The 60,948-nt window shown below is 33.1% G+C and overlaps 4 protein-coding genes and 1 long non-coding RNA gene across 5 annotated transcripts; 3 read left to right on the top strand and 2 right to left on the bottom strand.

The window, feature by feature from the left end:
* Positions 1 to 1,990: 1,990 nt before the first annotated feature.
* LOC101212486 (nigrin b) lies at positions 1,991 to 3,042 on the bottom strand. The gene has a single exon (XM_004146241.3). The coding sequence runs from the start codon at positions 3,040 to 3,042 to the stop codon at positions 2,176 to 2,178; it is 867 nt and encodes a 288-aa protein (XP_004146289.1). The 3' UTR covers positions 1,991 to 2,175.
* A 10,403-nt stretch (positions 3,043 to 13,445) lies between these two features.
* Positions 13,446 to 16,267, top strand: LOC105434861 (major latex protein 146). Its single transcript, XM_011652975.2, has 2 exons — positions 13,446 to 13,650; positions 15,850 to 16,267. Exons 1-2 carry the CDS (start codon positions 13,464 to 13,466, stop codon positions 16,116 to 16,118), a joined length of 456 nt encoding a protein of 151 aa, XP_011651277.1. The 5' UTR covers positions 13,446 to 13,463; the 3' UTR covers positions 16,119 to 16,267.
* A 1,012-nt stretch (positions 16,268 to 17,279) lies between these two features.
* LOC116402849 lies at positions 17,280 to 18,432 on the bottom strand. Its single transcript, XR_004215510.1, has 2 exons — positions 17,878 to 18,432; positions 17,280 to 17,469 (listed from the first exon to the last, which is right to left on the bottom strand). It is a non-coding gene; the product is annotated as an uncharacterized LOC116402849 (long non-coding RNA).
* A 13,211-nt stretch (positions 18,433 to 31,643) lies between these two features.
* LOC101205689 (importin-4) lies at positions 31,644 to 39,417 on the top strand. Its single transcript, XM_004146216.3, has 21 exons — positions 31,644 to 32,041; positions 32,250 to 32,382; positions 32,642 to 32,778; positions 32,864 to 32,909; positions 33,119 to 33,331; positions 33,476 to 33,973; positions 34,057 to 34,191; positions 34,295 to 34,510; positions 34,595 to 34,684; positions 34,768 to 35,012; positions 35,109 to 35,197; positions 35,641 to 35,681; positions 35,985 to 36,015; positions 36,100 to 36,222; positions 36,319 to 36,536; positions 36,628 to 36,723; positions 37,240 to 37,352; positions 37,574 to 37,709; positions 37,820 to 37,924; positions 38,656 to 38,974; positions 39,068 to 39,417. Exons 1-20 carry the CDS (start codon positions 31,767 to 31,769, stop codon positions 38,854 to 38,856), a joined length of 3,141 nt encoding a protein of 1,046 aa, XP_004146264.1. The 5' UTR covers positions 31,644 to 31,766; the 3' UTR covers positions 38,857 to 38,974; positions 39,068 to 39,417.
* A 1,870-nt stretch (positions 39,418 to 41,287) lies between these two features.
* On the top strand, positions 41,288 to 58,806 carry LOC101205453 (membralin-like protein At1g60995). Its single transcript, XM_004146215.3, has 14 exons — positions 41,288 to 41,856; positions 42,513 to 42,575; positions 43,477 to 43,911; positions 47,025 to 47,106; positions 50,464 to 50,525; positions 50,713 to 50,807; positions 53,966 to 54,045; positions 54,507 to 54,590; positions 55,028 to 55,144; positions 55,828 to 55,913; positions 56,038 to 56,144; positions 57,246 to 57,337; positions 57,423 to 57,499; positions 57,934 to 58,806. The coding sequence occupies exons 1-14, from the start codon at positions 41,704 to 41,706 to the stop codon at positions 58,408 to 58,410; spliced, it is 2,010 nt and encodes a 669-aa protein (XP_004146263.1). The 5' UTR covers positions 41,288 to 41,703; the 3' UTR covers positions 58,411 to 58,806.
* Positions 58,807 to 60,948: the final 2,142 nt, after the last annotated feature.

Genomic DNA, 60,948 nt, shown 5'->3' on the forward strand with positions numbered 1-60,948 from the left:
TAGAGCCATCCCCCATTAGTCGTCATCGCCCCTTAGATTTGTAAATTCACCACCGTGCAACACCTTAGTTCCCTTTGCCGCACAAATATGCCGCCATCCAAACCCCAGAAACCCCATTCATCTTCTTCGTTTTCACCACCATCCACCCCAATTTATTTTTCATTCAGTTGCGCTCAACCTCTAAGCTCTGATCAATTCGATTATTGTTTTGTTCACCTTCAGATTTCAAATCCGTTTAGTTCAACTCCAACCTACTCTGATTTGGTTTCCGACTTTGGTTCCGATTTGCTCCACTATCGACCAGTTTTGGTTAAGATTTGTCTCGCACAACTTTGGTTTCCATCTACTCTATCCCACAAATCCAATCTCGTTTCAAGATTTTTTTAGCTCGTCTCTTTTCGATTCTGATTCATATACCCCGTATCCAGTCTATCTTCCCCTCATGCCTTACTTTGCGTTCCACCATCTCTCTATCAAGCCCAGGAGTTCTTGTTTCGTTCTCTGTAAATTCTGTTATAGATCTCTATACGAGGATTTATGTTTCTATCCTAGAAGTTCTTCGTGGGTTTGTTTTAGCCTAGAAGTTCTTTGTGTTTGTTCTTTGTGGGTCTCTGATCTACTGATTTGTTTCTTTTCTTAGCAAACTCAAGTTTGTGATTTGAACCTTGAGTTTGAGGGAGGGTATTGGAGTATTTAAGTATTTTTAGAAGATATTATTCTAATATTATTCTATCAATTCTTTCCTTAAGTGTATTCCTCATTGGTATATTTAGGCATGTATACATTTGCTAAATGATCAATGAAAAAGATAATTATTTTCAAGTAAACAACAATGATGGAGAAAAGATTATTTATAATAAGAAAAGATTCTTCAATTAAGGTAAAAATTAAGGCTTTTCTTTTAAAAATATAACAAACCAGCAAAATATTTATAATATGTAGAAAAAATTTTGAAAATGAAAAAAGCCCACAGACACATAATGAAAAATACAAAAAATACCTCAGTCAATACGTGATTAACCAGCCACACGTGCGTGTGTAATTATTCTTCTAAACGGTCATGATACATGATCATGTATGAAATGATACAAGATCGCGTAGTTCATGATACACAATTGTTAATTAGTTCATGATAAATGATGGTTTTGAAAAATCATAGTAAACGATTGTGTAAATCATGATACATGATCGTGTGTAGTTTATGATACACTATCAAGTAGTTCGTGATCACCAAAAATTGTTTGAAAAAGCCCTAGTAAATGATCATGTAGCTCATGATACACGATTGTGTAGTTTAATGATACACGATCGTGTAGTTCTTGATACACAATCGTATAGTTCATGATAAACGATGGTTTTGAAAAGTCATATGGTAAACGATCATGTAGTTCATTTCTGTCCACGAAACATTGAAAAAAATAATACAAGATTGATGATTGATCGAAAATAAAAAAAATAATAATAAAAGTATAATGAAAAAGAATAATAATAATTGTAGAACAATGATCATGATTTCAAAAAATATAAAAAGAAAAATTATAAAAAAAGAAAAGAAAAGAAGAACATCCGTCGTGACTGCTGCTGTAAACAAGATGGAAAGGAAAAAGAAAGAAGTTGGAGGTGCTCAAAATTCAAAAGCACCAAGGGAAAGACAGGAAGATTTGAAAAAAATGACTGATTTCGTAGACTTTTTAATTTTTTTTTATACTAAACGTAAATATTTTGAGATTTTGTTACCGTTCAAAAAAAATTTAAACTAACCATTACTGAATTAATTTTAAATAAGATCAAACAAAAATAGTCAGCTAGACAGTATGTAGGTTAAAAAAGAACTCAATTAAACACACAATTTTAGAAATAGTTTGATTTTAATTTTATATAACAAGTTATAAAACTAAAAAAGAAACACCAAACACACACATTATATATTTAATATGAGTGATAAAATGTGAGAAAATAAATATTTCTAGTATCGTCACGTTAATGTTTATTTTTCAAGGAAAGAAATATCTTGATCAAGAGAGAATTATACACATAAATCAACACTTCATATGATCTATATTTATTGGTGCTTATAGAGTAAGCACTGAAGAAAGTTAACAAGTTCAAAAGACATTTGCGTGCATTAGTTTGTGCTTATTCACATATCCCTTAGCTTCTTATTTATATGATTAATTAGTAAATAATCCATCGTTGGGTAGCAGTTCCATCACGGTGGTTTGTAACGACCGCTAATGGAAGATCATCAAAAGGCACACTAAGCACATCCATGACCATGTCAGTATTGGGATGGTTAATTGTATTGTCTTCAGCACCAAGACCCCAACGTTGTTGTGGTTTGTCTTCACATTTAGACACAGCTACAAAACGACCAAAATCTTGTTCAGAAGTCAAGCAATAGTTTCTATTCACATGTTTTCTAATGGTTCCATCTCCATACAATGACCAATGTTGGCTCTTATTTTCACTATTACATCCATCCAACTGTACATAATTCGAATCTTTCGTCGATTGCAAACACAAGTTTTCAAGCCATTTTATGTTTGCAACCATTGGGGTTAAACTTTTTGTTGCTTCCCAGCTTTGTGATGGTGCATTTTTGTTCCTTTGTACTGTCACATAGTTTGAATTTCCTGTTAGAACCATTCCTGACCCAACATGGACTATGGTTCTGTCCTCCTTATGGATCCATTTCTTATTAGAATGTGGCTCTTTAGCACACTCGCTTACTACCACATTGGTTATGAAGTTAACAGAGACGTAAGAAACCAAGCAATATCTATCATTCATTGGTCGAATCGTTTCATCTTGGAGAACAGTCCATAACTGAGTTTGTTTCTTTTGTTCGTTGCAGGGTGATAATCGAGTTGGAAAATTACTACCTTTGTAAAACCATGGAGACATCTCCAAACACAATCCATCTCGACCCACAAGATGTGTGGCTCCAGGGACGACTTGATATCCATAGTCGGAGGGCACTGCCATGGCAAGATGGGTGGTGAGAGAGAAGGCTACAACAATGCTCAACACAATTTCTTTCATCTTTTGATTGCTTTATTTGATAATAGATTTTTGTGTGATAAAGTTGGGCTAGAATGAAGGGTACATATACACACACAATACAATACAAGGCTAGTGCACAATTAATGGAACATGCATTATTATTCTAAACAAAAGGATCATAAAAAAATATTGTATGTAGTTGGGAATGCTGAATCACAACCGATATTGATCTTCCAATGGTTGGGGTTGTTTATGGAGATGAGTAGGAAAAAAATTGAAAATTTTGTTACAATTTATAGTGTTAAATGATGCAATTCATAGTTTATTCAATCCTTGTTATTATAATTTTCTTCTTGTTACATTGATGCAAGTGAATGTTTAAAATAGGATTTTATGTATTTCACTTCATTGCATTACTTAAAGAAAGATTTTTCTTATTAGTATGCATGTTTTTCAACGAATATTTACCTTTTTCTCAAAAGTTATGTTGTTTTATTATATATATATATATATATATATATAATGTGATAGTATGTATTAGTTGTGGATGGAAACAATTGAAAACTCGTAATTTAAAAAAAAATACACAAGAATCAGAGAAATGAATCCAAATGAAATGTTTTGAAATTATTATAGAGAGGAATATTAAACAAAAGTTAAAATAAGTATATGAATGGATTTCAAAAAACAAAATGAAAAAAGTTGTACTTTAATTTTTCATCATATAGTTTTGTTTTCTAAAATACAACTTTGGTCGAAAGATTTGTTTAGTGTTCCCTAAAGTAGTTCCATATCTTTTGTCACCTTTTATCTTTTGAATACACTCAACTATTATTAATTGGGAAATTACTCTGAGACAGACAAATTTAGAAAAATAAGATTTATATGATTACTTTTATTAATATTGCAAATATGACAATAATTATTAAAAATTATTCTTAAAGGTAAAATAACGCTAATTAATTTTTCTTTAATTTCAAAATTACCTTCCAAAGAAGACCCAAATTATGTGTCATGTGTTTACCCTTTTCTTTTTCCTTCATTTCTGAAATAAAATCCTAAATCCATAGCAATCTAGCTTTCTGCTTTCTTCTTTCCACTCGATGTTTTTTGTGTTTGATTTCGAAATGCTCTATTTTACCATTGGTATTTTGATTTTGATTTTGATTTCAAAAATCTCAAATATAATCAAGTGAGCTTTTTGTTTGATATCTACGGGTTTTGCTTAGACTTTTTTTGTAGAAGACGAATAACAAAACCAGGTTTAAGGAAGATTTCTATGGAAAATATGATTTTTGTGGAGGAAATTTGAAGAAAACGGTGAAAATAATAAGGAGAAGAAGAATAAAAAAAAGGTTTAGGGTTTAGATGATTCTTGAAGAAGATGATTTAGGTTTTAGGAGTAGAAGAAAGAAAAAAAAAGGCACCCTCAAGCAATCTCGGGTGAAATTGAAGAAAGAAGTGAAATCTCAGGGCTAATCTCGGTGTTTTTTCGATTGAGATAGAAAGCTTAGAGATTGAGTTCTAGGGCTAATCTCGAGCTAGCTATCAGAGGTTTATCAAAAGATAAAAAAAAACAATAAATGTGTATCAAAGGGATATCAGACGTCTATCCAAATTATGATGAAGAATGCTTTGTCCAACCTTGTTGGAAGGCAGAGAAGTTAAGAAACTTAGAACTCGAGCCATCTCGGGGCCAAGTTCGGCTAAGTTTGAAAATAGAGAAGAAGAAACTAAGTTAATATATAATATGACTATCAGAGGTCTATAAGACAGATATAAAAAACAACACATGTATATCAGAGGACTAGCAAAGGGCTATCAGAGAACTATCCAAATTAAGACAAAGAAGAAGAATTAGCATTCAACAATTAAATTTGAAACGAGGGTAGTTTCCTCACTTCCTTTTAGGCTCATTGACAATTTTTGGGTTATTTCTTTAAGTTTGCTACTTTTGCAATTAGAAAATATAGTAAATGTAGTGACATGGATCCTATTATCATAAACTTTTTTGCTATTTTTGCAAGCACCTCTTATGAGTTTTGTTTGTTCAAATTGTGTAGCTAAAAAAAATTAGGCAATATGTATTATTTCTAAATCACGTCTTGCCATTTTGTCAAGAGACTCTATTTTGTTGGTTTATATGGTGATTATTGATTAACAAAAGTTGTCTCGACATATATAGATTCTCTTTCATCTAATCCTTGGTATTGATGCATGCATGCACTAGCTACTAGGGGTGTAAATGCTGGTTGGGTTGGATTGGGTTGTGAGACATTCTCGATCCAACCCATATATTTTTGGGTTGGTTGGATTGCTAACCCGAATTAATTTCTCAACCCCTAACTCAACCTAACCCGTAAAATATGGATTTGGTTGGTTTGTCGGGTTTGTATTGTTTTTTTTCACTCCTAATGTTTGTAAAGTATAAAATTGTTATAACTACTCAACAATTAACATTCATAACTTGTTTGGTTGCGCAGGAAATGTTATCACGATCATTTATCCTACAATCTCTTACACGATTGTTTAGGCTTCTATACAATCGTTCAACCTCTTACACGATCGTTTAGCTTTCTAAATGATCGTTTACCCTCTAACGCGATCGTTTAAAAAAATACTTCTAAAATTTCTTTTATTAAATAAATAGTAATACATATATAAAATAAATATAGGGGGTCTTTTAAAAAATATAACAAAGCGGCAAAATATTTACATCCAATAGAATAATTTCGAAAACGAAAAAAGCTCACAGGCCCATAATGAAAAATATAAAAATGCTTGGTGATTAACTGACATCCAACCTACTTAAAATATTTGGAAAACGATCATTTAGATTTATGTAGCCAAATCTAAACCATTTTTTCAAGATAATTTGCTACATGATTGTTTACATTTGGCTATTTTTTGTACACGATCATTTAGATTTAATCGTTTAAATTTGAGTAATCAAATCTAAACGATATATTCTTGTACACGGTCGTTTAAATTTGGGTAGCTAAATCTAAACGATCTTTTCAAACAAAATTTATACACGATCGTTTATATTTGATAGACGATCTTCAGATTTGATCATTTAGATTTTGCCTTTGATCGTTTAAATTTGAGTAGTTAAATCTAAACAATATTTTTTGGTACATAGTCGTTTAGATTTTATTATTTAAATTTGGGTAGCTAAATCTAAATGATATTTTGTGGTACAAAATCGTTAAGATTTGACACATTTAGATTTGATCGTTTAAATTTAGGTATCCAAATCTAAACGACTTTTTTCAAAAAAAAAAATGGTATACGATCGTTTATATTTGATAGATGATCGTTTAAATTTGGATAGTCAAATCTCAACTATTTTTTTAAAGATTTTTTGGTACACTATCATTTAGATTTGATACATGATCGTTTATATTTAGAACACGATTGTTTAGATTTATCTATTTTTGGTACACGATCGTTTAGATTTGACAACCCAATATCTAACTATTCTTTTTCATGATCTTTTATATTTGGCACACAATCTTAAACAACCAAATAACAGTTTGAAAAATAATAGAAATTTTATATTTGGTACACGATCTTAAACCAAATAATAGTTTGAAAAAAAATTTAAAAATTGCAGAAGAAAAGAAAAAGATGATGGAGAAAAAAAAATTGCAAAAGAAAGAAGATGGAAATGAATGGCAAACGAAAATATTTTTTAAAAAATTGCAGAAGAATAGAAAAAGATCTTGGAAGGACAAAAAATCGTAGAAGAGGAAGAGAAGAAAGACGATGAAAATAAATGAGAAACCTAGAATATTTATAAAAAAATGGTAAGTTTCATGGGTTTTTTCATTTGTTACACGGACCGTAAATATTTTGCTGATTTGTTATATTTATCAAAACTAATCACATATATTTATTATTAATTGTTGGATTGAACAAAAATTTTCAATCTCCAACTTGAAGAAAACCAAGTTTTTTAAGCCAACTCAACCCGACGAGTTGTCTGGTTATTCGGGTTATTCTTACATCCCTACTAGCTACCATTTACAACAAATTTTATTTCTTAGCTTGATCTTTATATTTAATTTAACTATATTACCCAAAATTATTTTTTTATAAAGTTGATCCAAAGTGACAAAAAAAAATTAAAATTAGAGTGAAAATGATGAATCACAGACTAGGAATTTTTGTGGATTTGATTAAGTTGGGTTGAAGCACGTTTTAGACACAACAAAAGTCAATCAAAGAAAAGAAGCTCATTAGCGACTACTAGCTAAAGAAGTCCGAACAACTCAATTGTTTGAGTTGAAAATTTCTTCAACCCAAATAACTTCGATGAAAAATGAATCCAAACCAATTCAACCTATAAAATATTTGTGATTAGTCGGTACTTTATTTAAAATCAAATAAATTTCAAAAGTAGGAAGACCACGATGTTACTTTTTATTTTAGTGATTTCATAATTATTAGTCATTACAATGTGAAAAAGTTACATTAATGGAGGTGAGTTTATCGCTTAACAAAGTTGCATCATTGTCATTTACACTTAAGTAGGTTCCAATTAGTTTAGGGGGAGTGGAGAATATATGGTATAGAACCCATATATTCCATAATATCCAAGTGGAAGTGTTTTTCATGATAATTTAATTGTTGATTGAATGTTATTGAGTAAATTAATGCCATTTTTTATGGGCTAAGATTTTGGAATGTTATAACCATATACCAAACTTAGATAAACTCCCATATTCAAACTCAACTCTTGAACACAAAAAAAGCCCCATTTAAAAATTTTCGCACTATTTGTTTTAACTTCAACTAAATTATGAAAAGAAAAACAGGAAAAAATAGCATATATAAAACAAAGTTGAAGAAGACATCAACTTTGATAATATAACAACACTTTATGTATGTGTTAGTTGAGTTTATGATCATTTTTGTCCAATATTCTTAATTTTGTCTCCATGAATGTAGTGCAATATTGTTTGTGATTCATTCCACAATAATAATGTCTGGTAGCCATTAATATGCATCTTGTACACATATACACACTCGATCTTTTAACTCAAAGTTCTTCAAATTACCTAGAAATCCAATGAACACATGAAGATGAAGATGAGAGTTTTGTATTCATCATCCTAGCGCTCTAACCTTGGTCTTGGATTTGATGCCTTTTCAAGCTGATCTGTGAAGAATCCATTTGTCATACCAAAAATGGTTGGTCTCTTTAGGGTTAATGGTGTCGCTACACAAAAATGGATGTTTATTCAATTCGAAAAATAGGAAGAATGACTATGTATGTAATAAGGGTAAAAGCCATATATTCATGACAAGAATGTTTAAAATATTTTTAAAAAATGTACAAAATGTATGTCACCGTCTATTAAGAATAAACTTAATAGCCACTGATGATCAACTTTCTTATCGCTGTCACTTGTAGAACACTGATTGATATTTATGTGGTTTTTGGCTTTAAATGCCTATCAATTATTCTCTCCCCTCTCCAAATTTACTATTATTTATATGTCATGGAAGGTTCATTTTGTTGTAATGGCCCTACTTAAATTAGTGTTACAATTTATAATCTTAATTTAAACTTTAATAAGTGTTGCAATTTTAACCTACATTTCTTTGTAAAGGAGTCAAAATAGAAACATTATTCTAATATGATGTAATTTAACAGTATTATAAAATATGTCAATTATATTTATTGAAATAACCTTTCAATGTTGTTATATATCTTGCATCATTTTTTAATATTAATATTAAAAATATTGAGAAGTGAAAAATATATTTTAATAGATCAGTCAAATAAGAAAAAGAGAATGAAAATTTATTTAAATGACAATACTTCTAAAAAAAAATGTTCATAAATGTAGCCAAACATCTCATTTATCGTTTCAATATAGATCTAGTTAGACATAAATAATAATCTATATATATATTCACTATTTATATCTATTGTGATATTTTTTTATACATGATAAATATTTTGATTCATTATACTATAATAGTTCCTACATGATATTACAATTACTCAAATTATAAGAGTTGAAATAAAGCAAGAACAACAACGTTAACATATAATCACAATAATAACTAATGGTAAAGCTGATTTGCACACATAAAATCACAATAATAACCAAGGAATTATGCACATATATATTAGACCCTAAATTTACTTATTACTACTTTAATTATAGCAGTAGCATTTTCTTTGGTACAATATATTGCTAATTCAATTCATATCATTTGAAAGTAGTTAGAATTAAGTTTGATGGTTTATAATTAAAATTTAGGCTTTTTAAAATTACTATCTTTAAAATTACGATAATTTTGTTAAACATAAAACTATTTTATTAGATTTTATCAAACTATAAGACTAAATTTAATGCTCTCTCCAAATTATGAAGGACCAAATTTACAATTTAATCAATCTTTAATAAGCGTCCATTCTTTGTAAGTGGCCATTACGCATAAATAGAGTAACAATTTGTTGTGTGTTATCCCTTCCAACTAAATGTCATCCAAAGACCAAGGTTTAGTCAGAGTGGTAAATGGAGTAGTCCTCTAAGTTGATCCCCCGTTGTTGCTCAGCCTTGACTTGTATGTATGGAACCGCGAAGATCATAGGATAAAGTTTTGGAGACTCTGTATGATTAGTTGAATTTACATGAATTGTGTCATCTCCAAATACAACCACATTTGTTTCATCTCTAGAATAATCGAACAACCAACTATTGCGATATTCTGTCAAACACAATTCCTAAACACTGGTAACTATGAAGTTCTATGATATGATTGAGTGTGGTTTGGGTTTTCGTTTTACAATGTTCCAAAATTAGGATGGAATGTTTCTGTACGGCTCAACATTCATAGTATTTGTGTAGTTGTTTGTTACTGTCAAGACGAGAGACGGAAGTTGGACGTGAACAAGGGAACCTTTATTGTTGAAACTCCACAACTTTTCTTCATTTGTCAATTCGTTGCATTCACCTGTTTTCACTAAGATGTATTCCTTCACAAATTTAATTCCGTACGAGAATAAACATTTGTCGTTCGACCAACGAATCGTGCGATCGTCGGGTAATTTTCAAAGTTGGGTGTCTACTTCAGCCTTGCATGGCTTTAGTTTTGGGAAGTTGCAGCGGCTCGACGGTCGCTGTCTAAACATAATCCATCTCAACGGTAAGAAAATAACCTACATGGTCTTTGTCAAAGACTGATTCTTTCAGATCCAAAATAAGACATGTTTTTAGTTTTTTCATTCATTTTGTTATTTTTATTGTTTCCACTCGTAACGTGCAGTAAGCGCAACTCTCACTAGTTCCTATTTTTAAGATCCCTCGTGAGACTATATATGTAAGTCTTTGAAGTGAATTAATACTTCACCATTTAGAGTTGTTAATAAAATCCTATATCATTGCAATTATTCTCTGAGCATTGTTTTCTCGCCGCAATATTTTTCCTTACGTGTATCTTCTTCAACTCTCTACAGATTAGTGTCTGTGCTTGTGGGTTTCTTTTAATTTGTAGATTGTTGGTGTGAGACCTATGTCATGCTCGCCCAAATGTCACACCACTCTCCCAGCCTTTCTTTAATACAAGTTAGTTCATATTCCATAATCCTTTCATTCTATTTCACCTTCTACAAAACCTCTTAATGTAAATAGTAGAAGTAGCATACATTTATAATTATATTGTATAGAATTATACTGCTTGAAATTGGAAGTAGATGTTATAGCTATGATTGATAAGAAATTTTCTGGGTTCAACCTTGGCTTACCTAGGAAACCTCTCACTTCGGTTACACTTGGGCAAATGAAAGGAAAGCTTGTACTCAACGCATTCTTAGTAGGAAGTAGCAACGCATAGGTAGGATGTGTAGCTTAATTTATTGCATGATCCTAGCCTAGATGCATAATTAGCACATTTTATCGCATAACCCTATCTCCTCGAGTAACTAAGTCGTAGATATAGAACCTTAAATGACAACTTAACAAAATTATTTAGAAAGGGATGAGAGATGCATGGTAACTAACCGTGTGCCCCATCTCGCATTCAATTTGTGGAGAGAATTTAAACACCACTATGCAATCTAGATCTAGTTGTACTCATGAAACGGGAGGCCTATTAGGTTAGCGTTGTTGAGTTGCTCTCACCTATGCAAATCTAAGGATAATTATGTGTGAAAAATAATGGGAGTTTGAAAAATAGCAAAAAAAAAAAAAATTATGATAATAGAACGGATGTCATTTACATTTTCAAAATTTCAAAAATAGCAAATTTTAAAATAGATTACTGTCATCTAATGCAATTTTCCTAATAATAATATAATATAGAAAATTTGTATCAAATGATAAAATGCTTACATATATATATATGTAGCAAAATTGGGCTGAGGAATTGAACCCTAGACCTCTTGTCCACATGAACATGCAAGTGTCAGTTGAACTAAGCTCATGTTGGCTTTTTTTATTAAACTATCTACAAATGTTTTTGAAATATACGTAACCTTTTACTGTCTTCTGTAAATTAAATGACCAATCAAATAAAATTTATATTAAATTGATTAATACTACCTAATACTGTACTAAGTAAATACAATTGAAAGATCGGATTGATCCACGGAGAAGCACAAATATTAATTTCTTAAAGTTAATTATTTAGGTAAAGTGATAAATATGGAAGTTTGATGTTGTTTGAAAATCAAATGATGCGCATAAAACTGCAAGAAAAATAAAGATAGAAATGTGATCGAACAAAATATGTTCTAGCTTAGATCAAGAATGGAATCATCGTCCAATAAAATCTTGATCATCGAATTATCAAAATCATGACTTAACTCCTTACCTGTCTAGCTCAAATGATTAGAAAAAACTAACGATCCTAAACATCAAATTTGCCAATTTAATATATTAGATGAGAAACACCCTAATCAATTTAACTAACTGCATTATGCTTTAGAAATTACACTACGATAGGATAAATTTCTAATAAGAAAAGCTTAATTATAAATTTAATATGGTTTTTCCTAGGCCAATATAGAACAACATTCTTTGTTGCCGACTGCAAATCAAATGCCAAATCTAGTCTATTTCTTGTTACTGGTTAACATACAATTATATGTCACCATATTAGACATTAATCTAAAGTAATGGAATGACATAATCAAGCATTCCAAGTCAATTAATAACAAAGAAAATGTAATTCATAATAACCAATATATCTAGAGTAAAACCCATAAACAAGAAATCTCAACCATACTATCAAAATACTTCAAAATATACAATAGGTTTCTCCAAAATCCTCTAAAGTAGAAATAAACAAAGTTCTTACCTTCTCATAATGGTAGAAAAGAAAGAGACTCCCATCGTTTTTGCTTTGAATACAAATAATCGAAGAAAGCAAACCTAATTAAAATCTAATATTGTGGATGGATAGAGGATGAAAAAACGATGAAAACTAGGTGGTTGTTTTCTCAAAATATAATGGCCACTTGGATCAAAGAGATATAACTTTAAAATGATGTTGCAAATTTATCTAACCGTGTGACAGTGCCTCAACGCTACACCATTTTTTAGCATTATGTACAGAGCATCGAGCCACAACATCATGGAGCTCCGCGACGCTCTTACTTGGGTCAAATGCGTTGTCTTCTCCTCTGTTTGAAGCCTCCGTGCCTTTTTTAACTTCTAATTGCTCCAAATTAAACCCAAACGACTCATAACGTTCTATAATATTTGTGTTACCCTAGTTCCTACAAATTATACCTCTAGTTCAAGCACATTAAATATCATAAATGGGTAAACTTAGAGGCACTAACTTGACACATTTTTTTGTGGTCAAGTTTCAAGAACATCAAAAAAATAAATCTAAAATAATTGGGACAGTATCAAATCTAACCAAAATATAAATGGAATTATTAACAAAAGAAGACTTCCGTTTTTTGACGCATTACATTATCATCGATATTCTAAACTTACTTTAACAATAATTGTCGAGAAATTTAAATTTGAAAAACAAACAATAACACAACTCAACTAATTTAATAGGATTATAATTATACTCTCGAATAAATCTACATGTGGTCACAAATTCAAATATTCCATCATCTTTACATATATTATTATTGAACTCCAATATATATTCTTCAAACTTCCTCGTCAGTAATTGGCATGATGTTTGTTTTTAAAAGTTGCTTCATTTTTTTTCCTCTTGCAATTCAAACAATCTCCTAATAATTAAGTTCACTAATGAGATTCCAACTTGGAACAGAACACATTAAAAAAGTGCTTTTTCCACGATTCTCACAACACATATATATTGAATGAATTCCCCACTTGGAAACATTTACATTTGAAAAAAGAAAGAATAAAGAGTCACATCAATGAAAAACCCACTTGCTTGCTTTATTTTAGCTATAAAGGCCAACTATTATGGACATGAAGAATGAGCAAGATTTGAAGCTATACTTCAAAATGGCTCAGATTGCTAAGATCTCAGAGCAACTTCAGCTCAAGTCTTCTGCCCACAAATTCTACGACTTTTTCACCAACAAAATGGACTCTCTCATTCAAATGTTTCCTCACATTTTTACAAGCTACAAAATTCTAGAAGGCAATGGTTTCGCTCATGCCAGCGTCATCCATATAAAATATAATATAGGTGAGGATATTTATTTACTATATGCTTTTTACTCTTTTATTTTGGTCCGTAAATTTTCAAATATTATATTTTCATGTTTTAACAACCATTTTAAGCCCTTTATACATACTCTATACTGGTAATTACTTATACGTAGGTATGATCAAAGTTTAGGATATATTATCTTTTTTTTTTGTTCGAGTTCAATAAAATATGCATGAGGGTGAAGTTTCAAAAATCTTCGTGCAAGTATAAAAATGTCTTTAACATCATGAAAATTTTGGCTATAAATTTCAGTTGGTATTTTATAAATGATGATGGATAAACTATATATGACAATGGTTTGGAAAAACGCATCTCGCTTCAGGAAAATTTCGTGCTTCAACACAAAATGTCATATATGATGACCGATAAAAGAAAGGTTGGTTATGATGGCTATTCTAAACCACCATTGAAAGTCAAGAAAAGCCCAAAGAAATATTTACAAATGTGCCACATTAGAAAAGGTCTATATACGAATATTTTTTTAAGTTCAACATTTTGTGGTAGAGAATTCAAACCACAGATCTCATAGTTATTACTATACTTTTATATCAGATAAGCTAAAGTATTTTTTGGCCTAATGACCCTATATAATTTCTACAGTGAGTGAGTGAACTTTCTTTATATCTATAGGCCTAAATAAATCCATTTTCGGATAATGATACATACATTAGAGATTGTGCATATTACATGAAGATATTTGGAAACCTAAGCTAATTTATTCTACTATTGAATTCATTATACATTGTTCAATCAAATACCTTGACTACGTGTTTAAGTAAAAAAAGTAAAAATAAAAATACATACATACTGATAGATAGATATCTATACATAAGAATAATTATCCTACTTAAAAATCATCCTTATACACATTTGCATAAATAATCCAACAAACATTGGGGGTCTAGAAATCATAATTAGTTGATGTTAAACATGATAAAAGAAAGAAAACTTACCTTAGATGATAAAAAGAAAAAAAAATTAGAAAAAAACAACTCATACCACATGTTTTTTTTTCATATTGTAAATATGACAAAGATGACAAGTAATTATATATAAGACGACTATTGAACATCTATCAAAAAGGACTATCAGGAGACTATCCACTTTTAAATTTGCTACTTTTACAATTTAAAAAATGTAGTGATTTGGGTCCTATTATCACTTTTTTTTTTTGTTATTTTTTGCAAACACTCTATTAAAAAACATAAAATAATATATACCAATAGTTTCATAAATTCGGTTGTTAAAGTAGTAAATTTAAAAGTTAGTAACCTTCTAATAGCCATTCGATAGTCATCTGATAACCATCTGATATCACTAATTACTTGTTATATTCACCATATTCGCAATATAAAAGAAAATATATCATGGACTACTTTTTTTCTAAATGTTTTTGTCATCTAATGCAATTTTTCTATAATAAAGTATCAAAGTCCATTTTTTATAAACATAAATAGTGGCATGAAAAATAAAATATCAACCATATTTGATATTTTGTTCATTTTGGTATTGGTACTATTTGAAAAGGGCACTATATTCTATGTTTGTTATGACAGATATAAACACATATTTTAATCTATCACCGTCTATAAAAGATAGATAATAATTTATCTGATAGATGTATATTTTTCTAACAGTATGTTTGATAGAAGTTTAGATAACACCACATAAAAGTTATTTAAGTGATCCAAATTAGAATTTAAATTAGGGGATATTTTCAAACCGGTGAAAGTGAAAAAAAAACAAGATAAAACAAAATTATATCAGTGTCTTGCCAAATTATATTAGTATATATAACGTTTGTTTTTTTTAAATGCTAATATAACAAAGTCAGCAATAAATCTTTATTCTCAGTTGTTTATCCTTGTGATAGACAAATATTTATGATATGATCTATCAATGAAAGACTTCTATCATTGATAGACTTTGACCGATTTTCTTATATTTACAAATTTTAAAAAGTGTTGCTATATATGTTAATACTTTAAATTTAATTGTTTTATTTTACGAACGTTAAACTTAAGTATATATACCCAACTGTTGATACATACCTAAAATTGCAAATGAGATTTAAATTATTGTTTGCTATATATTTTCCCTTAACTTAATTACTACCAGTTCAAGGTAGCTTTATGGATTTCATTTCTTACTCCCTTTGTTGAACAAAATACATAGGTGGCCCAGCAGAGATGAAGGAGAGGTTAGCCTTTGACGATGCTAACAAATCAATAGCTTTTGAGGTCTTCGAAGGAGATCTGTTAAGAGATTTTGAAGTGTTCAAAATGAAAATGCAAGTTAATAATGAGAAAGGTAGCAATGGGAGCTTAGTTAATTGGTCTATAGAATTTGTGAAGGCAAATGAAGATGTGGCTGCACCACATCAGTATCTCACAATTGCAGCTCAAACAAGCAAAACACTTGATGATTACCTTTGCAACAACTGAACCAAAAACCATATCCCCAACTTCACTTCACTGCTCAAATATGATCTAAATAAAACTCATATTTCCTGGTTATCTCTCTATGCTTTTATGATATGTATTTTCAAGTTTAATGGAAGAAATAATTATGCTTGATGATGCTTTACTTTCTACATCAATTTTTCCTTAGTTAGCCATTTTAAATAATATATAATGTGATAGAGATTAAAATTTGGATGCATTTTTTTCATCACCAAATAGTTACAATAATATATACATTGTATATATGGAGATTAAAATGAATATATAACTCAAATAACAAACTTTTTCACCATTGACCTCGAGCTTAGAGGGTCAATTTTTATAAGGATTACTACAAAAATTGTATTACTTGACATTATTTTCTAGTCAAGTATCAACATATTGGACTTTTTAAAAATGTCAAGTAAGTGTTTGAATAACAAGAAATTTTTCTTTACTTGAGTAAAAGAGTCAAGCTATAATTTACTTAATACATATAAATTTAAATTTAAAGTAAATGTGATTAGTTGGTGTAATGACCCAACTTCTTGTAGTAAGCTGAGGTCATTATCATTAAAGAAATAAAGACTTTTTATTTAAATCAAAGAAAATACTAAAATTTAAAAGAAATACTTTATATATTTATTCCTAAAATATAAGTAAAGTATGTAAAGAAAATAATAAATAAAATATTAGTTTGGGTCCTATTTAAAATAAAAAGAAATATCTAAATGTAAGCATGAGTTCTGAAATAAATTTCTGAAAATTTAATACTGAAAACATAAATGCGGAAGAAAACATAAATTGTCCCCTATGGCGAACCACATAAACAAAATTTATTTATGTATCCAAGCTTACCCAAAATGAGGTCGAAACCAATTCAATTTGAAAACTTTAAAGTTCCTATGATTGAACCACCGAAAAGGAAAGTGTACATTATTGGTAAAATATTAACTTTTAATTCTTTTATGACTTTCTTAACATTACTTTCATGTCCTCACGATCCCTCTCATTCAGATGTAATACCGGTTCATTTATGTCTTCCTCCTAATCTCGAGCGTTACATTATCTTCCAAAAAAAAAATACATCTTTCAAAACAATTATATTGTGATAATTATATTTTCCACAATATAATTATTTTCTCTCTCTAAAAAATATATTTCCTTAAGAAATCAATAATATTTATTCTTACTCTTCCATAACTTATAAGTACTAAAATTCACTTGGAAAATGCATAGACAAACAAAAATACCCTACACACCATCAAAGTTTAAGATCTCACATTTCATTTTTCATTCTTTTTTTCTCAAAGCTTCAGCCCATAGCCATGACATCTCCTTTGGCCTTGATTTCCTAATTCGAACGAACAAAAATCAATCAAAAATCAACCAAATGCTTCATTGAGGCATTTCATCAAACACATTGTAAGCTACCAAAATGTTTTATCACCAACCTACACAAATTCTTGAAAACAAAGAAAATAATTTTAAAGATTGCAAAGAAATCGGCACTAACAAACAATTGGAATGACGCCATCAAAAATAATTATGAAAATTTTGGTGAAGATTTTACAATCAAAGAATTCCATGGCTTAATATGGACTGGTGTTCATATCTTTGGTAAAGCAAAATCTACCCTTAAAAAAATTCAATCAAAACTAGTGTTCCTCAACTAATAAGTTTTAATACAGAGACAGAACAACAAAAAGAAAGAAATGGAAAGGAAGAAGAAGAAGAATTAGAGACAGTAACAAAACCTAACCTTAGTAAATGTCTCCGACGTCGACGGCGGGCGCTTGGTTCCAAAGATGGACAGTGGGCAACGATTGGCAGTGACAGACAACGTTGGGAGACGGTCGACAGCATTTTCAGAGATCGACGGTGGTTGTTCGTCTGATGGACCTCGTCGTCGTCTGGAGAAGGGAGTTCAAGGAGTTCGGAGATTGGGAGGCGAAAGGGAAGAAATCTGAAAGGGGAGGCGAAAGGGGAGAAAGGGTAGAAAGCAGAAAGGGAGGCAAAATGGGAGAAAGACGAAAGAAAGGGGAAAGGGGAGAAGGGAATAAGTTAAAAATCTCTAAAAAAAGTTATTATTTTTTTTATATTAAATATATTATTTTTTTATTATTTTATGACATCAAATAACTGTCGCGAAAAACATTTTCCGAAAATTTCCGTCTTTTCCCGCCAAAAACGCGTTTTTTTCCCTTTCGTGACATTTTTTTTTCCTCCCTCTATTTTGTGAAATAAATAAATGTCGTAGTAGAGGGTTTTTCTTCTAGTGTTAATTAATTATATATGTACATATATATAATTAGCCAATAACCTTAAATCTCACCAAAATTTCCAATAAAACAAACAATTCTAAAAAAATAAATTTATAACACCCAACTAAATCCATCATAAATTCAATTCAATTAGAAAAATTAAATTTAAAGTTAACTTAAATTTTAGGGTGTTACAATTGGTTTATTTTAAGTGTCAAGTACCAAAATTCTTGACATTTATTATGTATCAAGGTTATTTGTAACTTGATAGATTTTACCTATAAACCCTAAACCTAAGCACGGTTACAGTCATGCTTCTTCGACTATTTGAAAGCATAAACTATCACTTTACCTTTGTACATTAGAGGTTGACGCATCTATTAAGGGGTCAGGGGGCACGTGTCCCCCCTTACATTCTCGGTTTTTGTATTTTAATATTAATTTTAAACTATCAAATTACAATATATATTAAATAATGCTTTGTTTTTACCATTTTTTGCCTTTGGTATAGTGGTTGTTCCCCCTTTAAAACACAAAGATCTTGGATAGGCCACACAGTAAGTTGCAAATGTAACATCAGGTATCAGAAGTGTAAAATAGGCATGGAAACAAGTTGTCGCTTTAATTCCTGAAAACTTGTTCACAATCTTCAAGTCAACTAGTTAATGGAAGAGCTAACTTTGAAAATCTTTCTATAAATGTTGGTAATATTCAATTGACCCAAGAAAATCACATACTTTAGTGATTGTTATGGGTTGTATACTACTTCAACTTCTTGAGGATATATTCACTAGTACACCTTCGATTGTAACAACAAGACCAAGGAGTGTTACTTGTCTAGCCAGAATTCACATGGATTGAAATACTCAGTTCACATTAAGTTTATAAAGGTAGTTGGTGCATTAGTCAAACCAACACCGTTACAAGAAACTAATAATGCCCATACGATATTTTAAACATAATTTTTGGTACACTTGGCTTCTTACTCTTTTATTGATGATATCCTATACTCTCAACTATTTAAAGAACACTAACGCATCCTTTAGCTAATCAAATCACTAGAAGAAATTTGGCCTTTAATGTCGGTTTAAAACTGACATTAATGGCATTTAGTGTCAGTTGGCAATCAACATTTATGCTAGCGTTATTAAAGGTCTTTAATGTGCTTTGATGTCAATTTAAAAACAACATTAAAAGTCTCATTAACATCGGTTTAAAAACGACATTAAACGTCTTTAATATCGTTTTTAAATCGACATTTTTTATGGTGTTATTGAACGTCGGTTGGCCTTTGATGTCATTTTAAAATCGACATTAAAGTCTTGTTTTTGGATCTACTTTTATAAATTTATTTTGATTTAATTGTTGTATTATTGTTCATTTTTTACAAACCAACACTGGGTATGTGTAGATAAATATTTTTCTCACGCCAACAAATTAATATTATTTTAGAAGCTACAATTTTTTCTTTTACATATGTATACACAAAATAAAATCTTAATATTGTGTTTGTTTATACATTCTACAATAATACATGAAACAAAATCCTAATACAAGACTTAAATAAAAAATCTTAAACGTCTTTTCAGTCATCAATCTTCAACGATTGCCTAGCTATCACCATAATCGCTTAGCTTTCAACTCGATATGACTTCAATCATTCTACAAACAATATCACAATAAATCATTTAATCTTTAGAATTCTAACAAGGAAACTTTGGAAAAAAAAATGTGGCATCTTACCAACTTCAATGCACTAAATAAGAGAGATTATGATACTTTGGATGAAGATTTCAATCAAATCACAAAAATTTATATTCACATCTAGCCAATGATGATAATCTATAAACAATCTCACTATAAGTGAAAAGACATCAGTACAACCTTAAAAAATAAAACAACTGACAACAATAGAGTACATAAGGCAATTGCAGTTACTTTGGTCTCTCTCCCAACATTTCTTCTCTTTTTAGATCTTGAAGTTATGCAATAATCAGATCAGTGCCAGTATGAACAATAACAATACGCTCAAAATGATTATTTCTAGATACAAATTATATTTAAATATCATTGTTGTTCACCCTCTTTCGACACCACATACGATCTCAACATCTCTGTTCTTGGAAGATCTATTTAAGTTTTGATTCCTATTGACACAATCCAGAATGTCACATTCCTTATTAGACTCTACAAGAGACTTTTTTCAGATACTGAAATTTTTTATATAAAAAATTTAATGTCGAAACCAAATATGGACAACGAGCTAGTGCCACAACGTCAAGTTTCATCATCTCAGGCGTTGGTCTCGTGTTGGTTTATTTCGTTACTCAGATAATAAAGAAGAAAAATTTCCAGCATGTTTTTACAAGGTCATGAGTATCCATTGGAGCTCTATATGATGGAATAATAGCCATGAAAAGATTGCTTCAATTCCAAACAAAATGAGAGCCACCCTAGAAAACAAAGATAAATATATGAAGAAGTTGGACACAAGGATCGAGTCATACCTTCCTAATTTCCTGAAGATCTAGGTTAAGCATTTAACTCTTATGTGGTGTTTGAGAGTTAATTTTGAAGTTCTTGAAATCACATTTTTTTCAATTTCAAAACTACTCTCAAACAAATAATTTTAATCAATTCATTCATTCATTAAATGAGTTGTGTGTGAGTCTTTATTTAATTTCTTTGATGTGGAACAGAACATTGTGACAAAGCTGGAAATGTTAGGACAAGAAGATAAAGCTATTGAAAAATTTAAAACAGCAACAAAAAAAGCTAAGAAGAAATCAATAATAGTTTTGAAACATTCACCAAAAGTTAATATTACAAGGATCGGGAAGCTTTGAAAGTATATGTTTTCAATTAACTCTAATTTCGTTTAATTGGGGTGTTGTAGCATTTTAATTTCTAAATGGTTTAGATGCATTTAGAGTAAAATTGATTCGTAATTTTGTTGTACATGTCTCTCACTTTCCATCACTACGTACCCTAACCATTCTTTTTAGGATTCTTTTGACTCTCTCCTATTCTTTTGGAAGGCAACCAAAAATCTCACGACCCTAACTCGTGGGGTTTCGTTTTCCTCCAACGGCCTGGTATCATCCTTGGTGATAATAGTTTTACCCTTCTAATCAGAAGCTAATGACACTTGAAAGGCATTATATTCAGTTCAGTTGGGGCACTCAACTGCTCTACGTTGACCCTTGCATATGTAACATTATAGGGGTGATTCTGATTGCTTTGTTGATTTGACCCCCTCCATGTATTTCTAGCCCTCTGATGGAATTGTTTGTTGTCTCATTGTTTCTTTCTCTCCACCTATCTCTGAGAGGACTTGAATAATGTCTCTTTCCTAAGTTGGTGAACTCGTTTGTTATTTCTACTTTTGAGAGTCATCATTTAAATTAAACAACCATTCGACTACTGCATATGTGGCATGGAGTTCTTATACTTCTTGTTAGTATAGTTTTTCTCTTTCCCATGATTTTAAGCCTTTGATAAATATTTTTTTTTATCTTTCTTGGATATGTCATATATATCCAACATCAACCTAGCAAATTGCTTCACATATTCTTGGACATTGTCAATATGTCTCAATTCTCGCAACTTACGTCTCGCCAAGATCTCAACATTTTTGGGCAAAAACTGAAAGCACAACTCTTGTTTCAGTTTGTCCCATGTATCAATTAAGCATCGAACCTCTTGGACGTCCATAAACTGGGACCCCAACCATAGTTTTTGACATCCTTTGTCAAGTGCATTGTCGCCAAAGTGATCTTTGAATCTTCAGTAACCGTATTCGTGGCTTTGTAGTATTGATCCATGCCAAGGATGAAATTCTTAAGAGTTTTTGCACCACGACCCCAAAGAAGAGCTCAGGCTCGAGCATCTTTATCATGTTGGTTTAGACTGCCCCCACAACTTTCCCTTGATTTCCCACTGCTCTCTGATGGTCATATTCGACTACTATAGAGTTAATCTCACTCAATAATGCCTACAAATTGACTTAATTAGGTGACTCAACGAACTTAAGAAGAAGGTAAAATGCAATGTCATGCATATATCTACTTCTAAGCAACAAAGATTTAAAGACTTTGAGTCTTTAAACGCCACACTTGCTCTCCTTTTAGGATCCAAGTGACTAAGCCTAATCAAACAAGTTATATCTAGAAAGTGTTCATTTATAAGACTTATAGAGCTTCGCATTAAAGGGTGACAACCTCTCGGCGCCTAGCACCTACACTTGTTCTCCTATCGGGACACAAGTGATGAAAATAGTCCGGCTAACGCGATAAGAAATATAAGTAAAGCTTCTTATCAAGAACTTATCACAAACTTAAACTACGAATAACACAAAGATAAATAAACAGTAGAGACATACGTGGATTGAAAAGGTATAAGTATGCATTGTATTAAAGAATGTAGGCCTTCAACCACTGTACAATATGAACAACTTATATTATACAAAAATACAAAAATGGAAAGAAAAGAGAATGGAGAAGATTATAAGTTAGAGGGAAGTGGAATATGGACTCTTCTTTACTCGAATTTTGAGCTCTCACTTACAATCTGACCAGAGAAGAAGAAGAACTTTACAGACGGTGGAAAGGCTAATCTTTTCCACCTCTCTAGGGTTTGGCCCATTCAAGTCAAATGTACTAACAGCGGTCCATTCAGATGTCGCTCCCTTCTTGATAAGGATGAAGTTCATTTCTATAGGCAGATTTAGGCAAAAAATCTAATCTTCTAGCATGTCAATATCGAAAGTTGCCTTTGTTGTTAAGTCACATCAACTCCATCTACCACTTTTGTCATCTAGCGAACCTCTTCTCAGTTCTGATGTGGTTTTCTCACCTAGTCTTCATGCAAGTTCCTTTGCGATTTCCTAGCTTATTCATTTGTGCTTTAGCCTGGGTTAAGACACTAAAAACAAGGTGAAAAGAACATCAATGTTTATGTAAAGTGTATTTCTAAATATTTATGCATTTACAACTTTACAACATAAGTAATGCGTTTGGATATACTTCCTATGATTTTTTGTCATTATTCTACCTAAAAGGCCATAATAACTTATATTTCTACAAGTTATCACTCTCATAGTGAGGTTCACCCTCGCACTAACATCAACGATCTTGGCTTTAACAAATTCGAAAGCCGCTTGAAAATCTTCAGAAAAATCATTTATCATTTGCATGAGTAACTTTTAAGAGTCGTCCAACTCTTCTACTTATTGTTCCGTATGGGCAACAAAGCCTATTAAGTTGTCTCCACACTCGAGGTTAACAGGTCTTTCGACTTTCGCTTCTATAGTGTCAACTCTTATCATCAATTCTTTGATGGGTATTCCTTCTAAGTCGACTACCATGTCGATTTCGTCAACCTTATTATAGGCTTCCTTTAGTCAAGTCTCTAAGAACGGAACTTGATCAGGGACTTCAATTACATAGAGCATCTACTCCTCTATCTCGATCAATCCGTCAACATAGGACTCGACCATCTGTTTTGTAGATGACATTGATTATAGCTTCTTAACTTCATGAGCTGACTTAGCTATGATACCAACTATCATAGTCGCACTTTTGAAAGCATCACAAGGCGATCGTGTGACACTTGTTCCTGCTCGAGAACAAGTCAGTCAATCCAAGCCCAAATAATCGATGACATAATGGGTGTATTTTGAAACCTCTACCCTTGTTCTTGATAAAAAAAAATTAGAAAACGAGTTTAAAGGAAAAAGTTTTCGCAAATGTTTGAAAGCATGCATGTTTGAGAAAAGAGATGACTTTACAAGGCTAGCAATAAGGGATAATAACTTTATATCTTATAATTTGTGGGTGTGAAGGTATGGTGATAAGTCTTACCCTCATATAATACATTCTGGACAAAAAGAGATGTGATAGGCTTGCATATGCTAATGTATGAGATGTCACTTACAATAAAATAAAATAAAATGAAGAAACTAAAATACGATGAAGCAATAGTAAATGAGGTGGGAACGGGCATGCAGCCACAAGCAAAAGGCTTGGACAAGCATAGCCTTGACATACCCCGTCAACTCTTAACATGTCGCCTAGTGACAACTTAAAGTGCTTGATCATGCCACATGCCAAGCATCACACTTATACTCTCACTACTCAAGACGCCTTATACAACACCCTAAATTTGGCCGCCTAACTCACATAGTCGTGTCGTCTAGTTTACACTTAATCCCAAATTAAGCTTCAAGTTAGGTCACCCAATCTTTGTCTTAGTCTTACTTTTAGACGCCCACTTAACTATCATTCACCAACATCTTTGGCCACCGACTAACTAACCTCCTTCCTTTGACCATCACTTACCTACAACACATGTTGACTACAAACTAAACTTTGGCCGCTCAACATTTGATTCCCTTTCCTTCTATCTTACAATGGCACCTACAAATACGAGATCAACAATAACAAAACATTTAACAAGATATCTAATGCATGAAAAAATTTGAAGGTTGAGGGCTTACAATAGTGAAATTTCATTGATGGATCGAGCATAATGCTCTTTAATTGTAAATGTAATTTTGGACTGCTTTTTTTATTGCCTTTACTTAAAATATGATTTTTTTTTTCAATTTTACTGTTACTATTACCTCTAACTTTGAGGGTCAAGCGGTAAAAATAACGATAACAGTAAATGTCTTGAATTTGATAGATTTTCAGTTGTAATAGTAATAACATCTAGAGTTTAGGATCTATTCTTAGATTTAATCAGATTGAGTATTGTCAACTCATTAATCAGATTGTGATATATCATTATGGATTTGGATGTAGGCCTCATATGTTAATACAAATGCAGAACATAAGTAAACAACACCAAAGGTAATCACATATAAGGTCAGTTTTTTTGTTCTCATTGATCTATTACATTTCTACAAAGGTAAACGTGACCTAAATGTCTGCTACATCTATGAGCATTCAATTATGTGCTAGGTTGTTGACTTGTTTGTCTAATGAATCAATTACACTATTGTAAAAATTAAAGTTAAAGTTCAAGGATCTATTAGTTGTTCTTAAAGTCTTGAGTTTGATTGATGCTTTAAATTGATATAGACACACAAGTTGTTACTATTATGTTGTTCTTATACGAGTACATATCTTTTTACCAAATTAAATAAATAATTATTTTATTAGGTTTTCTTTTCTAATCTTTTATGGAAAAAATTTGACTAGAATTTGGTAGGATTTAAACAACCATGATGTGTATAATTATTGCATAGTTATCACTTAGGATACTTTGTTATTATTTAAATTTTGAAAATTGAGCATATTTTCTTTCAATCTTACGATTATTTATATTTTGATGTAGTATTTTACTGTCTCTGATAAATGGTCAGTCAAATGAAGTTTATACTATATTGAACAATGTTACCTATACTACTAAGCAGTATAAGTGGTAAGACCAGATGGATTCCCTAGGAAGCACAAAGATTAGTTTCTCAAAGTTAATTAAGGTGATAGGGGTTGAGATTCAAATGTATATAAGTAAAGACACGAAAGTAAATGATAGAAATGCAATCAAATGAAACGTTTTAACTTCTTACCTATACCTAGCCCAATTGATTATAAAAACTAACTAATGGTCCTAAATATCAAATTAGTCAACTTAATTAGACGAGAAGCATCCTAATCAATTTAACTAATTGCATTATGCCTTAGTGATTACGCTGGGATAATTTTCTAATTTCTAATATAGTTTCCCTAGGTGAATAGAACAATGTTTTTTTTTTTTTTTTTTGACTACTAATCACAAGCGTATCTAACATGTTGCTTCTTGCATATTGACATATACAATTATATGTCACCTGTTATACAATAATCTAAAACATGGTATTGCACAATCAAGCATTGATTGTCAATCAATAACAAGAAAACATAATTCATAATAATCAATAAATCAAGAGTAAAACCTGTAGACAAGAAATTTCAATCATATTATCAAAATACTTCAAAATTGTCAAAATTAGAAAGAACAAAAATCTTACCTTTTCATAATTAATGGTGGAAAAGATAAAAACTCAGCGTTTTGGCTCGTAGGGTGAACATAGGGCAAAAAAAATGAAGAAAACAAGTGTTCATATGTCCAAAATGGCTACCTGCACAAAAAAATATGCGACCTAAAAAGGAAGTCGATTTAGAACCGCTCAATGGGGCCACACCGCTGGCCAGCGTCATAAAGCTGTAAAAAGTTTTGTTCATGTATTTTAATGCCCCAGTTAATTAATAACTAATATCAATTAATCATATTACTATTAAGTTTAATTAATTATTAATATAAATATTGGGACTTAATAAATTTCAAATAATAGATTAGTTATCGATATTTTATGTTATCTTAACTATTTATTATTTAATATAAGATTTTGTCCTGATTATTAATATTTCAATTAATTTATATTTATTATTATGAATAGAAAAAAATGAAACTATTTACAAAATATAGCAAAAATCTTAAATTGACTAGAGAGACGTTTAATGAATTTTACAATATTTTGTAAATAGTTTTAATATTTTGCTATTTTTAAAATATCCTTTAAAAATAGGTTAATTTACATATATATAGAATAAACCTAAAAATATTCACGGTTCATGTAAAAAAAAGCTCATGAAGTCACCATTGTATTTTCATAATTAATTTCATATTTGCTTTTGTTGGTTTTGAATTTTTGCGCTAAATGCATGCACATCTTCATATTATTACTTCTCATTCTTTATATTCTCATTTATTCTCGTTCGCTATTTCTTCATCTCATCTTTTAGAATTTCTTCCTTCTTCATTATCTCTCATCTTCTTTTTTCACTACACGATTGTGTATCAAAACCTAAACAATCAGTCTATCCTAGATAGACAGATAGATAAGTTATAGATCTAAATGATCGTTTACCAAGATTTAAACGATCGTGTACCAATATCTAAATAATTTTGGTACAAGATTCTGTACTAAAATCGTTTAGATGTAGTACGAGATCATTTAGACTTGGTGGTACAAGATCTTGTACCAAAACTGGAGGAAATTAGCAAAGTAGCACACTTTTGGTTTTCGTTTTGGAAAGTAACACATTTTTTTAAATTCGTAGAAATGTTTTTCTTGGTTCATCTCGATCAAGATCGAACATCAGAATTTTTCTAAAATATTAAAAAATTTCGACTTATTGATTGTTTTTAGTTTTCCTAGTGCATTTTGATAGACCTTAGACCGAGATTCTACCATTTTTCAAATCTTCACAAATTTTATATAATTTTCTTTTATCTTTTTAAAAAAATTATTCAAATATTTATGAATATTCCAACAATCTTTAACTAATTTTTTTATCTTTTCAAAAAAAGTTATGGATCTCGGTTAATTCCGAAAAAAAATTGTATCGAGAAAGCCTAAACAATTGATAATTTTGGACTTCCTCGGTACAAATTTATCTGAGATCAATCAAATACTTTACCTAACTCTCATCAAATTTTCTAGTAATCTTGCCAAATTTTATATAAAACGTAACTGTTGTAAATAAGATTTCTATGATAATCTTGTCGACATAATTACGGAACACATTTATTAGATTCGAGAAATTGCATAAAAAAAATCGGAAGAAAATTAGTTAAGATTTGATATAAAATTGTGAAAGATTATAGAAAAAATTAGTTATTTTAAAATTTGAAAAATTCGCATAAGTTTATTTTTCAAATTTTACGAACAAAAAAAAGTTGGTTAAGATTTGAGAATATTTGAATAGAAAATTGAGATTAATAAATTTTCAAATCTTCCCAAATCTTTACTCACTTCTTTTTAGAATGGAGATTATCAAGTTTTTAGATTTTCTTCGTAAACTTTTGGAAAATGAGATCCATATTTTTTTTTAAAAGATAAAAAAAAAATGGAAATATTTGAGAAATTGTAGAATCTTGGTCTAATGACTATCGAGATGCACCAAGATAATCCAAAAGAATTCGATAATTGGAAATTTTAATATTTTAGAGAAATCTTGGTAGTCGATCTTGCCCAAAATGGACCAAGAAAAACAGTTTTACGAGTTTTAAAAAAATGTGCTACTTTTAAAAACGAAAATACAAAATGTGCTACTTTTGTCAATTTCTCCAAGATCGTTTAGATTTGATACAAGATCATGTACCAAGATCGTTTAGATGTCGGTACCAATATCTAAACGATTAGTCATCTATCTCAGATAGACAGACATATACCACTATCACTGTCTATCCCAAATAGATAAGTGATAGATTCAAACGATCATTTATTATACGATCGTTTAAATTAAAAGTTTTTCACGCGCATGTGTGGATTAATCCGGGGATATTTTTGTTATTTCATGTCGTGAGCTTCTGACTTTTTCGTTTTCAAAATTGTTCTATAAGATGTAAATATTTCTTTTTCATTTGTTCTATTTTTGGAAAAACTTCTTAAAAATATTCATGTATTGACATTTCAATGAATTAAACAATTACATTTTATTATGACTACCTTACTTATTCTCTTCCATTTTATTAAATAATAATTTAGTTTTGGTTTCTTTATACAAATTAGTTAATAAAACACATTCATTTAATTTTCAAGTATTAATTATCTAGCATATTAAGAAACATACATTAATTATTTTAGACATTTAAAAACCCAAATACTTGAATATCATATTCTTAGGGGGTGTTTGGTGTATAAGGTGAGTTATTTTAATATAGTTAATTTATAATAATATGTGTTTGTGTGAGGCCCTGATCTAAAAGAAAGTTCTGTTGAAGAGGAACTAGGCTAGTTTGACCAAGTATAGAAAAAGGCATTCCGGGAAGAAGGATGTGATTGGAGAAAAGGTGATGTGGATAGGAGTTTTTGAGTCTAAGAGCCATTGAGTGGAAGTAGGTAACATGTTGAGGCTGCTGATGATGAAGAAGCTTGCGTTTAATGCTAAGGACTCGACAATTGGGGTAGTTATGCGAAGAAAAGTACCTACGACTAAGAGTGTGGCAATGAGGCATGTGTTCAGTTGAGGTGACTAGATGGTCCTCGGGTGACTAAACAACCTTCTAGGAGAGTAAATGTATGTTGCTTCCTGAAAAGAAAGTCAGACAATTTTAAAGAAGTTTAGCTTTTCAAGGAGATAAGGTTGGCATCTCAAGAGAAGTGTTTGTTTGTAACTGACGTTTAGCTTACATGTTGAGTTAGAGTTGGCTATATAGCACAACAAAATAGAAAGGTGACACATGTAAAGCGAGGAAGTGACCCTTGGATGTGAAAGGTCGTTAAAAATAGGACCAAAGATCGGAAGAAAGGGCAAATGCTAAGACATTTTACTGAGTTGTAGAAAGGAGATTTTGGTGTGTTAATAAGTCAGTTGAAGGAACCCACTAAACAAGAAAAGGAAGTCTGAAAGCCAAAGGAAGAAAGAGTTTAGGCTAAGTGTTGTTGTGAGTGATCCTTATAAACAATTGTTTGTTTGTGAATAAATGATTTTTCTAAATGAATGCATGTTGTTTATCACCGAAGTGTTGTAATTTATGATCTTTAAAGCGAAAAAAGTATTTTATGAGTGTTTGTATGAAAAGCTTTCTTTTATAATCCTTTCGTTGATGCTTGTTGTATCTTATTGATTTTATGTGTTGAATGTGATGTGTTGAGCTAATATATCTGTTTGATATTGGTGTTGTTGTATAACAAGTAATGGTGTTTGATCTCTCGCAAGACGTTGGTGGAAATCTTAGGTTTAACGCGAGACGTTGGTGGAAGTGAATCCCAAGTCTAGGCGGATAAATGTGGTGGAAGTGAATCCCGGGTCTGAGCGAGAATGTGTTATATGTTGTTGATGCTAGATGCTGGCGAGTGTCAATCCTAGATCTAGGCAAGGAATGGAATGTGAGATGCTGGTGAAAAGAAATCCTAGGTATGATATTGGGATTGTTACGAGACGCTAGTAGAAATCTCAAGTCTATCGCAGACGCTGATGGAAATCTCAAGTTTAATGTGTGACGCTGGTGAAGTGAATCGTAACTCTAGAAAATTAGATGTGGATGAGAGAATCCCAGGTCCTAACGGTGAATGGTGAATATTTGATAAATTGAAGTGTGTGGCACTGTTGCGCTCGCTGTATTGTACTTTTGCATTGAAAACTTGTGTTGATGCTGTGAAATACTTGTGTTTATGGGTTTAAGTTTTTTTATTATTAACTTGTTGTATTCCTCTAAAAGGTATCTCCTAAACACATCACTCACGAAGTCTTTGACTTAAATTTTAAGTTTTTTCTCCCTAGGTTGTCAGACATTGAAGCCAAGTAAGGAATGGATGTCAAGCATAGAAGCCAAGTAAAGGAGAGAAAGTTGGGTTGTTATGTAAACTTGTGCGACGTGCAGGTCGTGTCATCCTATCTTACGTTTAAGGAGTTAGCGGGGAAGAACTTCACTCCTTAACGTCAGAGGCTCCAGCTCAGATCGAAGAAAAACTGTCTTACGCTTCAAGGTTGATGAGGCCAAAGACGATGAGTGTGAAAAGACTCGGCCAGGGAAAGGATGCCCTAAGAACTGTACCTAAAATTGTTGTTGGACGACTGAGGAGAATGATAAGAAAGGGGTCCTTACACCTAATTATCTTGTCATAAGGAGCAACATTTCAGTGGATGAAGGAAGACGTGTGGGATTAGAACTTTGGTTTTATTTATATGCCTTGCGAGGAAAGGAATGTAACCATCAAGTGTGAACTCTCTGTAAAGTGTTAAGTTAATAAAAAAAAGTTATGTTTATATTGTTGCTTGTTAATTGTACGTAACCGCTTAAGTAAATGATTTTCTTTGTTATGACAAAAGTGCTAAGCAATGGAGTAAGTCAAAAGGTTATACACTTTTCCATTGTGATGGGTAAGTCTCTAAGGTTCGAGGCGAAGGCTACAGGATGAGATGAGTTGTTCTGCTTACTAGACGTTCATTGCGTCATCTCACGGTGAGATAAGCGACGAGTGTCTAGGTGACACACCTCCATCTATTTATGGTGTAAACTATTTCAATTTGAGAATGAAATAGTAAACACTATAACAAAGAATAAATACGTGATTATCTAATATTTACAGTTACATGTAAATATTTGGGAAGAGTAGGCCCATTGGTGTATAAATTCAGTGAAAAAAGAAAAAGAACTAAAGAACGACAGATCGCAATTACCATTTAACGGCGCGTGAGGGTAACATTAGAGCGATTGAGTAGAGTACAGTTCAACGCCGAAACTTTCGTATCGTATAAAATCTTAGATATGAAGCAAAACCCAAAAACCCTCGGAAAAGAGCCTCCATTGGAGAACCCACATCTCCCCCTCCGCCTCTTCCGCCGGAGATTTTCTTCTACGGTCACCGGGAATTTCTCTTTCTACAATCACCATGTCTCAGTCTTTGGAGCTTTTACTCATTCAATTCCTTATGCCCGACAATGATGCCCGCCGGCAAGCGGAAGAGCAGATTAAGCGCTTGGCCAAGGATCCCCAGGTGGTACCTGCTCTTATTCAGCACCTCCGCACTGCCAAGACTCCCAACGTCCGCCAGTTAGCTGCTGTTTTGCTCCGTAAGAAGATCACCGGTCATTGGGCTAAGCTTTCTCCTGAACTCAAGCTGCTTGTTAAGCAGTCATTGATTGAGAGCATCACTATGGAGCACAGGTCTCTTCTCGATTTTTCATTTTGAGTTCTCAATTCCAAATGATTCGATTTAAAGGGAATTGGGTTTGTTCCAATTCATGGAATTCGTCTCTTCCTACCATTCGTTATCTTCTATTTTGGAAATTTTAATGAACGTTTTTTGTTTTGTATGTTTTGCTATCGATTGTCTGTGTTTTCTATTATTGACAAATAACCGGTGATCTTGCAGTCCACCTGTGAGGAGAGCAAGTGCAAATGTCGTAAGTATTGTTGCAAAATATGCTGTCCCGGGTGGGGACTGGCCGGACTTGTTGCCTTTTCTGTTCCAATGTAGTCAGAGTGCACAGGAAGATCATAGAGAAGTAAGTTCGTACCCTACAAGAAATTTTTACCAATGTCCAATCAATCAATGTGAATTTACTCGTACCTCAAAGGCACCAGCTACGTTCACAACATGACTAAATAATTTTAGAATGTGCATATTTTGTATCTTCTTCTTGTTCTTTTACTGGTGATTCATGTTCATTGAAGATTTGAAGTCTTATTAAACGCGGTAGTAGGTATGGACTAAATCCAATTGTTTCAGCTGACTAAAATGTATGATTCCCTTGGTGTTAGTAGGTGGCTTTGATTCTATTAAGCTCCCTGACAGAAACGATTGGAAACACTTTCCTACCACATTTTACAGACTTGCAAGCTCTCCTACTCAAGTGCTTGCAGGATGAGACTAGCAGCCGTGTCAGAGTTGCTGCTTTGAAGTAATGTTTTTGTCTTTTACTTGCTCCATCTTCTTACCGTTAAGTAGCTTTCTTATTTACATAAATATTTTCTTCTAATGTTCAGGGCAGTGGGTTCTTTTCTGGAATTTACTAATGATGGAGCGGAAGTGGTAAGCCAGAATATGATTATGTTAATTTATTTTGAGTTTCTGGTGATCCCCCCCCTGTTGATGGCATATAATTGGTTTCCTTAGTGCATTAGTTTTCAAGTTGTTTTATCATTTCCTTTGGGTGTCATTTCTAATATCAATGTTTCCTGGGCTCTTCTATATTATTTTTATTCCAGCTCACAATCATTCACTCATATCTATCAATGCAGGTCAAATTTCGGGAGTTCATTCCCAGCATTCTAAATGTTGCAAGGCAATGCCTTGCTAATGGTGAGGAGGATGTTGCGGTAATAGCTTTTGAGATATTTGATGAACTAATTGAATCTCCTGCTCCACTTCTTGGGGAATCTGTTAAATCAATTGTTCAATTTTCACTTGAAGTTTGTTCTAGCCAAAATTTGGAATCTAGCACCCGTCATCAGGTAGGGCTGTATATGTATCTTTTCTTCAGAAAAAAGAATAAATTGGAATTTCTTTTTCAAGAGAGAGTGCTTTTTTTGTGCTCTCTCTCTCTTGTTTTTTTTACCCCTAATCTTTCTTTGTCTCTGTTCCTTGTTCAATCCCAGGCAATTCAGATAATCTCATGGCTGGCAAAGTATAAGCCCAACTCCCTGAAAAAGCATAAATTGATTGTTCCCGTGCTACAAGTTATGTGCCCATTACTTGCAGAGTCATCTGACGGAGATGATGATCTTGCTTCTGATCGAGCTGCTGCTGAGGTTATTGATACAATGGCCTTAAATCTACCAAAGCACGTTTTTCCCCCTGTACTTGAATTTGCTTCTCTTAGCAGTCAAAGTGCAAATCCAAAGTTCCGTGAAGCTTCTGTAACATCATTAGGGGTCATATCTGAAGGTTGTGCAGACCATGTAAAGAGTAAGTTAGAACCAGTTCTTCATATTGTCCTTGGAGCATTAAGGGACCCAGAACAAATGGTAAGAGGGGCTGCATCGTTTGCCCTGGGTCAATTTGCTGAGCATTTACAGCCAGAAATAGTGTCACTCTATGAGAGTGTGCTTCCTTGCATTTTAAATGCCCTTGAAGATAGTTCTGATGAAGTGAAGGTATGGTGGATCCATGGAGGAGAAATTATGTCATGATTGAAGTTGTGCACAAGTTTTTAGTGAAAGTGAATTTTCATCTGCAGGAAAAATCATACTATGCATTGGCTGCATTTTGTGAGAACATGGGCGAGGAAATTCTTCCTTTTCTTGATCCTTTGATGGGTAAACTTTTGTCTGCTCTTCAGACAAGCCCCCGAAACCTGCAGGAAACATGCATGGTACAGCATATTTCCATGACCATCTAGAGACTTTGCAATGAATTTTTAATCTTCTGTGATCAAATATATTTCCATGACTTGAAATTTGTTGAATGAATTACAGTCTGCAATCGGTTCAGTAGCAGCTGCAGCAGAACAAGCTTTCTTGCCTTATGCTGAGAGAGTGTTGGAGTTGATGAAAATTTTTATGGTCCTTACCAAGGATGAGGAGCTATGTTCCCGAGCAAGAGCAACTGAGTTGGTTGGAATAGTTGCCATGTCTGCTGGGAGAACTCGGATGGAACAGATTCTACCTCCTTTTATTGAGGCGGCAATTGCTGTAATGCATAAGCTCTTGTCTTTGGCTGGTCTAGATTTCTCTTTTTACCTTCAAAGACTTAATCCATCCATTCTATTCTCTTAGGGTTTTGGTTTGGACTTCAGCGAGTTGCGAGAGTATACTCATGGATTCTTCAGCAATGTAGCGGAAATTTTGGATGATGGATTTGTGAAGGTAATTATCTTTGTATGATTTCATTGCCAATCATTTTCTTATATTTACAGTATCTTTGAAGTTGAACTTTGTTTTGAAAACAGTATCTTGCCCATGTTGTACCCCTCGCATTCTCTTCTTGCAATCTCGATGATGGCTCTGCTGTAGATATAGATGAATCAGATGATGAAAATGTAAATGGGTTTGGAGGAGTTTCATCTGATGATGAAGCTCATGATGAGCCCAGAGTTCGAAACATTAGTATCAGGACAGGGGTGCTGGATGAAAAGGCAGCAGCAACTCAAGCTCTTGGCTTGTTTGCACTACACACAAAGAGCTCTTATGCTCCGTATCCTTTGTCATAGTTTTTTGTATTATTATTTTCTAATTCCCCTGGAACCCCGCTGTCATCAATTACTATTTTGGGTTCTTTAACCATACTAAGCTATTTGGAGGAAACACTAAAGATTTTGGTTCGACATTCTGGATATTTTCATGAAGATGTCCGACTTCAGGCAATCATTTCTTTGGAACGTGAGTTGTTAGCTCTTCTTTCTTTGAAATTATTCTGTAGCCACTGGATAGCTCGTCTTTTTTCAAGTTATTCTTTATGGTTGGTAAATATATCTTTTCTTTTCTTAGACTTTATTCTCTGTGCAACTTATTTATAATAAACAATAAATGCTAAGGGAGCATTACTAGTGTTAAGCTTATAAATTTTATTTGTTTGTTATGTTTTCCAATTATTTTATTTGTTTATCATGTTTTCCGTTTATTTTATTTGTTTATTATGTTTTCCGTTTATTTTATTTGGACTAGAACGTGAGGGAATCAGTAACCTTCTTAATTATCGTTATTTATTTATTTTTTATTTTTTTTGGATCTATTCTTCTTTCCGTTTTTATATCTTATACTTGTTTAGGGCTGTTTATTATGGTAACTACGTTTTTATTCATTTTCATTGTATGCGACTGCAGATATTCTTAAAGCAGCTCAGGCAATCTCCCAAAGTTACAACGTGAGTACTTATCAACACACCTCTCCTCACATTTGGAGTTAGACATATGCACATAATAGTTGTTTCGTGCCCCATTTTTGCCGTCAATTTATTAATTGTATATTTGATGGTTAATTATTGGTGAATTTTAAATTCTTTAATTTTACATATTTTTGTGTTTTGGCATTTGTGTATGAATTTATTGCTTTTTTCTTCCCTCAACAAGACAGGATATTGGTTACCTTTTTTTACAAGGAAATTTTATTCCTACATGATGTGTTATTTGTATTCTCACTTTTCCTCATCTTTTTCCCCGTTGTTCAGGATGCATCGACAAAGGCAAAAGAAATTTTTGGTAAGACTGTCAGAGCATGCTATGGCACTCTATGTACATGTTTAATTTTGTTGGAGTGGCAATTAAGTTCTTCATTTGTTCTAGATACTGTGATGAATATTTATATCAAGACCATGGTTGAAGATGAGGACAAAGAAGTAGTTGCTCAAGCTTGTACAAGCATGGCTGACATTATCAAGGATTATGGCTATGTTGCAGTGGAACCTTGTAAGTTTTGGTATTAAGTCTCAGATTGCTGTGATGAATTTTTATTGACCCATTCTATCTGATTCTTATGGTTTGTTGTTATGGTATAAACATTAGATATGCCTCGGCTAGTTGATGCAACATTAGTTCTGCTTCGTGAGGAATCTGCTTGTCAGCAAGTGGAATCTGATGGTGAAATAGATGAGGATGATACTGAACATGATGAAGTGCTTATGGATGCAGTGTCTGATCTGCTTCCCGCATTCGCAAAGGCCATGGGCTCTTACTTTGCACCCATCTTTGCAAACCTATTTGAACCATTGATGAAATTTTCGGTGAGTTAGCTACTGGGTTTCATAGTTCTTAAAAGATTTACAAGCGAGTAACTTATGAACTGTTGCCTAATTTTCCTTTGTGTTCATCCAGAGAGTCTCACGACCTCCTCAAGATCGAACTATGGTGGTTGCCTGTCTTGCTGAAGTAGCCCAGGACATGGGGGCTCCAATTGCTACTTATGTTGATGTAACTATTGATTACCACAGTTAATTTTGATTTTGCTTCTTTATGTTGTGGACCGATTATTTTAGGAGGTGCTTGGGGCAAGGAGTTGAGTTACTCATGAGGCAACAATATAGGGAGTTAATAATGCATGAAATTGATGTTTTCTAGTGGTGGACCCACAAACTCCTTTAGCCAAACAAGGAGTGAACTCCACACTTCCCAACTCCTTGGCCCAAACACCTCCATTAAGTGATCTAGAAAATTTGATAATATTTGGTGAAAATACTAAATTGTGACTTTAAAAAAACAAATGTTTTTCACTAATTAGAAGCATTCAGGAATCCAAGATTTCAATGATGAAAGTGGCTTGAAAATTTCTAAGAATAGTGATAAAAATACTCTAGTAGCAGTACGTTTAGGAAAAACATTTAACTACTATCTTTCCAACTTCACCTAAAAATATTTTTTTTCAAAAGACATGCAAACGATTGAAAACGTTTCAAGTGGCTATTTTCTAATGCTATGCGTAACTTTCAGAAAGTAATGCCTTTGGTTCTCAAAGAACTGGCATCATCAAAGGCAACTAATAGAAGGAATGCTGCATTTTGTGTTGGAGAGTTCTGCAAGAATGGGGGCGAGTCTACTTTGAAGTATCCTTGTCTATGCAATTATATTGGATTATTTACTTTCATCTGTTAATGTTGTCTTGATTATTTCAATAGCGCGTTTGTGTTGCTTACCTTGGAGACCTTGGAGTTTAATATTGTTACATTGTACTGAATCATATGCTTATATATTATTTTCCACATTCAACTTTTTGCTTTGAGCCTTCTTTATAATCAGCCCCACCTTTTTTCTTAATCAATATCAGATATTACAATGATATATTTCGTGGACTCTACCCATTATTTGGGGAATCTGAGTCAGACAATGCTGTTAGGGATAATGCAGCTGGTGCAGTCGCAAGAATGATAATGGTGCACCCTGAAGCTGTCCCATTGAATCAGGTTAGTTATCTTAGGCTATTGTTCCCTCCACCCAGTTTTGTTCCTTCTGCATCTGTAGGTACTTGCTTAGATGTTTTGTTTAGCTGCTTTGTTTTGATCTTGTTACCTAGGTACTCCAAGTTTTTCTGAAAGCTCTACCTTTAAAAGAAGATCACGAGGAGTCCATGTCCGTCTATGGCTGTGTGTCTACTCTTGTTTTGTCATCTAATCCTCAGGTATTTGTTCTCTTGGTCTTTAGTATGCTTTGAAAATGCTTATTTATGGGGGGCACAGTTTTGTTTTTTGGAGATAATTCAGGAACAAAAACTTTTTGTTAGCCACTCAATTACATCGGATAACTAGGAAACACTTGATCCTGTGATTGATTCTTACGGAAATTCATACCATGTTGAATTGTCTTTTTATATAAAATTGCCCCAAACAGGAAAATCTTGGATTCTCAAGTCTCCCGTAGTGCACAGTAACACTGGGGGAAAGGTTTTTGTACACAAGGGAAATTATGCATACTTCATTACTTTCTATAGTTTGGGGCAAACACTCTTACAAATTCCAAAATTTAGGTCATTAGGTCATTAGTACAAAGGAAAAAAACCTAGATGATTTTTTTTTTTTTTAAGTTTTACCGATATTTTCCGTTCGTGTATCCAAACATTTGGGGAAGTCTTCATAAACCTTTTACTTTATCTTTGCCATAGGACCTAAATTGTATTTGTATTGGATAACATGTGGAAGAAGTTTAGGTGGCCTAATATATTAACGGCCAACACGATGTTTGAAGTATAAGATAGAGAGGTATGAAACCGGAAAGCGTGGAGAAAAGGCAAACAAATAGTAATTGGAGGGCTAATCAAATTTGAGATGAACTAAAAGACCCAAACTAAGTTGTTAAATATTTAAAAAGAAATCTGGTTGAATATAGTTCTGCTAACTATGGTGCCAATTGCAGATCCTTTCTTTGGTTCCGGAGTTGGTTAATATCTTTGCTCATGTTGTGGCATCGCCTATTGAAACGTCAGAAGTTAAAGCTCAAGTAGGCAGAGCTTTCTCACATCTACTTTCACTCTATGGTCAACAAATGCAACCACTTTTGAGCAATCTCCCTCCCGCGCATGCAAATGCCTTAGCTGCGTATGCCCCCAAATGCTAGCAATCCCTACAAACTGCATTTTCCTCTTATCCAACTTGTTTTTTCAACAAGCTTTCTTTCCCACAAAAAGTTATCATTTCGAGAACAAACTTCGTAAGATGAAAAGTTCCTCCATCAGGTATGTTGAAATATCTCCATCTCCTTTGCTTATATTTCTGCTACATTTTTATGTTTGTTTCCTTAACATTAAAACCATTGCTCGATTGTACAGGTCGCTCATTGGCACTCGGGGTGCCATTTTCCTTTTTCTCCTCCTGGAGACGATACCCATTTTTGTTTAGATTCATTTGTTTTTATACTATGTTCTGTTATATTCTTCCCTATTCTTGGTTTCAATAATTTTTTTACCATCGTGTGTTCTTCCCAGTTTAGCGTGTGAAGTGGTTTAGAGGAGAGGCTTTGTTTAATTATTTTTATTATTTTTTTTGGGTGGATGTGAATTTTGCAATGCATCCATAGTCAATAGTGATTTTATTCTTTCTTTCCCCACTTTGTGGTTAAGCTGTTTACATTGAGATTGAGTTATTAAAGAAAATATATGGTTGTGGTTTGTTTTGTATATTTTATCTTTTTTTATTTAAATGGAAATTTGTGTTTTGTATTGGAAGTTGAAACTAGCAAGGAAAAACTATAGTGGTTCATATTGATTTATTTGTATTATATTGAGTAAAATACGTGTATCCTACTCAGATTCATTATTATTATAGTATTTACTGTAAAATCTGTGACCTAAGATAGCAGTTATGATAAATAGATGAATATGGTATAGTTGAAATTTTATGGCTTATTTACCAAGTAAAAAAGACAGGTACGTGTTGGCAACTATAATCTAATGTAGTTGGCTGAGGCTCTTTCTTTGGGTCAATTACTTTATATGTATATTTAGTATATCAGCATGTGAGAAGGATTTCAACAATGACTTCTTTAATCCTTTTAGGCCCTTTTAAATTAAATCAATAGGTTTTTGGAACATTAACTTTAATTGGGTATGTTATTGTATTATGAATTACTTTCGATTTTAATGGTCGGTGTTTTCAACTATTATAGTCAACGATTAACTATATTATTATTTCAAATCTTTTTTTTTGTTATCGTTTTAATATTTCAATTCAATCTCTATTTTTTCCTTGATTATAATGTGTATTATTTCTTATTAGTTATCTTTTTTTCATCTCTGTTACAATATTTACTGTTTTTTACTAAAATTAAAATAGAATGTACTCCCCAACATAGATTATTACAACTTGGAATGAAATAATTTGCATTCCAAACACTAGACACCAAACATTTTGTAAATACGGGCTTATTAAGATCCTTTTATAGTTTAGATAGACATTTCATTAGCAATGAAGTTTGTTTTTTAACCTCTAAATGTCTTAATTTGACTATAGTTTATTGAAAATAAAAGAAAGGCAAGGAATAATATGATCATTTTTTTGGGCTAAATGTCAAAATGAGCATTTTGAAAGTTTATAAACAAAATTAGACAAACTTAAACGTGGAGAATAGAAGTAATTCATTATGCTAGAAAAAAAACTCTCTAATTTTTCTACTACATGAACTAAATTTTGACAAATTTTAAAATATAAGAAATAAATTGTTATAAACCAAAGTTTATGAACTAAATATGCTTATACGAACATTTAATTTTTTACACCCTATTGTTCTCTCTATTGTTTTGTTATGACTTTCACTTTCTAACACTTAATTTCTTTATTTTCAAAGCATGCTACAAATGATATCATTTCTTCTTGTTATCATTGGAAAGTTAGAGGAGATTTTCTCTTTTTTTTTTTTGTTAAAATTGATTTATTATATTCCATTCCCTTGAGGGGTTGGATTCTTAGTAATGTTCATTTTTTTTTATTTCTTGTGGGCAATGCACATTTTTTATGGATGGATGTTTGTTCTAGAGCTTTTAAGAACCATTTTTCTTTAGTCATTCATCTCGCTCGCTCGTGGTATTGTCATATTTGATGAAATTTCTATAACTCTTGAAATTGACATTTCTCCTAGTCCTTTGAAATCAAGAAACCATTATTCATGTGTTTTGAATGGGTTGTTCCATTGTTAACTTCCTTTTGGTTAAGTAACTTCGTCGCTCATGATTTATGTCATTCTCACTAAAGATCTATAATGTAACAAATCTTGAACTCTCAAATCAAATAAAAAGAACTCTTCAACTCCTACAAAACGAGCTAACACATCCTATATGGTACTGTATCTCTAAATAGCCATTCTATTTTAGTAGTATCATTAACAATAACTTAATGTTTTTCAATATGCTAATTAAATAAAATTTTAACTAAATTAACATAAAAGCACAAAGATAATTTTGAGAAGCAACTATATAAACATTTAATCAATTAACTTATAAGACTTAAAAATTCAACCAATTGGGTATATATCAACATTTAAGATCGTTCTCTTACACATCCATAGAACAAAAATAACAAACCCTAAAAAATGTAAAGTACGAATAATATTTGGGAAGGAGAAGGAGAAGGTGAAAGTGAAGGTGAAGGTGGAGGTGGATAAGTGGAGTTCAAAACAACGTTGGATGATATGCACGGTTAATTCTTAATTTCTTGAGTATGAGGGCACAATCTTCCTCGTAAATAAAAAGAAAAAAAGACTAAAATAAAATTTTGTTGAGGAAGATCGAGGATGACGATCAAAGGCTTCAAGGAATCGTTCCGACTGAATTCATAACAGCAATTACATCCATTCCTGTTGCAACAGAGCTTGGAGAGAAACTTTGCATCACTTTCCCAGAAGAAGGGAAGAAGAAGAAGAATTCATAGCAGAGCTTTTTGATGTTCAATTTCTGAATAATTGGGCAAAGGGATGGATCCAGAACAAACGTTTATTCGAGTTCAGGAACGGTTTTCCCAGATGCTCACTCCTAAAGTCAGAGCCACGCTGGAGTATATGAATCTCTGTATAGCCATTACTTTGTTCTGTATTCTTGTGGTCATGCACGCGAACTACGTACAACAGGTTCTTCTCAACATTACGATTTGATTTATATGTGTTTTGTATTTAGGGAGTTTTCTGTAATCGTTTTTAGTCCCGAGTTGTAGGGTTGCATCAGTTTTTTCCGAATTGAGTGACACTGCTTGTTCTATGTGTGTGTGTATATATTCTAAATCTAGTTCTGCTTTTCGGAAATGGTTTTTTTTTTAATCTCCCTCTTACTTTTCATGACTTGGATTGAGCCTTGCAAAGGGTGGTGTAATGTGTTAGATCGTGACAGTTCAATTATGGGTATTCTAACTTATCGTTATAGACTCTTATTGATGAATTCTGGATGCAGTCCTTTAGAATGAAGATGTTGAAGTCCGAAGGTCATAATCTGGTTGTACTGGCTTTCAGAATGTTTGAATTTAAACGGGTTGGGTTCCGAGTTGAATTCTTTAGTTTTCAGGAATCTCTATTTTGAGTTCATAAAATGAGTTCTGGAAGAGAACGAAATGTAGATACTCTATTTTGAGTTGAACTTTTAATTTTGCACATGAGTTAGACATATGGTAGACTAGCTTCTCCATCTCTCTGTTAATTATTGTTTGGGCCATTTCTTGTTATGTATGGACTACAGCTTAGTTATTTAGTTTTTATGTTGTTTTAATTAATTTTTATTCTTCCTGCATTCAAAGCCTGGTTGTTCAAGTGAGCTCTCTGGAGTTGAGACAACAGAAGCGCAACTTATTCAAATTAAGGTAAGTCTTATCTCCAAGCGGTCAAAGTTTGAACTGTTTGTTGCTTTTGGTGATCGTTATTTGATGATTTTTGGGAGAGCAAGAATTTCACACACCAATGTTGTCATGGCTTTTCTTTGAAGGCTTTTTGTTTGATAAAAATGAGAGATTATCAAAGACCAAAGACTCATATAGTTCTGTGAAAGATTTTATTATGTAGATTTGTTTTTTATGAGAATACTATTTCATTTTTTTTCTTTTGAAAAAAAAAAGTGATACTTTTCTGATTTCTGCCGATGCAATTCCTTTTGTTTGTCCCATTGGTATTTTTGCAATTTATCATTCCAGCTTTCTGTCTTACTCTCTTTGATCATGAGGTTATAATTTCCTGTTTAGAAAATGTTTACTGTTGTTGAACCTAGTTTCTTGTTTTGTGCCCAAGAAATTTCTTCCTTTTTTTGAACTTCTGTTGGTTTTTTTTCTAACCATCTCCTTTATCAATAATTAAACGTCAAAATGATTTTGATCAAATTATATGTTTCTAAGAACAAACATATAGACTAGTCGTAATAATGGTCTCCCGATCATGGTATGTTTTTATGTTTGTTTCTTTTATCTCTCTCCTGACTGACAAGAAGAGGCACTTATTCTTAGAGACTGGACATTGGGATTAGATGAAATTTTTATTTTCAGTACTCAGTAGTAAAAGCCTGATTTGTTTTTCCGTATGATTGTCAAAATTAGTAATGCTCGAGTACTTTCTTAAGTTTATGTTCTTGGATTTCTACTATTGATTTTTTTGGTTTATAAATTTCTATTAATCTACATCTTAAATTACTTTTCTTGTGTTTTGTCTTCCGTGCTTACTTACATCTACTGCAGTGTATAAATGATAAATCTAAACTTGTGTCATTTTTCATAGATAACGACTGCAGGCTTGTGGTCGCAAAATGAATCGGAACTTAACATTCAAGATGTCCCTGGTGGGGAAACTGTGAGAGAAAGTTTGGAAGTGGCAAATGATGAGGATGAATTAACATTTTTGGCTGCCAAATTTTGGTTAAATTGGTTTGGTTCAGGTGCTAGGAGGGGTAAGTTTGCACCAAAGCTCTGGAAATCAGATACAGAGGTTCTAGAACATCAAGCAGAGAATACTGGTGGGGATCAATGCTCAAAAACAGCAGTTGATGATACAGTCATCAAACTCGAAAAAGAAGAGCTCCACATTAGTTTTCTGATATCAGTCAAGGAGACCTTTAAGGCAGCAATTGTTCACTTTGGTAAAAGGTGGAACCGACGAATTTTATTTATTTGTAGACATACAAAGCAGATCCTGACCAGCTTGTGGAAGCTATCTGTGAGTAAATTATTGATGGCATTACTTTAATTGTAAGGTTCAAGCATGCTTCTTTATTGGTCAGTTTTAGTTTTAATATTTTATTGAGTTAGCATTCTACTACTACTGTACTGTAATGTAAAACTCATAAAAGGTCCTTCCTTATAGTTTTAGATTATTATTATTATTTCAAATACAATAACGGGGTTTCTTTTCCTGTTCTCCTGTCCTGTTGTTTGTTCTAGACTTCTAAAGCCATTTTATTGATAGACGGGGAAGGGGGGATGATTTGTTGGAGGTGGTACATGGGATACTCCATTTTCCCTAAACTATCTTGATTCTTATGGAATACTTAATTGAATAGGGTCCGACACAAAAAGTTAGAAACATTCCTTTTATCTGATTGGATGGAAGTAAATGTTTAACCTCAGAAAAATTCTTGCTTTTATGGACCCATAAAAAGAATTGTAGCTTCTCTCCAGCAGGATAAACCCTCCGAGTTGCCTTGGGAGCAGTTATCCATAAGGCCATAGTACTTCCTTAGAAAGAGTTTCCTGTGAGACTGCACCAAGTCTTAAGATCTCATGTGACCTATTGGAGAAGTGTCAGTTATAGAAAATATGCCATTGGTATTTTGGCAGTATCAGGACAGAGCAATCAGGCAGATAGCCACAATCGAATTCTATTGTTTAAATTGGTTTTACCAAGTTAAGTATCAAATCAAGAATTTAACCTCCACTAGGGACTTTTAGATTTTATAATATGAAGCGAAAAAATTTAGAAAGGGTGGAGGAATGGTGGATAAGAGACTTGCACATATATTTAAAAAAAAAATGGTCCATTGGTGAGGCATGATCTTTCTCGCATATTTATTTACATTCTGGTCAGAATGTTTCTTTTTTCCAGCATGGCTTTGCTGAAATTCTCTCATTTAGCTGTCTCTTAAATACCATCACATTCCCAACATTTCATTGCTCCAAACCCCAAACTCTTTGATTGTGTAAAAGAAACCTCATATACACTAAACAGTCCTCAGAAAACTTTATCCTCCTCCTACCAACTTTAAGCCAACGAGCTGGAAAAATTAGCCTCTTCATGTGGCAATAAATCTTCAAGGATTTGTTTCACATGTCACATCCTTGGAGATCCCTTTTTATTGACGACCTCTTAAATTACCACTCAACTTACCAATTTGGCAATTTGAGTATACCTCAGTTAATAAGACACCAGATTACCATAGTCGTTTGATCCCCTACTTCCTGGCCCGGAAACATTTTTACTCAATGAAAGAAAAAAATTCACTACTAACCCAAAAGGTTACCCCAGGAAATTTGCACAATACCCAATGAATGGGTTTCTCTTTGATTAGAAATCTTCACAGTACCCAACGAATGGTGTATACATATAATGAAGAAACAAGCCACATCTCTAAGTAAAGAGACACCAAATGGCCTAGAACAGCCTAAGATAATAGACAAGAGGACAAGTTGGCCTTTCTCTTTGAGTTTACATAAAGGCCCTCCAATCTAAGTTGATGGAAATAGGATTGCAAAATAAGTTTGTGTTAGTCACTTTTTTTTTTATAAAATGGAAACAAGTCTCTTCATTAAGATAATGAAATCAGACTAATGCTCAAAGCACAAAGAGAGATACAATAGTACAAGAGCTAAGGATCAAAAAGGTGTACTCGAGCATCTTAACTAGGTTGACATCTTCTTAGCACCCTCATCATATCCATAATTGATCTAAACAAGCGAAAACTGAAAAACATGGAAACAAGAACACAAAATCAAAATAGAACAATACATTGCCCAAAAAAGAAATTAAGTTGGAAAAATAAAAGCACACCCATTTGAACAAATGTCTTGAATGGAAAAATCTTCAAATTGCTTGGAAAAAGTATACCAAGGTGCATTTATTTGAGCTACTTCAAAACGATCCATCCACCCGAGTTGTATGGTGTGAAACACTTTGATTCCTTTCAAACCAAATTTCATCCCATAGCGCCTTAATCACATTAGCCCAAATTAACCAAGGGCCTACTTTCAAAACTGAACCAGTGAGGAGTAGCCTAATATTATCCCAAAACTCGACACCAAACCACCAAGCGACACTAAAAATACTGGACAGACTCCACCAGCACTGAGCAGCATAGATGTTGGGTACTGTACAAGGTTACAAAAGTATTTAAAAAGAGTTAAACTTATCTGAAAGGTCCTAGCACTTTTTTTCTTTTCAAATAAGCCATAAGATTGCCTTAGAAGGCATGGTCTCTAGCACTTTGGATTTTCTATAAACCACCACCAGAGGGCACCTTCAAAAGCTGATGTTTGACAGGGTTCAAAGCTTTTATAAAAATTTAGACTTGAAAAGACATGAGCTATTTTGTTGTAGTACATCTAATAATCCAACCCTCATAAAGTTTTAGCCTTAAGAAGGTCAATAACAAAATGCTTGGACCTACACCATATGCAAGTAAATACACCTTTAGATGATAGTTGGTAGAACTGGTGCGTGGTTGGTTCACTGGGCTCATGTCTTTTGATGCTTAGTTATTTTAAGACAAAAGAGTTAATGCTTGGTGCTTAAGGGAGCATTTGGGGCAAGGAGTGAAGTTGTTTAATTTGGAAAGTTGTTAAATCTAGGAAGTTATTTAGTTGTGGGCCAATAGTAACTTAAAACCCTTTGGGCCAAACTGTCTCTGGTCTTTTTTGAATGTAAGTCTCTGTTTCTTGAAAATAAAAAATAGAAAAAGAAAAAAAAAATCCTCTTTGGGCCAAAGAAGGAACTAACTCCACTCCCCCAACTTCTAGTCCTCGGGTCAATATATGCTCTAACTGATTAGGATCTAGCCTTCAAAATATAAACCTTCAAATTTGTGGCTTTATGTATGTTGATGCTTTGGTGACGGTCAATAGTGAATAATAAGATGTAATCCTTATTCCTTAATCCTTAGATTGTTGACCATAGAGCTTTTAATATTCCTAGACAATATCTGTTATGCATTTGAAACTTTAGTTACTGCTTGCAATCTTGTTCTCCTAATTGTATGGTTCCCTTGCTGTTAAGAGTTGTTTCTTAAAAATAGAACTACTTTCAAACAAATTTTGCTGTTTGTCTGAATGCTAGAGCAGAATGTTGCAGGGATAAATTTGAGTCTTGATGTCTCCAAGTGGTCGCACATTCTTCATCTGGACAGGCTCCAGTCAGCTGCAGGTAAATAAGGCTACTTTCTTTATCTAAATGTTTCCTGCAATGATGTAATGACTTGAAATGCTTTCTTTTAATGTTGACACAGACCATTCATAGAAAACCAGCCTTGTATTTTGATAGAATTGGTTTCGTGGCCTTCATGCTTATGATCATGGTAATTGATCTTTGCTTGGAGATAATTATTTATCCCCTCTTAGGCTTTCGTTCTACACATAAGTAGCATAGGCAATATATGATATATAATATAAATTCCTATGAAATGCATAGACAAGGCTTGAATACAAGGAATTCGACCAAAGTTTAGGCCGGGAGATCATTGAAAAGCTTATGAATGGGCTAGAACCAAGAAAATAGAGTAGCTATAAAAATGTTACGATCTAGCTGCCAATAATTGATATTGAAGCAAACAAGATCTTATACCTCCCATGTCCCAACCTCTATCTCTCTCTTTGTTTTCTTTATATCTTTCTTTCTTTCTTCCTTCTTAATACATGAAGTTATATGATTCTTCATTCAAAATATTCCAAAAACAGGGGATGAGAAAGAGGGCACATCAATAGGTCATAATATTCCAAACACATGAAATTTACAATTCTTCTTCTTGAGAGTCATCCTTTTCGTCTTGGGAGGAGGAATGTGAGGGTTTGGAGCCCTAATCCTTTGGAGGGGTTCTCGTGTTAGTCTTTCTTTCAGTGTCTAGTTAACCCTTCCCTTGCCGGTGAATCGGTCTTCTCTTTGGTGTGGAGGGTTAAGGTCCCTAGAAAGGTGAGGTTCTTTACCTGCCAGGTTTTTCATGACCGTATTAGTATGTTGGATAGACTTTCTAGAAATATGCCTTTGTTAGTTGGACCTTTTTGTTGTATTCTATGTCAGAAGACAGAGGAAGACTTGGACCATGTTCTTTGGCATTGTGAGTTGGCAACCTGTGTTTGGGATGCCTTTTTACAGACATTCAGTATTTCGTATGCTTGCCATAGAGATGTTTGAGTGATGATCGAGGAGTTCCTCTTAAATCCACCACTTGAGGAGAGATGCCATTTTCTTTGGCACGCTTGTGTTTGTGCCATCTTGTGTGTGCTGTGGGAATAGGAGGATGTTTGGGGCGGGTTGAAAGGGAGAATGGTGAAATTTGGTGTATTAAACGTTTTCTTGTTTGATGTTTCTCATTAGGCTTAGGGTTTAAGTTTAGGGAGTCGACGGATGTGGCTTCTCTTCTTTCTTTGATTGAGTGTTTTGATTTTAGATTGGGGAGAAGGGATGTTTGGGTTTGTTTGTATCCCTAATTTGGCGGATGAATTTTCTTGCAAGTCTTTCTTAAGGATTTTAATTGACCCATCTCCGTGTTTGAGTCGGTCTTTGATGTTTTATGGAGGTTAAAGATTTGTAAGAAAGTCAGGTCCTTTGTCTGGAAAGTCCTGTTTGGCCATGTGAACTTAATGGATAAGTTCTCGGGAAAGCTGCCTTTGTTAACGAGTCATTTCTGTTGTATCCTTTGTCGGAAGGGGAAGGAAAGCCTGAATCATTTTATCTAGGAGTGTCTGTATGGGAGATCGACTTGGAACCTTTTTTCTTGCAGAAGTTAGATGTTTTGTTGGCTTGCCAGAGGAACGTTCGCATGATGATTGAGGAATTACTACTTCACTCTCCTTTCAGAGAGGGAGAGGGCGTTTTCTTTGGTGTGCAGTATGTTTTGTGATTTGGGATATGTGGAGGGAGAGAAACAACATAGTATTTAGGTGTATGAAGAGGGACCTAGTGAGGTTTGGTCCTTGGGGAGATTTCATGTCTCTTTTTGGACTTTCTTTAGTGGGGTTCTCTTTTGGGGCTTGTTTTCTTGGATGGCCTTGTGTTCTTTCATTTTTTTTCTCAATAAAAGCAGTTGTTTCTATAAAATAACTGTTTCTCATTGGGCTCTGATTTTGAAGATTTTTTGTAATTGATTAGACTTAACTTTGTATAGTTGGATCCCCTAAGGGGGGTCCCCTGTCTTTTGTGGCCTTGGTTTTCTGTACGCCCATGCATTTTTTCTCCTTTTCTCAATGAAAGTTGTTTCTACCCCCCCCCCCCCCCCCCCCCCCCCCAAAAAAAAAAAAAAAAAGAAGGAAAAAAGAAAGAAAAGGTCATAGTCTGAAGCTGCCTATTCCTTATTCTGCTTGAATTTGTCAAGTTTTGTGAAAGGCTCTTATATTTTACAAAGAATGAAAGAACTTTAAATAATTGAAAGGTTAAAAACACTTTATTAAATTAGCTCCTCAACTTTATTTTGTTTATTTAGTTCCTTAACTTTATTTTGTAATGTTCATGTGCTTTCAAGACTTTTACAATTTCACCTCTAAACTTTACTAATGTAACAATTTTGTTCCCAAACTATAACATTTGTAACCAATTAATCCACAGTGAAACTTTTTATCAATGTTATATGATTGTAGGAATAGTTGGGAAACCTTTGGCTCCAGAAACTGAGGCTTTATTTGGGATTGCTTTGGCTGTCAAAATAAAATGTAATAATAAATGTAGTATGAAGTTAACTGGTATTTGGTACATTTGGACGTTAAACTCATATAGTTTTGAAGATAGTCCAATACCTTTCGTAGTCTTTGAAATTATGTATTACTTCATCGTATAGTTTGGGATTGATTTTGGGAGGGTTAAAAGTGATTTTTGAAGAATCTTAACTACTTTTTGTGCTTGGTAATATATTGGAATTAAATCTATTAAAATCACTTTTAAAACACACATTCATTTCAGACCGTTTTAAAAATTAGTTCCTTTTTAGCTTTTAGATTCTAAAAAAACATATTTCACTTTTTAATAAATTTTCAATGTTCTAATTTATACTTCAACATTAAGATTTATTTTATATATTTTGTATCTTTCTCACATAACCAAAATCTATCTCCTAATTGTTCATTAGTTGAATGTAAATAAAATTTTCCAATTGTACCATATTTATTTTTCTTTAATGGTAAAACTATTTTCTTATACTTAACCGTTTTAAACAATTATTTAAAAGATTATAAATGATGAAAATAAAAATACAAATGTTAATAATAGGTTTATTTTAGTTATTATATATAAAACAAAATAAGTTAGTCTTTAATTACTAAACATAACTTGTTGAGGTCTAAGATTGAAATTTACGAAATACTAATTTGCTTCAATTTACCGCAGATCTTTCTAAAAGTACAAAATTATTTAAAAGCCTCAAAAGTCCCAAACGAAGCTTTTGACGCTAGGATAAAATTGAAATTTAAAAGCATGTTGGCAAATACTCTAGATTTTGGCTATGTAGCAATGGAGTTATTGTACATATTGCTGATGGCCTGTTTTGATGTCTTTGCTTTGTGTTTTTTTTTTCAGTGCAATGGCTCGTGAGAAGAAGTAAAAGTTTTGAACCAACATACTTGTATACTAGGGAAAAGGTTATTTATTTATCTTTCCCATCTATTATTGTTATTATAACTTCGCTAGATCACTTCTGTTTTCTGATTTAAAAATGTATTATTTTCGCCTATTTGAATTAATCCTGGTCTCTAGTACTTTTCACTAAATGCTTTTCTAGTTGCTTGTATTCCATTTTTTGGCAATAAGGTGGTTCATATGGTGCAGGGATACTTTTTATTACCAGAAGGAGCTAAGTCTAGGCATAATATACAGACAGTGAATATAACTATACCAGCTCAACATTCATGCTTTGGAAACAGGTATATCTCTTGATATGGTGAATCTACTTTTTGAATGTGGAATATTATGTTTGTTGATTCCTGTAGAAAATAGTTCTAGATCTCAAAGTACAATTTAAGATTTTTAACTCATTAATACTGTGAGATTTTTCATTTGTTCCTTGCACTTTTAATGTCTTAAATCACCGATTTAACCAAAAAGAAGCTAGTGGATAAGGGAAAATTTAATATATTATCTTAGACTCCTCGGGCAAATTTAATATAATATCTAACCGCTTATCATAACGGTTCTTTGTTAGTTTTTTTTCTGTCCTTATACTTTTTTTTTTAGTGCAACTGCTTTGATTTGAACAAGGTGAGGAAAAAGGGACATAGTTCGCACTTCAACCTACTCATTTGAACTTGTTTTCTTTTTCAAAATTTAAAATTAAAACATTATTGCTTGCTCAATTATTTCCAAATGTGATTTAGATTAGTAATTTTTCACTGATGTAAAAGAGAGGGCAACTGGATTTGAGGATAATTTGGAAGCCTCCCAATCTAGAAACTAAGAAGATGCCAAAAAGAAAGATCCCAACTTATCAAAATGAAAATAGTAAACAATTGATGAGCTGAAGAGCTAATCTTTGAGGCTTGGAAACAAGGTAAAAAATTCTCTAGGCTCCCTTGACACCATCAAGAATTCTTGGTTCTTTTCAAGCATAATTGTCAACATATAGCCTTGACTTATATTTGCCTCATTCCCAAAAAGAAAGAGGTGGCCCGTGTCAATGACTTCAGACCCATAAGCTTAGTTACCTCCTTGTATAAAGTTATCTCCAAGGTGCTTGCAACAAGACTTAAAAAAGTTCTTCCTTCGATAATTAATGATTCTCAAATGGCTTTTGTGGAGGGAAGGCAAATTCTTGATGCTATTTTGATTGCTTCTAAGGCTGTTGACGAGTGGTCTTTAAGAGGCAGAAAATGCGTTCTTTTGAAGCTTGATCTGGAGAAAGCTTATGATAAGGTGGATTGGTCTTTTCTTGATATGGCCATGAAACTTAAAGGCTTTGGTAAGAGATGGAGGAAGTGGATATGGGGCTGCTTGTCGACAACTAATTTTTCCATCATTGTCAACGGCAGGCCTAGAGGAAAGATTCTTGCTAAAAGGGGCATTCGTCAAGGTGATCCTCTTGCCCCTTTTCTTTTTACGATCGTGGGAGATGCTCTAAGCTGCCTTATTCACTATTGTAATGAGAACAGGAGTCTGAAAGGCTTCCATTTTGAGAACCTGTCAGATGATTTAACCCACCTTAAGTATGCAGATGACACTCTTCTTTTTTCTTTCTGGAAGGATGGAAACTTGGAGACTTGGTGGAAGGTGATTAATATCTTTCTCATGTGAGCCGGTCTATCCCTTAATAGATCTAAAACTTCCCTGATCGGTATTAACCTTAATAGTGGTGACTTAGCTCCTTATAGTAACTCTATGGGGTGCTCGGTTGATAGTCTTCCCTTTATCTATTTGGGATTTCCTATTGGAGGGGGTCATAATAGAAAAGTGATGTGGAACACCCTTGAAGAGCGATTCAGATATAAAATCGATAGGTGGAGGAATGTGTCCCTTTCTAAAGGGGGTAGACTAACTCTGGTGCAATCAGTTCTCAATAGTCTCCATTGTTATTTTTTTCCCTTGCTCAAGCTCCAACTAGTATTATCAATAGATTGGAAAAGATGATCAGGAAGTTTATTTGGACAGGAGGGCTACGAATCCAATTGCCCACCTCGTCAAATGGGATTGCACTTCCCCCCGATCTGTTATGTTGGTCTTGGGATTGGCTCGTTTAGGCAAAAGAACATTGCTCTTCTCACTAAATGGTTTTGGAAATTAGTAAGGAAGAAGCCTCCTTATGGAGGCGTTTAATTATGGCCATTTACGGCTTAGAGGAGAATGGGTGGTCTACTAAAGATCCAAACAGGGGAAAATCTTACAGATTATGGGCCGGTATTTTAAAGCACAAGGAAATCTTCTTTAAACTTTCAGCTTTTGTTCTGGGAGAAGGAACCAAAATAAGTTTTTGGAAGGACAATTGGTGTGCCGCGGAACCACTTGCAGAAAAATTCCCCAACTTATTCTCTTTGTCGTTGAATAAGGATGTTTATGTGGCTGAATGTTGGTGTACTGCTACTCATTCGTGGAATTTGGGCCTTAGAAGAAATATGTTCGATAACGAGATTGCCAATGTGGCCTCAATTCTAGAAATTCTTCGTTCTTGGGCCCCCTCAGATGGGATTGATAGTCTTAAATGGACTCCTAACGTTAATGGCAACTTTACTACGAAATCTACCTTTCTCAACGTAACCAAGAGATCCCCCTCCATTGCTGTTCCTTTGATTCGTCATATTTGGAAGAATAAAATTCCGAAAAAGATGAAGTTTTTCTTATGGCCGCTCGCTTACAGAAACCTTAACACTCATGAGAAGCTACAAAAAAAAGTTCAGAACACCACGCTAAGCCCCTCGATGTGTTGTCTTTGCTTCAAAGAAGAAGAAACTTTGGACCATCTATTTCTACAGTCTGTTTACTAAAAAAGCTTGGAACACTTTGTTTAGAATTTTTGACTTGGAGATTTGTCTTCCTAGTAAGATTGATAGCTGGATGATTGAAGGACTCAACATTAGAGGTTATAGCCCAAAAGGAAACATCTTATGGAAATGTGCGACTCGGTCCCTTTTGTGGTGCATTTGGAAAGAAATGAATAGTAGAATTTTTTAAGATAGCTATAATTCTGTTGATTCTTTTTGGACTGTGTTGCAACACACAGCTTCTTGGTGGAGTATGAATTACACCAAACACTTTTGTAATTATAGCCTTTCAATGATTTTCAACAATTGGAAGGCTATCATTTCTTAGTTTCTTCCGGGAAGGGCCCTCTTGTCCCTTGCCCTTAGGTTGTTCTTTTTTGTTATATGAATACACTTGTTTCTTATAAAAAAAAAAATCATTTCTCATCCCAAAACAAGATTCATTTCTTTTGATTGTAATTTTGCTTGTCTTAGCAACATTTTTGTTCTTTCTCGAACTAAATGGACATTTTATGGGGTTAGCTATGAATTTTTAAAATAAGAACTGCCAGGGAAGCAATTATTCCATTATCACAACCCTAATAATAATGATAATGATGATTATTTTTTGGCAGATGGCAGCAACTTCTAATAAACAGATTTGTTGGGTATGATACTATCTTGATGAACAGCTTACTGACTTTTCCAGGTCAAGGTAATAACTATCTGTATGTAGTTACTTTGTTATGGTGGAAACTGGAAAATGTTATGTTTGCGTTGCATGTGCTTTACTTGAAATCACCTGGTTTTCTTTCTCTTCCGCATCTTCAATTGGCATTTTGTAGACTTGTTAAAATTACCGCAAGTAATTGATTTAGTGTAAAGAGTAATTTTTCAGCTTCAAAATCTTTTTCAATCTCTCTCTCTTAATTATTATTATTCAAAAAAAAAAAACTTTCATGGTGATAGATGAAAGGATATACAAGGGCAATCATTGTTTAAGCCAGAGTGGTTTTCTTAGGACTAGTTATGTTTTATTTATGAGTTACTATGATTTATCTGTAACCTTAAACGAGTGACCAACCTCAGCATAGCTCAATTATCACTATTGTTTTGTTTACATAGGAGGATGTATACTATCATTTGCATCTCCAGCTAAGTTTAGATTTGTTTCAGGCTATCTTTACAATTACCAAACGAAAGAGTTCTACAATCTTAGCTATGCATTTGAGCCGCCAGAGGGCCCTGCCAGATTTGGAGGTTTGTTGATTTTTCCTTTTTTTACTGCATTGTGATACGATCCTTTTATATGATGATTTAATAGCTGAAGGTTTATGTTTATTCACTATAATTCTCCATGTGTTTATTGTTCTTGCGGTTTATTAAGTAGAGTTTAGGTTCGAAATTGTGTCCTTTCTAAACAAACTTTTACCATTCAACCATTAAGGTTTCAAGTCTGTTCTCAACTTTTTTTTTTGAACAAGAAACAAAATTCTGTTCTTAGTTTAAATTTTTACAGGTCTGTTCTGCTACTAGGACTTTTTCTATCCTCTTTAATACGTGTGCATTATTTTAGTTACATATAAATTTTGATTATGAAGGCTGACCTTTTCTGTTTCACACTTTTGGGGCTTGTTTTTTGTAAGCCCTTGTTCATTTTGTCCAAATATCTGTTCTCACACCCTGTTTCCATTCAGACTACTTCGTGACCAAGTGTGGTGTGCTCATGATGTCTCTCTTCGTTTTCTTCACTACCACCATGTCGGTGTCATTTACATTGAGGGAAACACAGACTCGCATGTTGAAGTTTACAGGTTCCTTTCTTTCATTTGCTTTATGAACTTATGGCTATCTGTAAAGTTCTGTTTCCCTGTTCTGCTTTATAGCTTCATGTGCGGCATGCTCTAATGGATGCCTACAACTACATTTTATTTAGGGAGATCTCCTATCTACTGCCTGCATATGAGCCTCAATATGTTTATGTTGCTCCTCCACCATTGTTTTCTATACAAAGTATAATGGTAGACTGTCAGTTATGGTGGCGTACTAGACATACATAATACACTGATTCAGTGCACTTTCCATCTCATGGTGCCACGTGCATAGCCACTGATTATATATATATTTAGAATAAAAAAATGTGATTAAATGTTGCAACTCTGTTGAACTACAGACGTAGGGATTTTGTAGGTAGGGTCATCATTCATTAGAAATGGTGGCATTAGATAAAATTCTTGGTACAAGACTTGAGTTATATCAAAGTTTTCTTTTGCTGCTCGTAGTAAAATGGTTGATTGAGTGGAGCTTGTTCTGCATCCAACGGATCACATCTTAAATATTTTTTAGACACATTCATATGGCTGGATTCTGAGATATCTGGTCTGCTGGCATGGTTAATGAATATGTCCATCCACTCTTACATATATAGTAGAGCTAGGAAGGCTGCATTAATTATCTTCAAATATAATGGCTTTAGTCTTGTTTTTAATTTCTGCAGTGCAGCTTCAACACCATGCTCGACATCAACTCCCAACTTTTCAGTTGATCTTTGTGCATGTAATCGAGTCACTTGTCTTTGTTCCAGTAAGCACTCCAGATTGTTGCTTTACTATTGATATGTACGCCTGCTTATATTTCTAGATTTGTTTTACTTTTTGGTGGTCCTACGGAGGATTTTCTTGTTAACAGTCTATTGTTTCGTTTGCAGATTATGATTGGTATACTATTTTTTCTGTTTGAGTTTTATGACGATCAGCTCTTGGCTTTCATGGTCTTGATCCTGGTGTGGTTAAGTGAATTATTTACACTAATTAGGTCTCTCTCTCGCTCTCACTCTCTCTCTCTCTCACATAGCACACACTGTAGATATCTCCTGTAAAATGACAACTGATTTTTTATTATAAAATCAACTTAATGTTATTGAAAGAAAATGAAAGAATACGAGTGCTTGCAAAAAACAAACCTACAACAACCCCACTAGAGAGAGAGTTTCCACCTAAATTGGAATAATGATGAATATTATTTACCGCCTCCAAGGAAAAAAATAACACATTTGGGGTGTTTGGCTCAACTTCAAGTGAATGCTCCATATTTGGGACTTCAATTATAATAGACGGTGTTTTCAATTATTATAACCTACTATTAACTACCGTATTTCTGTTTCAAATTTCTCTTTGTCAAGTGCTTACCATTTCCTACCTGAATTAAAATAGTTTACGCCTTAAACACTAATTATTATAATTTAACCTACCAAGTTTTACAACTCAGGACTACAATGACCATGGACTATAATAACCAACTCAGTACCTAAAACACCCCTTTATGTTTTATGTGGAATGCACAATTGGAGAAACCTATAGTGGTGTCGTATGGAGTAAATTAAAGAATATTATTTTGGCTACATTTTGTGGGTAGTCCACTAGAAATTTCATTAAAAGTTAATAATTAGATTAGATGTCATTCAGATATAGTTAAAACAAATATGTAGGTGAAAGCTCCTCTATTTGATTTGGCCGCTTGGCTGTGGTGGACAAGGTTGGAAGGATAATCTCATCGTGGATTTTGCTCTTACAGCTTCAGGAGTACTTAGTCCAAATTAAAATAAGATGATATTTTCCTTTTTGAGTTCCTAGGTTAATATAGTTTGACTTTAAGTATAACTTGGATGTTCATTCATCTGACGTGACAAATGTTTGTAGTGGTAAGGCTGTGTAACCAATTTTTTGTATTCTTATGCTAAGTTTTGATAACATAATGTAAAAGTTTGCTTCTTGTAACTTATTCAATAATTAGGTCTATCAGTTCTGCATCATAGCTTATAGTTGAATCAGGGTTATGCCAGCTGGGCACGATATATATATGACGTACATCTGTAGCTCTTATATAATCTAATGTAATTGTTTGCATTTCCTGCAGTGTACGGACTCCAATATCGATGAAGTTTTTCCCCCGCTTTTTTCTGCTCTATTTTTTGGTTTTTCATATTTATTTCTTCTCGTATGCTTACGGTATGCCACTGATCTATCAAACCATTGTGGGCTTCTAAGCTTACAGTTGACCAGATCCTAAATTTCATCTGCACAAAAATTTCAGGTTTTTCGTATTTGGCTCTTTCTACAACTGCAGCCTTTATGCAGCATCTGATTCTATATTTTTGGAACCGCTTTGAGGTGAAGTATTTTGCATCATTTAATTAAGTACGTTTACATAATTTTTTAAAAAATGTACTATAATCAGTGTCTTAGATTTGAACTTGTGTTTTAATTCAACTAAGTTCTCAAAGTCAGCCTGGTCTGTTGTGTTATTTCTCTTACACATTTTTATGTTCAGTTGAGGCAGAAGATATTCGTTGATTTGTGAAATTGGATCTGTTGTATACTGGTTTTCTGTACATGAATTGAGAGAGCCACATTAGGAGTTCATCCATTTACATTCTTCAAGTAAAGTTGATCAAATATTTACATAGTGCACTTGGCTTCTTTGTATGACGTCTTGTCACTCTCTCGCACATCGTTGCATATCACTACTCATTTAAAACATAATTAACCATCATATCCAAATCACTACTCATTTAAAACATAATTAACCATCATATCCAATACAGGTACCGGCTTTGCAGAGGTTCATGCAAAACAGACGATCTCAGATACATCAGCATCCAGACTTCCACATTACCTCTTCTACAATTCTGGCCTCCACATTGCATATCACAAGGTTAAACACCAGGAATCCCAATGGACAAAATACAGATCCAAACTTCGGACAAGATTTAAGACCTGCGTCTGAAACCACGCACACTGAACCTGGAGGTATGACTGGAGAAGTTCCCCATCCTCTAGAGCAAACTGAAAACAATAGTCTCGATGGAGCTGGGGACAGAATTCAAATTCCAGGACAGCATGAACTTGGGCAACCGAGGAATGCGAATTCTTTTAGTTCTCTGTTGTTTTGGATCTTAGGGGGGGCTACATCTGAAGGTATTAACTCATTGCGTTCGATATTCCGAGAATCAAGGAGCAATGGTCAAGTTTATACAGGATCACCTACTGATGAAAACAACGGGAATCAGAATGTTCAATAGTCTTGGATTTTCATGACTGATAACTGATCCATAGGTGTTGATTTTCCCCAACTGGTGTATGTAAGTTGAAGATTGATTTGGCAACCGGGGAAGGAGACAGGGAAACAATGGAGAAGAATGGATGAAAGGGTAGGTAGAATGATATTTGATCTAATTGTCTTTGTTACGATGCTGTCCTTCAGTTTTATTTTTGTTTATAGCAATGGAAGAAAAATCTACTTGAAGCCATTGTGTTAGGAGGGGATCTTGTTTTGTGTATAGAAAAGAAGAAAAATGTTTATGGGTACTTCCACAACTTGTTGAAATATGGTAAAAGATGAAGGAAACGCTTTTTCTATCAACTTTGATCTTTTGTCAAATGAATGCATGTCTTTGGTATTATTATTATTATTATTATTATAAACTTTAGTGGAAACTTTGTCCTTTTATTTCTTTTCATTTGCTGATTACACTGTTTATATTCTGTCTCTTTTTTTATTTTTTAAAATTATAATACTTTTCTTAAAAGTAAAAAGATATTTCTTTTTAGTTTTGAAATGATTTAGGACTATTTTACTCTTTTTTTCCTTTTTTTCCTCTTATTTTTCCTCACTCTGTACTTTCATTCTTCCTTGCGATTCCTCACTCCTTCCCTCTCACTATTTCTCACTCATCTTCCTTTCTCTATTTCTCACTCCATCTATGTCACTATTCTTTATTCTCTCATTTCATTACAATCTAATAATTCAAATACAAACTATAATAACTCACAACTAGATTGTAATCCATATGTTTTAAACGTCTCTTTGATATTTGAAAAGACATCACTACAAACTTTCTATACAAACTTTCTATACAAGCTAGATTCACGATTGGAATAAAATTATTTCCAAAAAAGAAATGTGGTAATGTCAGGTGTTTATCAAACTTGGAAAATCATATTCACTGACACAATAATGTGTATGCTTCATCTAATGTGATATCTGTCTCAAAAAAAAACTATAAAATATGATATTTAATTAATAGGTTAGAGGGTATTTTTAGTTTCAATCAGCTATATGTATATATATAATGGCAGTATCAGACCCCACCCACAAATTCTGGAGAACCTTTTGGTGAAGACCCAATTCCGAAAACATCACAGATTTATTTATTTATTACTATTATCTTTAATTAAACTTAATTACTTGTGTTTTTCTCCTTCTTAAGATGAGTTAAATAGTCTGAACTTTAAAGAGGTGATTTAGTGTTTTGATGCTTTAAGCTATACTCACGTATGCATGTGGAATTAATCTATTTCAAGATGTCATGCACAATACACGATTTAAAGTACAATTATAAAATTCTTGTGTGTGGTTTTTTAATTTTTTTGAAATGTTCTTCAACAAGAGAACAAATCAACAAACAAGCGGACTTCAATAGACAACAATAAAATTTCTGGAAAAGACTAAAACTTTTAGGGGAAAAACCTTCTCTTTTATTCCTAGAAAAAGGAAACAACCTTTTATACATGATGTTGTTCCTCCGTTCTGCGCGTCAGCCGCCCTCGTTCGCGTCGGTTTTCCCCTGTTCGTCCGATCGAGTCGCCCACCTGAGCCATCTAGTCAGTTCCTCCTCGCGTGAAGCTTCTGTCTTGATTCCATACGAGCTGACCCATCACTTCCCGAGTCGTTTCAGCCGCGCTCCTTCCCTTCTGGTCGAGGAACCAACTAGTTTCCTGCTGTAGCCATTTGAGTCATTTGTGGTCAAGAGTTTTGATTGGGTGTTGGCTCGAAAATAAATTTAAAACTTTGCATTGAAAATGGAGTTTTTAAGGCTCAATTCGCTAATTTGGAGAATTAATCAAGTTTTTTTTTTTTAATTTTGCATTTAAATTGGAGTTTTTTTCTTGAAGTTCAATTGACTAATATGGAGAATAAATCAAGGTTGAAACACCTCTAGATAGGTTAATTTAGGAAATTTTGAGGCAGTAGCCAATTGTTAATTTTATTTGTCAGGTGGTTCAAACTAAATTGAGAAACTGCATGTAGTATGCATTGTCAATGACCAAAATACATGGTTGAGTTCAATGGCTAAAATGTATAGTTGTTGGTGAATGTTATATGATTTATGGATGTTTCATGAATTGTAATGTCTACTGTGTTCATGTCATGCTTATGATTGTTACATACATGTTTTTGGACTACGGTGTCTGTTGACTTTGGTTACCCCACATGTATCCTATTTCTATAGGGTCACGATTAGGGGTGTTCCTACGTGACCCACTCACACAATTAGTTGTGTACCAATGATCACATGCACGATTAGGGATCATTTGTACTGTGTTCATGTGGGGTTCACTCGCTCGACTAAGGGTGTTCCTACAAGATCAGTAACAAAGTAGTGGTGTTTTTTATGGATCATAGACACGATTAGAAGTGTGTACCTGCAGATCACTCACATGACTAGAGGTGTATTCCTACGGTATCACTTGTACAATTATAGGTTATTCCAAAGGTACCATTCGCTTAGGTGTGCTCTGTTGGACACACATTATTATTACTTTATGGTATTTTCCAA

This window comes from Cucumis sativus, chromosome 3 (genome assembly GCF_000004075.3).
Source record: "Cucumis sativus cultivar 9930 chromosome 3, Cucumber_9930_V3, whole genome shotgun sequence".
Classification (NCBI taxonomy): Eukaryota; Viridiplantae; Streptophyta; class Magnoliopsida; order Cucurbitales; family Cucurbitaceae; genus Cucumis; species Cucumis sativus.

What these genes read in the sequence shown, in the direction of transcription:
- LOC101212486 (XM_004146241.3), bottom strand. Translation starts at nt 3,042, where the DNA reads ATGAAAGAAATTGTGTTGAGCATTGTTGTAGCCTTCTCTCTCACCACC.
- LOC105434861 (XM_011652975.2), top strand. Translation starts at nt 13,464, where the DNA reads ATGGCTCAGATTGCTAAGATCTCAGAGCAACTTCAGCTCAAGTCTTCT. An exon ending in CCATATAAAATATAATATAG is followed by an intron (nt 13,651 to 15,849) that starts GTGAGGATATTT and finishes CAAAATACATAG; the next exon opens with GTGGCCCAGCAGAGATGAAG.
- LOC101205689 (XM_004146216.3), top strand. Translation starts at nt 31,767, where the DNA reads ATGTCTCAGTCTTTGGAGCTTTTACTCATTCAATTCCTTATGCCCGAC. An exon ending in ATAGTTCTGATGAAGTGAAG is followed by an intron (nt 33,974 to 34,056) that starts GTATGGTGGATC and finishes TTTCATCTGCAG; the next exon opens with GAAAAATCATACTATGCATT. An exon ending in CAATTGCTACTTATGTTGAT is followed by an intron (nt 36,724 to 37,239) that starts GTAACTATTGAT and finishes CGTAACTTTCAG; the next exon opens with AAAGTAATGCCTTTGGTTCT.
- LOC101205453 (XM_004146215.3), top strand. Translation starts at nt 41,704, where the DNA reads ATGGATCCAGAACAAACGTTTATTCGAGTTCAGGAACGGTTTTCCCAG. An exon ending in CAGGCTCCAGTCAGCTGCAG is followed by an intron (nt 47,107 to 50,463) that starts GTAAATAAGGCT and finishes TTTTTTTTTCAG; the next exon opens with TGCAATGGCTCGTGAGAAGA. An exon ending in TCGCATGTTGAAGTTTACAG is followed by an intron (nt 55,145 to 55,827) that starts GTTCCTTTCTTT and finishes TAATTTCTGCAG; the next exon opens with TGCAGCTTCAACACCATGCT.